The 72,089-nt window shown below is 31.5% G+C and overlaps 4 protein-coding genes and 1 pseudogene across 4 annotated transcripts in view; all 5 read right to left on the bottom strand.

Moving 5' to 3' along the window:
* LOC107010007 overlaps window positions 1-4,163 on the bottom strand; it is a 7,252-nt gene extending 3,089 nt beyond the window's left edge. Inside the window, exons 1-2 of the mRNA XM_027914191.1 lie at window positions 4,065-4,163; window positions 3,026-3,452 (exon numbers count right to left, since the gene is read on the bottom strand). Of these exons, the coding sequence (XP_027769992.1) occupies window positions 3,026-3,452; window positions 4,065-4,163 (526 nt within the window). The remainder of the gene's footprint in view (window positions 1-3,025; window positions 3,453-4,064) is intronic.
* A 12,464-nt stretch (window positions 4,164-16,627) lies between these two features.
* LOC107010869 (B3 domain-containing transcription factor VRN1-like) lies at window positions 16,628-18,113 on the bottom strand. The gene is made up of 4 exons (XM_027914190.1): window positions 18,015-18,113; window positions 17,434-17,902; window positions 17,197-17,336; window positions 16,628-17,086 (listed from the first exon to the last, which is right to left on the bottom strand). The coding sequence occupies exons 1-4, from the start codon at window positions 18,111-18,113 to the stop codon at window positions 16,829-16,831; spliced, it is 966 nt and encodes a 321-aa protein (XP_027769991.1). The 3' UTR covers window positions 16,628-16,828.
* A 5,755-nt stretch (window positions 18,114-23,868) lies between these two features.
* LOC114076037 lies at window positions 23,869-24,737 on the bottom strand (annotated as a pseudogene).
* Window positions 24,738-28,905: 4,168 nt separating this feature from the next.
* On the bottom strand, window positions 28,906-29,752 carry LOC107010006. The gene has a single exon (XM_015209286.1). It carries the CDS (start codon window positions 29,750-29,752, stop codon window positions 28,919-28,921), a length of 834 nt encoding a protein of 277 aa, XP_015064772.1. The 3' UTR covers window positions 28,906-28,918.
* Window positions 29,753-69,551: 39,799 nt separating this feature from the next.
* On the bottom strand, window positions 69,552-71,495 carry LOC107009562 (B3 domain-containing protein REM9-like). Its single transcript, XM_027914376.1, has 4 exons — window positions 71,357-71,495; window positions 70,907-71,264; window positions 70,695-70,831; window positions 69,552-70,586 (listed from the first exon to the last, which is right to left on the bottom strand). Exons 1-4 carry the CDS (start codon window positions 71,426-71,428, stop codon window positions 70,320-70,322), a joined length of 834 nt encoding a protein of 277 aa, XP_027770177.1. The 5' UTR covers window positions 71,429-71,495; the 3' UTR covers window positions 69,552-70,319.
* Between the last annotated feature and the right edge of the window lie 594 nt (window positions 71,496-72,089).

Here is a 72,089-nt window from a genome sequence, read left to right as displayed (position 1 = left end):
AGTCGCCAGGATTTTTAAAGTTCCAGTTTTCTCTAAGTGGGTAATTTAACGATCTTTTTCAGTCACTCTCCGCAACATAATCAATGTATCTTTTATATAGTTGAGGTTATTTTTTTTGCCCATGTAATGGAATGTGTTCATGGTTTATCGATTCTTATTTTTTCTTCATTGGATAACCTTTAATAATATGTGGTCACCTTTTTCATCCTCTTGTATTAGTTTGATATCTTTTTGTTGTTATTCCTTATTAAGGCTTGAGCGTTGCTCATCCATGAGCACATTTTTTACAATGCTTTGGGCCTTGTTAGGTGATTCCATCACGAAGGAGATAGTGAGAAATTAGTATTTCTTTTTCTCTTCTGGTCACTCAGCCCCAATTAATTCTAATCCTCAGTTATTTGGTGGGGTTAGTAGATTTAGGTCTCGATAAAAGGAACACGATAACTATTTTAGGACGAAGGCAATATTAAAGTAAGTGATAAGGTAGATTTTCTCTCTCTTGTCCCATCGTTACTGATAACTTTTCACAAAGCTGAAAAATAGTAATTCATTTCCTAGTAAATAGTAGATCACTCGAAAAAATGATTTTAAAATGTATAAGCCAAAATCAACCAAGAGTAACATAATGTTTACAATATAAAATGCTTACTAGAGGACTTGAAGAATACATATACTTGCTGTCACAAGAAGAACAATTTATGCAGTCAATCTTTTTAAAGTAAACAAATATAAGGTCTGCATAACATCTTCCTAAGACAAACTAAAATAGCTAGAATGCAATCCAAAGAAATTGTAGCTAATTTATTGCAAGTAATGGGGTGTTGGGATCTTCTGAACCTGTAAAACATTTTCAATATGACCCTGAATCAACTTTAAGAGACAAGTTTCATCATTAGCTATCTTGTTATGTTTTTGAAATGCAGCCCATCCTCCTATTTTATGATAACCATACTACTAGTAGACTCTATTTCCACTCCCAGTTCTACTCCATTTTCATTAACCAACCTCATATTCTTCATGTTAATTAGGTCTATACTTTGGGCATATCTCATAGGGATATTTTAATAAACATATAGTCAATCAATAAACTTAATAAATACTTCAATCCGATAGTGATGTAAAATAGTATACTCAGCAATTCGACGATGCGATCTTCCATGGATAACATAAAACTCATCAACTTTAGGTATCAAAATATCGTATTTGATGCAAAATTTAGATACCTCATTCATGAATGAATCCCAACCTTCATCCCTAAGTTGTTGTAATCGATTCTTTTCCACTCCAACTAGTGACATATCATTTGCAATGTCATTCTCTTTCTTTTGAAAAGCAACATTTAAATCATTTGTAATTGTTAAAACAATGCGCGTGAAATGCAACATGAAGACAACATCACATGTTAACATGCTATAAGATATCCTTTTACCCTACATTTCTCTTCAAAACGAGCATTAACAACAATAACATCAATTACATAAATGATAGGACCAAACATGATAATATAATTGTTAAAAGATTAGTAATGAGATGCCCATCTAGTATCACCTTCTCTTGCAAGACCTAATATGATTCAAGCCCGTACTAGTTTAAAGTTCACATTTACGTAATGCCTTTTCAATTTCTTTTGCTTGAGCTTCGCAAATTTTATCTCTACGATTGTAAGAAGCTCCTACTATATTATGTAATCTGAAACCAATAACAAAAGTTCTTGCACATCATCACATAATTTATAAATAGCAACAAGAGTTGAAGTTGATGAACAAAGCAATGAATAGAATGAACACCTTTACTTTCTTGTTGTATAAATTTTTTCAACCCATTATATTATCACCTTGCATATTACTTTCTCCATCATAACATTGTCCACGTATATAAGATTGACTTTCAGAATGTTGAGCAAGTAAATCAATAATTCCATTCTTTAAATAAAAAACAGTAGTATCACAAACATGAACAATACCAAGAAATCATTCCATCATCCTATGCTAGAAATGTAACAACTGGCTTCCTTCAGAATAGCGAAACATACATAGAACTTCAATTAATAAAGCAACCAAGGCCTCACAGACAATGCCACAGTAATTCAAAAGAGGGGATAAAGAAAAGAACCTTGTTTAACACTACTCGTAGATGATCCATAAAATCAATAACATTATATTGTTCATATATCTAATAGAACACTTCACTAGTAATTTGAAATATCTTCAGAAACCATAACTAATAAGAAATAGCCAGAAACTATTGCATATATGCTTTAACCATATGACCACATATTTTTCGGACTCATCATCTGATTCCTCAGAAGAGACATTGGTATCTGTGTCAGTAGTTCCAATCCCAGCTGCTGCTTCTCAGTTTCCATTTGGGATCACCTCCACCTCACTGCTCTTCTTGTTTGATTGTTTTGCCTGTAACAAAATAATACTCCTATCAATCATCAAATTAGTTGCATTCAACATAGATTTCCGACATCTTAAGCTGGAGTGGAAACACTAGAATTTTATAAAGATTATGCTCCTGAAGCATGAGTTTTTGTAGTTTGTCTCAATGAGACCGATGTTTCAATCTTTCTAAAATATTGTTGGTACAGGCAGTGAGAATTCTAACCACACAATAAACTTGAACGCTACAATTGAAAATATATTTCATGGTGGATTAACCAAAATTCATAAAGACATTGGCAATTCATTAGAGTATTATATAAAAAGGAATTCTTTAAGCTATTGATTGGTTCAAGGGATTATTTGGGCTATCCTTTTATAGATTTTGAGGTTAAACCTATCTCGTATTTGATTGGAAGTATTACCTAAGATCAGTGTTATTTCTATACCAAAATTCTGGTATCACTCGACTCAAATAAAAGTGGGACTGATATAATCCCTAGTTAGTTTACCGGTTCCAATGTTGGTCGTGCTCCTCATAGCCTTCACTCATTTCTTGAAATAGATATCCAACATGCAATGTATTACTACTTAATGAATTCACTTAATATCTAATAAATCAGTTATGTATGTTTATTTACCTTGCTCAATTACATTAGCATTAGCTTGAAGGTTAACTGGAATATCTTCCTCGTTTACATTAGCATTTGCTAGAAGGTTAATTGGATTATCTTCCTCTTCGATTACATTAGCATTAGCTTGGAGGACTGGAATATCTTGCTCTTGTTCATCTGATTCAGCCTCTTGATCTATTGGATATTCAATTTCTGTTTTACTCTGATCATATATAGCGACAACAGAGTGAGAACGTGGGTTATATGTGAAGACTAATAAGCTCCTGATGCTTATTGAGTAATAGGCACAGAAATCATTCCATCCTTTGGCTAGCCAAATTTGGCCTTGAGAATTTTCCACTTCAACCTCCCATGCTTTTCCATGGGGAGCCTCAAGAAACACGGGATTTAACATGTTCTTGCAATGTCTTTCGGCAAACACTACTGGAATCCTCTGTGTGCAAAAAAATTTTGAATTCAGTTTCATACAGACAGATCACAGACATATATAATTAGTTTAACATATATCTTGGACCGAACACACAGAAGACAATACATAATACACGTCTATGTTAACCGATATAATGACTTGTAGGTCTTGTGAATTTCTTACCTCATTAGCTAGCTCTTTTTGTTGAAGTAGGGAAATTATTTTACCTGATATCAAAGTGATATACATCCTTATATATATTCAACTTTTGACTAATTACTTCTACATGTACTAGCTACCTCCTATTAACATATCCTTATATTTGGTTTATCAAATGTTGAATCCTCCAAATATCTATCATTGGGCGTGAAAGGAATGTGTTTTTTATCGAGGGAATTAAATTTTCTTCTTACATGATCATTTTGATAAATTCTCATTCAATTAGACCCATATAAAAGTATTGTAATTGTTGGATGTAAATCAATAGTTAACAAGGATTGAAATTACACTTGCACTAAAAAGAATTGGGAATCTGCGAGCAAAACCAAGATTTGGAGGGAGAAAAAGGGGTGGGTGCTCCTAGGGAGGTTAAAAAGAGAAAAAAAATAAGATTTGGAAAATGAAGAAAGTACTTACCAGACGGCATAATTCATCTGAGGAAGTGATGATTTGGATGAACTTAGGGTTGTTGGGAGAAGAGTTCCTAAAGGAAGAGCCATGGAACTTTTTTTCCATGACAGGTGTTGAGCAATGGATGGGAAAGTGTTCAGGAATGATTTTTATAGGAATTTGATGCACGAATTACGAGGATAGTGCAATATATGTGTCTCACAAGGACTGTCATATCTGACTCACCTGATGTGTGTGACTGACTCACGAGGACTGTTTTTTATCCGAGTCACATGATGTATGTAACTGACTCACGAGGAGTGTTTAATGTACAAGGCAAAAGAAATAGTGTTTAACCAGATTATGAAAATCTGTCTTTAAAATTTTTTCAAGCTTCAGCGCTATTTTTTTGGTGGAGTTTCACTTTCACTCACAAAAGTTTTTTATTTAAAAGTAATATACATATAAAAACGTAACTTCATATTTACAAAATTGCAATTGTGCATGCTTTGTCCCAAAAAATGTGTTCATAAAAAATGTGATCAAAAAGAAGATTTTTTAAATTACAATACTATTTAGTATATCATATATTTTTTTTAAATTGGTATTCACGTGCAACTCACGTGTCAGGAAACTAGTAATTATATAGCTAGATATATACAAGATGATATGACACATCTGTATGTTCTAGAAATTTTACTATCCTTTTATTATATTTTTTTTGAATTTTTTACTGCATTTTTTTCATTAATCAATTCGTTAAATAATTAAAAAGAATTACATCTAAATAAATCTCATGATTTATATAAAACCTCCACACCTTTGTAGTCTCCCTTAATTAACTACATGTTACCTTAATTCCCTTCTACCTAGTTCTTGTATCATATCATCATATATATTTTTATAAGAGGGAACAAAAAAAGTTAAAAGTTGAATTACAATTTTACCCTTACTATAAATTAACATGTTATAAAAGCATTTAATTATTTAGTTTAAATGTTAAATTGTATCATTTTAATAAAAATGTAGATGACTTTTGTATTTTCTTAAATTAATTCTTAATTAAAATATAAACAAATAATTAAATGTTTGGAATGTGAAAAGGTATATTTTAATTGTACATGTATATCCTAGAATAGTTACTGGCATATGAAAAGAATGACCCCCCATTTATTTGATTAATGCCACTGATTTTATTTATTTGATTTATTATTACTAAGATATTAAAAGTGTGTTATTATATATGAATGAATTAGTAATAAATTATAAAGATGACTTGTAATTACCTCATTTATTACTAATTATAATGATTTGTGTTTTTCATCTTTTTAATTATTCATTCAAACTAGACTAGATTCCAAGTTCAAAGCAATAATTATTAGTGGTAATGTTACTTCTCTTATTAAGTTTAACTATGATTTGTATTTTTCATCTTTCCATCTATCTATATATTAAAGACTATTATTTAGAACTGAAAAATATAGAATTTAAACAGACATTTTTACTACTATTTAAGAACTAGGTGATAACAATTGAAAAATTAAAGAAATTGTCATTCAACTGATAATCAAAAAACTATTCCATCTATGATAGGCAAAAAAGCCATGAAAAATAGAATACATGAGGTGGGAAGAAGAACTTGAAGACTTCTTTTTAGACATGCCTAAGTCCTCATATCTCTTTCGATATATATTCTCCTTCACGAAGATGATTGTTGTTTCTAATTTCTTTTGCATTTCTAATAAACTCATTGTGGTGTTGTAATCTTTTAGCTATTATTATGAGCTTTTGAAATAGATCTATGTATGAAGTTCAGTGTTAAATTATATATCTGTCAGTTTTATATTTTAAATGTAATTACTTTTAATCTCGTATAATTTTGATAGTATTGTCTTTTAATTTTAGAACCTTACTTAAATAATGTAAATATTTCACTCTATCGTTTCTCATTAAAATAAAATAGGCAATCTTATCAATAATTGTGCATGTATTTTTAATATTCATTTATGGCTATAAAAGGTTATCACTGAATTTAGATCATAAAAAAGACTTATACAAAGTTAAAGGAGACTATATTATATTAATAAATTTCACATCATTTTTGCTTGATTCTTTTTTATTTATTTTTGTTGATACATGAAATATAAATGGTAAAATTAATATTGTTGATTTAAACATTTTCTATTTGATAGCACAATTTTGAATTATATAACAATAGTAAAAATTAAACGTACAACGCACGTTGTCAAAAACTAGTCAATCAATAAATAACAATCATGTATAGAGTTATTGGATGCTTATTTTCATTTTTTCCTTATTTTTAATTAGCATATTTTTTCCTTTATATTTTATTTGAACGCTAATGTACTTAGTAATCAAAAGAAAGACATAAAAAAGGGTGATGTGGAAATATGACCATTGCTTTGATGAATGTTGAGTTGAAATAGGTAATGTTGAAGTTCTCTCTGGATTCGGAGGCAACAAAATTTGAATCCCACTTTTTGGCATATAAAATGTATTCTCAAAAGAACCATTCAAAATTTGGTTCTTTTTGAGAGTATTTTCACTTTCAGTCACAAAAATTAAATTATTTCCAAGTAAAATGTATGTTCAAATATAAATTCAAATTTCAAAATATGACAACTTCATAAACTCAAATTTTCAAATTTCAAAATTAAAATTTATGCACTAATTAATAGGAATATCATGCATGACACTTTGTAGTTCTCGTGGTCATATATATGACATTTCGTTGGTTTGAATTTCCAAACACGTCTACTTTGAATTACAAGTGTGAACCAATCTTAAATGACCTCGTTTAAGGAAATACTTACAGTTTGAGTGTCGATGACAATGTCCTTAAGAATATTTCACTTGATTTAGGTATATATTTTTGGATTTAACAAGCTCTTCTATACCAAACATGAGTCAAAAGATATAATTAGAAATAAACCCAACACATTTAAAGAATATGTGGGAGATGAAATTTATCTTCTTCTTCACCCTCATAATGAGAAAAAACTACCATAAATTATATATATAAAAATTATATAGCTAGCTATAGACGTGATGATGTGACACATCTGTATGGTCTAGAAAATTATTACTATCTTTTATAGTGTATTTTTTTGAATTCCTTACTTCATTATTTTTATTAATCGATGCGTTTGATAATTAAAAAAATATTACATCTAAATAAATCTCACGAGTTATGTAAAACCTCCATACCTTCGTAATCTCACTTAAGCTACATGTTACCTTAATTCCCTTCTACATAATTCTTGTATCAATCTATAAATAGCAATCATGTATGGAGTTATTGGATTCTTATTTTCATTTTCTCCTTCTTTTTAACTAGTATCTTTTTTCCTGTATTTTTTTCCAACGCTAATGTTGTCACACCCCGGGCCTACACCCTGGCGGGTCTGGCACTCGAAAACCATTGCTTGCCCCAAGCGAATCCTTGGTATGACTTACCTACTCAGCGGAAGACTTAAAGCATTACGAACAGAATTCAAATGCTAACTAACTCAACTGTCTTGAATTGAAAACAAAATGTTTTAAAAATAAACATTTAACTTAGCCAAAATGGACACTCAAATCTAAACATAAGTCAATAACAAAATGATGACGAATGAACTAACGTCTGCTTGACTATCTATGAAGTCTCTAAAACTAATATGGATAGTGGGACAGACCCGCAACATCCTAATGAACTAAATTAATACTGAAAGCAATAAAAATAGATCCTCTGGAAAGGAAGGAGACTCACCAACAAACTCTGAACTGCTCACTGGATCAACAATGCGCTGGATACGGATCCTAGTTACCTCCGTCTGCATCATAATACGATGCAGTCGAACTGTCATCAGTACGTTGAATGTACGAGTATGAGTTGAAAGGCTAAAAAAATTGAAAGAGATTCTTAAATAAACACTTACCTTGACTATTCTCAACTTATGAATATTTAACTAACTCATTTCAATACAAGGAAGTGTTTCCAATCTGTGTTATCAAAGCCAAAAATTACTGATTCGAATAAATTGTTTAGAAACACGAAGTAACTGAAATTTATAGAACCAGTAAGCGAGATGAACAAAAATTTAATTCACAAAAAAATTAAACCTGTAAAAAGGTACCAGAATCTGAAATAACCTTTTAAATCGGAAAAAGATCAAGTCCACTGAACTCACAGTGTCCTCTTAAGGAAATTATTCCCCTCTAGTATCCGAGGTTTGATTTGGAATATAACATCCCAGGGTAAAATGATCTTAATCAGAAGAGTGTAGATACCAAAAACTCTACTATCAGCGAATCAATCCACAACAAGAAAGTACACGAAGAAAAATGTGTGCAGAAGAAGAAGAAGATAAAAAAAAATTAGTTTTGAAATATTCTGAAGAATGAGTGGTATTTATAGGCAAGAAGAATATGTTCTGAAAGGTTGGAACCCTTTCAGAATTCACACGACCATTAATGAAAGTTTGCAACCTTTCAAATGGTACTGACTGTTCCTAAAAGTTGCAACTTTTCAGAACAGTCATGGCGAGAAAGTTCAAATAAAATGGGTCGCGCGCGGATCCGAGTCGAGTCGGGTTAGTCAACTAAAAAGTTGAAACATTTCGGTTAATTATAACTTTTGTTATCAACTAATTAATTGAAAACATTTTTGGCCATTTAATTAATTAAAAAAATAATTCAAACAAACTTTGTCTAAAAAATAATCTCTCGATCGATCATTTGCGAAAGCCGAAGCCGAAGCCATAGCTGAGACGAGCGAGCGACGACAACGACGGCGCGAGGGGTGTCCCTCTTTCCAACCCTTTTAACAATTAATAGGAGTGTTTCTGTATTTAAACTCTCCTATTTTTCTTTCCATCACCGATGAGGGACAAATGCCTTTTAATTAAAGCATAAGAGGACTTTTCAAGTTCCCAACTCTTCAAGTTCTCAACTTTTCAAATTCCTCTCCTTCCCTCTATTTCCCATCAATTCTTGCTACATACCCAACAATCTCCCACATTGATGGGGAATGGTTATAACATAGGAATGCAAAGACAATTGTGTACTTTATAGGCAAGGATTAATTGCATCTGGATAAGTAGGTTTACCTTTGGACTTTCCGTAGTGAACATATGTCGGATATACACGGTCAATCGGTAGATGTGATATCTTTGAACCGTTGAGTTTTGGTGTATACCTAGATAACCATATGTCACACAATTAACCCTTTACTGTTTATGGTTCTTACGGTTGTGTTCGTTTCAACCATGAACACCTCCTGTTTTCATGAGTGTATAGAGAATAGGCTTTTGACACAAAATTCTCTTTGAAGAGGCTTCCACTACACACTCACATAGGTGATTTCCAACCGTGTCATCTCGTAGATATACTATTTGGTCAAATCTACCAAACTTAGCAAATCATTAAAAACTTTTAGCTTTATTACCTCATTAACAAGCCTGAAAGTCTTAACCTTGTTCCTGAACATTGTCTTCATCATGAGAATAGATAGAGTTAATTGAAAATGTCGAATCGTCAGCCACAACTTTGTTTTTCTCCTTGAATCTAGCTCTTGGGATCTCCAATCTACTAGATAGAGTTACCGTCATGCTTACTTGTCCTAAGCCGTAAACCCATTCCCTTAGATGATATTTCAACTGCCTCTCTCACTAGGCCTTTTGTTAGTGGATCTGACACATTATCGCTTGACTTTAAATAGTAAAGTGTGATAATTCCACTAGAGAGCAGTTGTCTTACGATGTTATGTCTCCGTCGTATGTGACGAGACTTCTCATTGTACATAACGCTCCCTGCCCTACCTATTGCTGCTTTACTATCGTTATGTATGCAAACTGGTCCAACGGGTTTTGGCCATAATGGAATATCCTCTAGGAAATTCCGGAGCCAATTAGCTTCATCACCAGCCTTATCCACAGCAATGAATTCAGATTCCATTGTGGAGCGAGCAATACATGTCTGTTTGGACGATTTCCAAGAGACTGCTCCTCCACCAAGTATGAACATATAACCACTCGTGGATTTTACATTATTTGACCTGGTGATCCAATTTGCATCACTATATCCTTCAATCACAGCAGGATATTTATTATAATGCAAAGCATAATATTGTGTATATTATAGATAACCCAACACACGTTTCATTGCCATCCAGTGAGTTTGATTCGGATTACTAGAATACCGACTCAGTTTACTAATAGAACATGCTATATCTGGTCGCGTGCAATTCATAATATACATCAAACTTCCCAACACTCTGGCATATTCCAATTGAGAGTCACTTTGACCTTCATTCTTTTTAAATGTACAACTTAAATCAATTGGAGTTTTACAACATTGAAATTCAAGTACTTGAACTTATCCAATACTTTTTCAATATAATGAGATTGAGATAATGCTAGTCCCTGGGGAGTTTTGATAATCCTGACCCCTAAGATCAAATCAGCAACTCCTAAGTCTTTCATATCGAACTTGCTGGACAACATGCGCTTAGTAGCATTTATATCGTCAATTTCTTTACTCATTATTAACATGTCATCAACATACAAACAAACAATGACTTCATGATTCATAACGTTTTTAATGTAAACACATTTATCACATTCGTTAATCTTGAATCCATTTGCCAACATTATTTGATCAAATTTAGCATGCCATTGTTTGGGTGCTTGCTTGAGTCCATAAAGTGACTTCACAAGTCTGCACACTTTCTTTTCTTTACCAGGAACTATAAACCCTTCAGGTTGTTCCATGTAAATTTCTTCCTCCAACTCGCCATTTAAGAAGGCTGTCTTTATATCCATTTGGTGGATTTTAAGATCATGCACCACTGCTAGTGCTATTAACATCCTAATTGATGTTATCCTTGTTACTGGAGAGTATGTGTCAAAGTAGTCCAGACCTTCCTTTAGTCTGTACCCTTTGACTACCAGTCTAGCCTTATATTTGTCAATAGTTCCATTAGGTTTCATTTTCCTTTTAGAGATCCACTTTGATCCTAAAGGTTTATTTCCTGGAGGAAGATCAACAAATTCCCAAGTGTGATTGCTTAAAATTGATTCAATCTCACTGTTGACTGCTTCTTTCCAATAAGTTGACTCAGACGAAGACATAACTGCTTTAAATGTTTGAGGCTCATTTTCAAGCAATAGTGCTACAAAATCTGGTCCGAAAAAATAAGATTTTCGTTGCCGAGTACTACCCCTAGGTTCCTCATTAGGTAGAATATTTTCCATTGATTCTTCTCGTGGTCGTTTAGGCCTTTCACTTGTTGACTCACTTTTAGTTTTATACAAATAATTTCAAAAAACTCTGCATTATCTGATTCAATTATCATATTAACATGAATCTCAGGATTATCAGATTTGTGAACCAAAAACCGACAGGCTTTACTGTTTACATCATACCCAATAAAGACACAATCTACTATTTTGGGTCCAATTTTAACCCTCTTCGGTAAAGGAACCTCTACCTTGGCTAAACACCCCCACACTTTGAAATATTTCAAGTTGGGTTTTCTTCCTTTCCACAACTCATATGGAATTGATTGTGTTTTTTGATGGGGTACTCTATTGAGTATTTTATTAGCTGTAAGGATGGCTTCCCCCCAAAGGTTTCACGGTGAACCAGAATTAATCATTAAGACATTCATCATTTCCTTTAATGTTCTGTTCTTCCGTTCTGCCAAACCATTTGACTGTGGTGTATAAGGTGCAGTAGTTTGATGAATAATACCATATTCCAAACATATCTCTGCAAAAGGAGATTCATATTCTCCACCCCTATCACTCTAAATCATTTTTATCTTTAGATTTAATTGGTTCTCCACTTCATTTTTGTATTGCTTAAATGCATCAATTGCTTCATTTTTACTATTAAGCAAATATAGATAACAAAATCGAGTGCAGTCATCAATAAAAGTTATAAAATATTTTTCCCACCACGAGATGGTATTGACTTCATATCGCATATATCTGTGAGAATTAAGTCTAAAGTTTTAGAATTTCTTTCAATAGACTTGTAAGGATGTTTAACAAACTTAATTTCCACACAAATTTTGCATTTAAAATTAGGCAATACTTCTAGATTAACAAATTTTTGTAAGGCTCTGTAATTTACATGTCCTATATGGGCATGCCATAAATCATTTAACTTCAATAAGAAAACAGAAGCAGAATTTTTATTAATACTGTCAACAACCATTACATTCAGTTTGAAAAGACCCTCATTGAGGTAGCCCTTTCCTATGAACATTTCATTCTTACTTTTTACAGCTTTATCACTAACTAGGACACACTTAAACCCGTTCTTACCGAGTAGTGCAACAGAAACTAAATTCTTCCTAATAGTAGGGACATGCAGAACATTGTTCAGAGTCAACACCTTGCCGGATGTCATTTTAAACATTACTTTCCCAGTTCCTGCAATCCTTGCTGTTGTTGTGTTTCCCATGAATAAATCTTCATCGTATTCAGCAGAAGTGTATATTGCAAAGTCTTCTTTCGCAGAGAAAATATGTCTAGTGGCACCTGAGTTGAGAAACCACTCCTTGGGATTTCCAACTAAGTTACACTCCGAGATCATTGCACACAAGTCATCTGCATCTTCCATGTTCTCCATGATGTTTGCTTGACTTTTGCCTTTGCCTTTGTTTTTGTCCTTTATTGGAGCACGACAATCAGAAGACCTATGACCAGCCTTGCCACAATTGTAATAGTTGCCTTTGAATTTCTTCTTGGACTGTTCTGACTTCTTCCTGTTGGACTTCTTTATCTTTTTGTATTTGGTAAGAGCTTCTTCAACAATATTAACTCCAATGATTGTTGAACTCTTACGCGACTTCTTTTCGGCGTTTTTGTTATCTTCCTCAATCTTGAGTCGAATCACAAGATCTTCAAGCTTCATTTCTTTCCGCTTGTGCTTTAGATAATTCTTGAAATCGTTCCACGAAGGAGGCAACTTATCGATCATTGCAGCCACTTGAAAAACTTCATTTACTACCATATCTTCAGCAATCAGATCATGGAGAATAAGTTGAAGTTCCTGCACTTGTGATCTAACAGTTTTATTATCTACCATTTTATAGTCTAAAAACTTTGCGATCACAAACTTTTTCAAGCATGCATTTTCTGTCTTATATTTCTTCTCAAGTGCAACCCACAACTCTTTTGAAGTTGTTATTGCACTATAGACATTATATAAGTCATCCTCTAAAGCACTCAAAATGTAGCCTTTACATAGGAAGTCTGCCTGTTTGCATGCTTCAATAATCATGAGTTTTTCTCTATCTGGCATATCATCAGCAGGAACTGGAGTATCTTCACTTGTAAATTTATGCAGACCAAGAGTGGTAAGCCAGAAAAATACTCGTTGCTGCCATCCTTTGAAATTCACACCTGTGAATTTACCCGGTTTCTCTGCTTGTGGTACAACAATTCTAGTTGGTGCAGCAACAACCACTGTAACACCATTGCTTGCCATTTCTAATAAACAAAAATCGATACAATCTTAGTAAGCAATAAATTATAATTGTAGACTTAAAGGAGTATAAAATCATGAAGATTTTTGTCTCCACCAGAAACACAGATTTTTTAAGAAAATAATAATTTCCTTATGATTGTTTTCAATCTGTGTTATCAAAACCAGAAATTACTGATTCTAATAAATTGTTCAAAAACATGAAGTAACTGAAATTTATAGAACCAGTAAGCGAGATGAACAAAAATTTAATTCACAAAAAACTTAAATTTGTAAAAAAGATCAAGTCCACTGAACTCACAGTGTCCCCTTAAGGATATTATTCCCCTATAGTATCCGAGGTATGATTTGGAATATAACCTCCTAGGGTAAAATGATGCTAATCAGCAGAGTGTAGATACCAAAAACTCTACTGTCAGCGAATCAATCCACAACTGGAAAATAAACGAAGAAAAATGTGTGCAGAAGAAGAAGATCAGAAAATTAGTTTTGAAATATTCTGAAGAATGAGTGGTATTTATAGGCAAGAAGAATATGTTTTGAAAGGTTGCAACCCTTTCAGAATTCACACGACCATTAATGAAATTTTTCAACCTTTGAAATGGTACTGACTGTTCCTAAAAGTTGCAACCTTTCAGAACATTCATGACGGGAAAGTTCAAATAAAATAGGTCGCGCGCGATTTCGAGTCGGGTCGGGTTAGTCAACTAATAAGCTGAAACATTTTGGTTAATTATAACTTCTGTTATCAACTAATTAACTGAAAACATTTTTGGCCATTTAATTAATTAAATAAATAAATAAAACAAACTTGGTCCAAAAAATAATCTCTTGATCGATCATTTGCCAAAGCCAAAGCCAAAGCCGAAGCCATAGCCGTAGCCGAGACGAGTGAGCGACGATGACAACGGCGCGAGGGGGGTCCCTCTTTCCAACCCTTTTAACAATTAATAGGAGCATTTATGTATTTAAACTCTCCTATTTTTCTTTCCATCACCGATGAGGGACAAATGTCTTTTCATTAAAGCATAAGATGACTTTTCAAGTTTCAAACTCTTCAAGTTCTCAACTTTTCAAATTCCTCTTCTTCATTCTATTTCCCATCAATTCTTGCTACATACCCAATAGAAATTTCAAAGACATATGCATTATAAAGAAAAATTGTTTGAAGCATGGTTTTCAAATCTGTGCGTATGCATAGAAAAAAATAACTTTGAGATGTATGTAAAAAGAGAAAATAAACTTATGTCAATACATAATCATAATAAAAGACATATCATGCTTCCTCTCAAAGTCTACTTGTGCAATGCATGAATGAAGTCTCATACCCGCATTCATACTATGCAGAACCCCTTGAAAAAAGATACAATTACTGCTGTGGGAGTTTCTGTAAAAATCATCACTTAAGAGCTACATTGATGATACAACAATTTACCTCATGATGCGAACACATCCTATACTCAACTAATGGTATAAGACCTGAATTGCCTAATGGCTCCAATAGTATATTGTGAAAAATGTTCATCTAAAAAGTATGACTCTTTTCTACCCATGCTGCTATATGGTTTATGGGGGCTGGGAGTTATTTGAACTCTCTCCCATATCAGTACTCAATACTACTCCCAAAATATGCTAGCTCTTATGTCAAGAAAACATACTTCTTCTTTGATTGGAGATTAGTGTTAATTAGGAAAAAAACTACCATAAATTACATACATAATTATAAAGTTAGATATTGACAATATGATGTGACACATCTCTATGGTATAGAAAATTACTACTATCTTTTATATTATATTTTTTTGAATTTTTTACTTCATTATTTTCATATATCAATTCGTTTGATAATTATAAAAAAATCTTACACCGAAATAAATCTCATGAGTTATCTAAAAAATCATATACCTTTGTATTCTCACTTAATTAACTACATGTCACCTTAATTCCCCTCTATCTAATTCTTGTATCAATTTATAAATATCAATTATGTATGGAGTTGTTGGGTAGTTATTTTCATTTTCTCCTTTCTAATAAGTATCTTATTTCCTTTATTTTTTCAACGCTAATGTATTTAGTAATTAAAAGGAAGGACATAAAAAAAGGTGACATGAAAATATGACCATAACTTAGATGAGTATTGAGTTTGAAATGAACATGATAAGCAACGACATTTTCTTGCTAGGACTACAAATTAAACAAACACCTACTGATTTCTAAGGGGCAGAGTAGCTTTTCTAAATGAGAAGAAAGGTAAAATTTTTGAAACAGGTACGGTTGAAATTTTCTCAGGCTTCGGAGGTAATAAAATTTAAATCTCACTTTTTGACATATAAAATGTATATGTTGATGAATCAAGGTCCTTATTGTAGAGTTTGCAGCAAGTTTTCCTCTTTATAAAACTTTGTTATATAATAGTCGTGAGCTAAATTAGTAAATATGCGCCCAATCCCTTGCTTCTTTCTCCAACTTAGAATTAGACTCACCATGGTAGTTAAGAGTTTTAGTTTTCATCAAGTGCGAGATTTGACGGTCTTTCTCAATCACTCTCCACAACATAATCGATGTCTCTTTTAGATAGTTGAGGTTATTCTTTTTTTTCCATTTAATGGAATGAGTCCATAGTTTATAGATTCTTCTTTTTTCTTGATTGGATAATAATTAATAATATGTGGTCACCTTCTCATCCTCTTGTGATAGTTTCTTATATTTTTTTTGTTCATCCATATTAAGGCTTAAGTGCTAGCTGCTCATCCATCTTGAAGGAGATATATAGGAATCAGTATGTTTTGAAAGACTTCTTCCTCTCTTCTGGTCCCTCAATCCTGGCTTAATTCTAATCCTCCTTTATCTTGTGGGGCTAGTGGATTTTGGTCTCGAGAAACAGAACGCGATAACTATTTTAAGACGAAGGCAATATTAAAGTAAGTGATAAGGTAAATTTTTTCTCTCTTTTCTTCCATCGTGACTTATAACTGTTCACAAAGATGCAAATAGTAATTTATTTGCTATAAATAAGTGACGATTAGGAAAAAAGATTTAAACATATATATGCCAACACCATCCAAGAGTTACATTCCATAACGTTTATAAAATAAAATGCTTACTAGAGCAGTTGATGAATACATATACTTGCAATTATAAGAAGATAATTCATGCAAAAAACTATCTGAAATTTGATACCCTAGCAAATTAAGTGCAAGTCTTTTTAATGCAAACAAATATAGCATCTGGCTGCCATCTTCATAAGACAAACTAAAATAGCCAAAATGCAATCCAAAAAAATTGTAGCTAATTTATTGCAAGCAAAGGGGCGTTGGGATCTTCTGAACCTGCAAAACATTTGCAATAGGGCCCCGAATCAACTTGAAGCGACAAGTTTCACCATTAGCTATCTTGTTATCTTTTCGGAAGGCAGTCCATCCTTTTTTTATGATAACCCTACTCCTAGTATACTCTATTTCCACTTTCCATTCTACTCCTTCTTCATTAACCAACCTCATATTATTCATGTTGATTATGTCTGTTTTTTGGGCGAATCTCAACGGGATAGCCTAAAAAACATATTCATCAAACAAACAGGATCATTAGATTTTCAAGAAAATAACTAGAATGTGCAAATCTAGCGAATTTGAAAACACAATGTATAACTACTAAACCTTACCATACAAGTAGCATGCGACTTTTTTATAACCATTTCAAAAAACGGATTGTCACCAGTTAAGTCCACCAAACTGTATCGACTGCTATAATTATTTGGACCAATTTTTTCACTTATACTATTAGCTTCTCCAACCTCCTTATCTGCAACAACTTGACATAAGTATAACAACTAGTACAATATTCTAATAATGAATTCACTTAATTAATAGCTAATAACACACTTAAGATGTTTACTTACGTTGCTCAATTACATTAGAATTAGTTTGAAGGCAATTAATTGGAATATCTTCCTCTTCATCCTCGATTACATTAGCATTAGATTGGAGAATTGGAATATCTTCTTTGTCTACATTAGCATTAGATTGGAGAATATCTTCCTCGATTACATTAGCATTAGCTTGGGCAACTAGAATATCTTTCTCTTCTGCATCTGATTCAATATCTTGATCTATTGGATATTCAATTTCTGTTCTACTCTGATCATATATAGCAACAACAAAGTGAGAACGCGGGTTGTATGTGAACATTAATGAGCTCTGGACGCTTATTGAGTAATAGTCACAAAAATCACTCCATCCCTTGGCTAGCCAAATTTGGCCTTGAGAAATTTCCACTTCAATCTCCCAAGCTTTTCCATGGGGAGCCTCAAGAAACACGGGGTTAAACATGTTCTTGCAATGTCTTTTTGCAAATACTACTGGAATCCTCTGTGTGCAAAAGAAATGGCAGATTTAATTTCATACAAACACAATTAGTTTAACTTATATCTTGGACTAAATCAACAATTTACAAGGACTAAAATTACAATTAATTACTTACCAGACGGCGTAATTCATCTAATGAAGTAATGATTTGGATGAACTTAGGGTTGTTGGGAGAAGAGTTCCTTAAGGAAGATCCACGTAACTTGTTAGCCATGATAGATGGTAGGATGGGAAATTGTTGAAGAAATTGTTTACTATATATAGGAGTTTGATTCACAAGAACCATGCACTGCTTGCTCAAACCATGCACTGCTTGCTCACGAGGATTCTATTGCATCTCAGTCATCACATGATGCTTGTGATGACTACTAATTACTTTGTCTTGGAATGATAACCAGATTGTTGTTTTCTTTTTCTTTCTTTTTGACTTCTATTTAAGACTCATTCACCTAACCCTATTAATTGCCACTTATTTACACTCACGTGAATCTGACTAATATTGCTTTGTCTTGGAATGCACACATTGTTGTTTTCTTTTTCTTTTCTTTCTTTTTGACTTCTATTATAGACTCATTCACCTGACCCTATTACCACTTATTTACACTATCACTATTATTCTATGTTTTATTTATAATAACTAGTGAAATTTGCGGTGATTTTAGAAATATATTTAAATTTATCATATCATCTTTTTTAGGATATTGAAATAATTTTTAAACAATATATATTTCTGAGTTAATTCATAAATGTGAATTATTTAAAAGGTATATGCAGTGTCTGAGCATTATTAAATCAAAACATATACTAATGGAAGTTTGCTACTCCAATCCAAAGATAGTTTGCAAAACTTAAATTCTTAAAAACTAATCCAAAGAAAAAAAAACAAATATATTTTGAAAAACTAGAATAGGGCAAGTCCCCAACTGTTGCAATGGTGTGAGTCCTTTTCTATATTCTCGCCACAGAGAAAGGAAAGCACTACCAAACCAATAAGAAAGAAGAAAATTCATGATGTAAGGCCCTAGCTAGCTTGGTGCTCTCTTACTCTTGTCTACACTCCCTTAGGCCTTTGCGAGTAGGTTTTTCTTTTGCCTAGTTTTGTCCCAAACCAAAGAGGAACAAAGCAAAAGTACGTAATGGACATACCTTTAACTCTCATGTCTTAAAGACGAGATTTTTTTCCATTTCATTAATATTGTCTGATCCCATGATAAGTGTTCCAACTAATGCAATTACCATATTAAGTTCAATTGCAGTATTAGTGACATAAGGTATAAAAAATCAAATTAAAATACTTACTAAAAGAAATATGGAATTATCATCACAGTAGTACAACACTATCTTCTTATTAAATTAGATTGAACAGTAATATGAGCTGATTGTGCCATTAGTATTGCACAACTAATCAGGCCTTTCATCAGGTAAAACAAGAAAGGGATGATTTGGAGAAACTACAACATTTTTCTTTCATAAATTAGTTTTGATGACAATAGATTTTGGGGTTTTAATTAAGTAAGTCACGATGCTGTTATATCTAATTGATTTGGTTTTCTCAAAATCAGCTAGTGGACTTGAAATTATAGATTCATTTGTGAGCCACATGACTTAAATAAAAATTCTATATTTTATCCACCTAGTGATGTTTTGATTGAATTTCGAAGATTCTGATATCAATTAAGATGATTCTTTGACATATATCTTATATATATTTACTACAATAGAACATGATCACTCTTTCTAAAATAAAGATCCATAGATATATTGTTTCCTTCCATTTAAAGAAGGAAGGAACTAACACAAAGTATCTGAACAAAATATACGTCGGAGTTTAGAGTACTTAACAAGTGAAATAATATTATATTCATTCAGCAGAAGGACACATGATGACACTGAACAGAAGTTGGGTCAATTTAAACACAAACTTTTTTAGCTTGAAGTACCATGTCACTATGTCTATTGGAAAAGAACTCCTAGCTACTGACGGCGTTATGGTCTTTTAGATTGAAGGATGCATTATAATATAGAACTAAAGATTGATCACGTGATAATTTGAGTTAGGAAAGAAACAATAGAGAAATTTTGGTTTTGAGGCGTGAAGAATCACTTTATTTCAAGAGTCATAGGGATTACAAGTAATTTTTTATCAGAATACAACAAAGCCTGAAACCTACGTGCAATTGAATACGCTGATAGAGTGGGTAAAAGTCACACGTTGATTGGGCAGTGGACCGGTGTTGGTGTCTTAATATAGGGACTATGAAATCCTTCCTTCATGAGCTAGTTTTTTGTATTGAGTTAGGTCTAGCTGTCATATCTTTACATGATATCAAAGTTAGGTCAATCATCGTTTGAGCTCCTGGTTCGCGTGTTAGTTGGGAAATCCTCCCCTAATGAACTAGCTTTTGGGGTTGAGTTAGACTCAAGTAGTGTCATATTTCTTACATACACCACATCCGGAAGTTCACGTAGTTATAGAAGCAGTCAGAGAAATCTTTTTGATAAAAATCTCATTTAATCTCATTTTCTGAATAGATACAACCTTTGTTTTCAATTAATCTATATAAATATTATGACATTCATGTTTATAATCACTTATTTCAAGAATGATATTTTATATTTCTAATCATTAAGTGAATCAAATTTTATCACATGAATTGAAAGAAGTGAGTTATTACTATAAATTGTAACGAAATGAGATGACAGACTTCATTATGTTCATAGCTAATAATCAGATAAGATGTTTTACTCTTCTAACTCAATTACATAAGTTTGGAAGCCAAGTTGGATATCATTATCTGCTTGTCCTCCTTACATGAGTAGTGTTTCTTTTATGGCTTAAAGGCGCCTTTGACAATAAAGGAATGAAGACAGAGGCGCGACTACAAGGCACTTGGGAATGGACACAATATTTTTATTCGACCTTTTTTAAATTGTCCCACATTAATAGAACAGGTATAGATCTTGCACATTTTGTGTCTCATTATCTAGCCTCTACCAATGAAAGGTTAAATATTCAAATCTCTAAAGGGTAACAAAGTAAGACATGTCATTTTTGTATATATGAAACTTGTGAGAACCTCGATTAATTCACACTCAAAATTAAGTCTAGCCTTGGTCGTGAAAAGGAATATTTTTTTCAAGAGAATGAAATTTAATTGTCTTCTTACATTGGATTTTGAGAAATTCTAATTGATTAAGACTAAAAATCATTCTATTTATATCAACAATTGACAAGGAGGGAAGTAGAGTAGCACTAACATAATGTTTGGAATCAGTCGGTGAATTCGAGATTAAAAAAAGAAATTAAACAAAGAAGATGGGACTAAAGCACTTATGAGACGCCAATAGACAGCTACACCATGTTTAGGCACAAAATAAAGTTTTTATTCGAAAAAGTAATTATGGTGTCATGATTCACGAGACAAAAGAGGTAGACCTGAGATTTTTCCCTAATAAATTCAATGAAGAAATGAAATTAACCATTTGACCATAAACTTTGGATTAAATTTTAAAAATCTATGCTTGGATATTTTTCAAGTTTCAAAAAATTTTTCTTCTTGAGAGAATTTTCACTTTCACTCACAAAAATTCAAATTTATTTCAAGTAAAATGTACTATCAAACATAAAATCATATTTCAAAATATGACAACTTCATAAATTCAAATTTCAACTTTAAAATTTATGCTCAAATTAACAGGAATATCATGCATGACACTTTATTGTTTTCGTGATTGTAACATTTTGGTGGTTTGAATTTCCAAACACGTCTACATTGAATTACGAGTGTGAGCCAATCTTAAATGACCTCATTTAAGGAAATACTTACGGTTTGAGGTGTGTCGATGACAATGTCCTTAAGAATATTTTACTTGATTTAAGTACATATTCTTGAATTTAAAAAGCTCTTCTATATAAAACATGAGTCAAAATATTTAATTAGAAATAAATCCAACACATTTATAGAATATATGGGAGAAGAAATTAATCTCATCTATACTCTCATTAGGAAAAAAGACTACCATAAATTACATACATAATTATAAAGCTAGATATAGACAAGATGACGTGACACATCTCTATGATAAAGAAAATTACTACTATCTTTTATATTATATTTTTTTGAATTTTTTACTTCATTATTTTCATATATCAATTCGTTTGATAATTATAAAAAAATCTTACACCGAAATAAATCTCATGAGTTATCTAAAAAATCATATACCTTTGTATTCTCACTTAATTAACTACATGTCACCTTAATTCCCCTCTATCTAATTCTTGTATCAATTTATAAATATCAATTATGTATGGAGTTGTTGGGTAGTTATTTTCATTTTCTCCTTTCTAATAAGTATCTTATTTCCTTTATTTTTTCAACGCTAATGTATTTAGTAATTAAAAGGAAGGACATAAAAAAAGGTGACATGAAAATATGACCATAACTTAGATGAGTATTGAGTTTGAAATGAACATGATAAGCAACGACATTTTCTTGCTAGGACTACAAATTAAACAAACACCTACTGATTTCTAAGGGGCAGAGTAGCTTTTCTAAATGAGAAGAAAGGTAAAATTTTTGAAACAGGTACGGTTGAAATTTTCTCAGGCTTCGGAGGTAATAAAATTTAAATCTCACTTTTTGACATATAAAATGTATATGTTGATGAATCAAGGTCCTTATTGTAGAGTTTGCAGCAAGTTTTCCTCTTTATAAAACTTTGTTATATAATAGTCGTGAGCTAAATTAGTAAATATGCGCCCAATCCCTTGCTTCTTTCTCCAACTTAGAATTAGACTCACCATGGTAGTTAAGAGTTTTAGTTTTCATCAAGTGCGAGATTTGACGGTCTTTCTCAATCACTCTCCACAACATAATCGATGTCTCTTTTAGATAGTTGAGGTTATTCTTTTTTTTCCATTTAATGGAATGAGTCCATAGTTTATAGATTCTTCTTTTTTCTTGATTGGATAATAATTAATAATATGTGGTCACCTTCTCATCCTCTTGTGATAGTTTCTTATATTTTTTTTGTTCATCCATATTAAGGCTTAAGTGCTAGCTGCTCATCCATCTTGAAGGAGATATATAGGAATCAGTATGTTTTGAAAGACTTCTTCCTCTCTGTTGGTCCCTCAATCCTGGCTTAATTCTAATCCTCCTTTATCTTGTGGGGCTAGTGGATTTTGGTCTCGAGAAATAGAACGCGATAACTATTTTAAGACGAAGGCAATATTAAAGTAAGTGATAAGGTAAATTTTCTCTCTCTTTTCTTCTATCGTGACTTATAACTGTTCACAAAGATGCAAATAGTAATTTATTTGCTATAAATAAGTGACGATTAGGAAAAAAAATATTTAAACATATGTATGCCAACACCATCCAAGAGTTACATTCCATAACGTTATTAAAATAAAATGCTTACTAGAGCACTTGATGAATACATATACTTGCAATTATAAGAAGATAATTCATGCAAAAAACTATCTGAAATTTGATACCCTAGCAAATTAAGTGCAAGTCTTTTTAAAGCAAACAAATATAGCATCTGGCTGCCATCTTCATAAGACAAACTAAAATAGCCAAAATGCAATCCAAAAAAATTGTAGCTAATTTATTGCAAGCAAAGGGGCGTTGGGATCTTCTGAACCTGCAAAACATTTGCAATAGGGCCCCGAATCAACTTGAAGCGACAAGTCTCACCATTAGCTATCTTGTTATCTTTTCAGAAGGCAGTCCATCCTTCTTTTATGATAACCCTACTCCTAGTATACTCTATTTCCACTTTCCATTCTACTCCTTCATTAACCAACCTCATTTTATTCATGTTGATTATGTCTGTTTTTGGGGCGAATCTCAATGGGATAGCCGAAAAAACATATTCATCAAACAAACAGGATCATTAGATTTTCAAGAAAATAACTAGAATGTGCAAATCTAGCGAATTTGAAAACACAATGTATAACTATTAAACCTTACAATACAAGTAGCATGCGACTTCTTTATAACCATTTCAAAAAACGGATTGTGACCAGTTAAGTTCACTAAACTTTATTGACTGCTCTAATTATTTGGACCAATTTTTTCACTTATACTATTAGCTTCTCCAACCTCCTTATCTGCAACAACTTGACATAAGTATAACAACTAGTACAATATTCTACTAATGAATTCACTTAATTAATAGCTAATAAAGCATTTAAGATGTTTACTTACGTTGCTCAATTACATTAGCATTAGTTTGAAGGAAATTAACTAGAATATCTTCCTCTTCTTCATTTGATTTAATATCTTGATCTACTGGATATTCAATTTATGTTGTACTCTGATCATATATAGCGACATCAAAGTGAGAACGCGGGTTGTATGTGAGCATTAATAAGTTGTTGACGCTTATTGAGTAATAGTCACAAAAATCACTCCATCCCTTGACTATTCAAATTTGGCCTTGAGTATTTTCCACTTCAATCTCCCATGCTTTTCCATGGGGAGCCTCAAGAAACAGGGGGTTAAACATGTTCTTGCAATGTCTTTTGGCAAATACTACTTGAATCCTCTGTGTGCAAAAGAAATGGCAAATTTAGTTTAATAAAAACACAATTAGTTTAATTTATATATTGGACTAAATCAACAATTTACAAGGAATAAAATTAAAATTAATTACTTACCAGACGGCGTAATTCATCTAATGAAGTAATGATTTGGATGAACTTAGGGTTGTTGAGAGAAGAGTTCCTTAAGGAAGATCCATGGAACTTTTTTGCCATGATAGACGGTAGGATGGGAAATATTTGAAGAACTTGTTTACTCTATATAGGAGTTTGATTCACGAGAACCATGCAATGCTTGCTGATGAGGATTCTATTGTATCTCAGTTGTCACATGATGCTTGTGATTACTGCTATATTGCTTTGTCTTGGAATAACAACCATATTATTTTTTTATTTTTCCTTTTTTTTTGACTTCTATTTAAGACTCATTCACCTAACCCTATTAATTACCACTTATTTACACTCACGTGAATGTGACTACTATTGCTTTGTCTTGTAATGCACAAATATTGTTTTTTTCTTTTTCTTTTTCTTTCTTTTTGACTTCTATTAAAGACTCATTCACCTAACCTTATTACCACTTATTTACACTCGCACTATTATTCTACTTTTTATTTATAATAACAAATGAAATTTGAGGCGATTTTACAAATATATTTAAATTTATTGTCACACCCCGATCTATCCCGAGATGCGGATGCGGAACCTAGGACCACAAGTGATCCCAAGCTAACCCTGCTGCCATGATCATGAGTATACTAAAGAAAATAAACTGATGCAGAAGCTAAAACTGGAACTTGTGTTGTTCTTGAAACTAGGGTTCTTACCTTTTTCTCCTCTCTTGCTTCTAATTTTCTAAGTTTTAATTTAATGATTTGACTTAGATATGTTTTAGTTATGTTTATAGGTTTAAACTGACTAAAATATGATGATTTAGCGTAAAAAAAACGAATATTAGGGTTTAAATAGAGTTGGAAAGGTCCACAAGACTCCTGGGAAACTTGTTGTCGGACCAATCGACGGCCAGGATAGACGGTCAGTCGATTGATCCACGCCCAGTTGGTTGGGCCTTTTCGACAGACCTTTAATAAAATGGGCATAACTTTTTGTTCGGAGGTCTGGTTTTAGCAAGATTGCTGGCTATGGAAATATAATTCGATTATATATATGTGGATAGTTCATGGGACACCTAATTCATTTTGTGCTAAGATTTATGACCATTTGAAGTTGACCCAACTGCATTTCCTCCTTAAATGTCTACTAATTCTCACCTACGCTTAGACCTACAGACCATAGGTCCACCTACGGACCATGCTGGTCATCTGTAGCTCTTGTCAGAGACTGGGTGAAGGGAGACTCAATCGACGATCATGGACTACGGACCGTAATCTGACCTACGAATTGTAAGTCCGCCCGTCGATCAACACTTTAACCAATTTTCCTGGGCTGAGATTTTTGGGAGTTTCTAATCACATCGACGGTTGTGCAGGACGGACCGTGGGTGAGGCTACGGTCCGTTGATAGTCTCATCTGTTGCACCTGCAGATTTTCTGAAAAATTGAATTTTTTGTCTGTTTTAGCTACGGGGTGTTACATTATCTCCCCCTTGGGAACATTCGTCCTTGAATGAAGAATAATCTAGCTGAAATAGAAGGAGAGAGCTGCAAACCCCACTACTAAACACTGAGAGATGAGTTTCTGATTGAATTGAGTTCCGATAACAAATACGCTGAACATGCAAGTACAAAATGAGGGAACATGATTCTAAGACTGAATTCACGCATGAATGACTGGAAATTTTAAGAGGAACTATTAACTCAAGCTGGAGTGGAATCGAAATGAAAGAGGTGAGGATACTTGGCTTTCATGGCTGCTTCTGCTTCCCAAGTAGCTCCCTCTGTGGACTGACTCCTCCACAAAACCTTGAATGAATCGACTTCTTTGTTTCTAAACCTTCTGACCTAATGGTCAAGAATCTCAACTCGTACATCCTCATAAGAAAGACTATCTTTCAACGCCACACTCTCCAATGGCACTATAGAGGCTGGATGACCCACAGACTTCTTCTAGAGTGAGATGTCGAAGATCGGATGCACTGCTGCTAATTCTGCTGGAAACTGTAACTCATATGCCACCTTGCCAACCCTTTTAAAGATCTTGTATGGGCCTACCTATCTAGGATTGAGTTTCCCTTTCTCCATAGCATAAAGGACTGAAATCTGGACCTATCGAAGTTGTTTCACCTACTTCAAACCAACCAATAGGAGATATACATCTACGCCCATATAAAGCCTCATAAGGGGCCATCTGAATGTTGGAATGGTAGGTATTATTGTAGGCAAACTCAATAAGAGGAAGTGATCATCCCAACTACCCTTGAAGTCGATCACACAAGCTCTCAACATATCCTCTAAGGTATGAATGGTACGCTCTGCCTGCCCATCCGTCTGTGGATGAAATGTTGTACTAAGGTTAACTTGAGTACCAAGACCTTTCTGAAATGACTTCCAGAAATGAGAGGTAAAATAAGAACCTCTATCTGAGATGATAGACAAAGGAACCCCATGCAACCTCACAATTTCATTGATGTAAATCTTGGCATAGTCCTCCACTGAATCTGTAGTCTTGACCGCTAAAAAGCGAGAAGACTTAGTCATCCTATCAACTATCACCCAAATTGAGTCATGTTGTCTCCGAGTACAAGGTAACCCTGTGATGAAATCCATTGATCACATCCCACTTCCAAGTAGGAATATCGATCTCTTGAGTCATACCTCTTGGTTTCTGATGTTCTACCTTGACTTGCTAACAATTGGGGCACTTACTCACAAAATCTGCTATGTCCCTCTTCATGTCATTCCACCAATAGACTTCCCATAGATTGCGGTACATCTTAGTGGCACCTGGGTGAATAGAGTATCTGGAGTTATGGACTTTCGCAAGGATATGCTTTCTCAACTCACCCACATCACCAACACACAATCTACCCTAGTAGCGAAGTACACCATCTTCTCCTTGGGAGAAAACCTCCACTCTCTCATTGTGGACTACATTCTTAAGTTCAAGCAAAATTGGATCACTGTCTTGATTTTCCTTAACCTCCACTACCAAAGACGATTCTGCCCCATTCTGAATTATTACATCGCTGTCTGATACGCTCATAAGGCGAACTCCCAAGCGAGCAAGCCTGTGAATATCCTTCACTAGCTCCTACCTTTCTTCTTCCTCAACATGGGCTACATTACCCATAGATAATCTACCAAGAGCATCTTCTACTACATTCGCCTTACCCAGATGATAATGCACACTCATATCATAATCCTTAAGAAACCCTAGCCATCTCCTCTGGCGAAGATTCAACTCTTTCTGGGTGAACACATACTGAAGGCTCTTATGATCGGTGACACATCTACATGAACACCATACAAGTAGTGTCTCCATATCTTGAGTGCAAACACCACTTCTACAAGATCGAGATCATGAGTTGGATAGTTTTTCAGAGAAGGAATAGATACACCCATTGAAATATACTTAGCAGATGATAGAATAATACACCCTATAGAAAAAAGCGTAATCAGTGCAGTAAAAGGAAACCTAATATACTAAAAATTTAAGTTTATAATAAGTGCCAATTATACAATAGCATTAACAGATAGAAATATATTTCGTCATCATCTTGGCCCCTCAGCTATATTACCTGGCCGTAGCCAACGGTACTTTTTACTCCGAGGGAAACGTATGCAAGGATGTAACACCGTGACTTTCGCATCGGAGAGTTCACATGCATAGCTGAGCCATCACACAGGTTAAACNGGGGGGGGGGGGTGGAAGCGGAATTGTAAAAGAGAGAGAAAATTATAGTAGAGAGAAGTTGATGATTTTATTATGAGGGAAAGCCCTCTATTTATACAAGAAAACTTGACACTTTTGGCCAAATGGCCGACACTCCTAATTAACACCTGGCCTTTTTATATTCGGCCGACACAAGAAAACAAAAGACTTTCTATTACTACTTTACATAATGGCCTATTCTTTTATTTTTGGCCGACAATTTTACAAAATACTTTTTACATAATTGGCCTTTCATGGCCGACACATTAACTATTTACTTTACGACTTTTACAAAATTTAAATCTTATCTTGTGGGAATCTTATTTCTGATATAGCTTGCTTTATTTCTTCCGTCTTTATCCCAAATCAACATCTGGTATAACATTATCTTCTCCGTTACATTTGGAGCATCTGTGATCTGGGTACCTGTTTCCAATAAGCTTGTAATATCTGACTAATAACTCTTCTGAAATAAATTCCTTTTTTAGAGCTCTGGTAGTAGGTTGTTCTTCTGGTTTCAACAATGAAAAAATCCATCGCTGGACTTCATCCATATCTGATTTTCTTAGTTCCTTGGAGTTTGAATAAATCATAACTTGATCTCGTGCATATTAACTCCAAATAGCATTGCCATTTAACTAATTATTGGCTAGCTCTTGTATAATTGTTGCTATACCAATTATTCTTTTATTTGCATAAAAGTTTGGTATCTCTATCTTCGGTATCTCAGTTTGTTTTTCTATTTCCTCTGGTATTATCATATCTCTGGTCAAACCTATCTTTATAACTTGGATTGGCGACTTAATTTCTTCGTATAATATCTCAGCTGGTGCTGTATAAAACTTAATATAAAATAGATTTCCTTTAGTAACACTTTTGTATGTCACAAATGCTTTGTGTAATTCTGGTATCCCAATTATCTCTTCTCCAGTATATGTATATACTGTGTTTAGTAACCCATAACTATAACATGTTTTAACTAAATTTGGACTAGTTTTAGGTTGTGCTATAAGCCTATTATATCCCCGTAACTTTTGGGTTATATAGTCTTCTTCTGGGTTTTTAGTTTGGGTAGATCTGGGGTTCAAATTTAAATATGTTTGGATTTTATATATGTTTTCGATATAGGACTGTGTAATGTAGTTGTATCTCTTTTTGTCATTCTGTAGACTAACTGCATATGTGGAAGTTTGTGGTTCTGCGGGTATTTGTACTTGTGTATTTTGAATAAATGGTTTTATGAATAGCTGGTTTAAGTTTGTATTCCTTGGTTTCTCACTAGCTTTTTTGCTTGTACCTGCAGCTGTATTTAAACAAACTTTGTCATGGGTTTTATGGAGTTTCCCATCGTCTCCTTTTAGCTCTGGCTGTTTACCGTCCGCCGAACGACGTAGCTCCGCATGTTTATAGTCATGCTGCTGACTGTTAACTTTTTCTTTCAGATCTTGTACATCTGCTTCTATTTTCTCCATTTTTTGGCATAGATTTGTCATCATAGCCAATATATCTTTCATTGTATCTTTCTCTTGAGAGGTAGTCTGCGACAAGGTTTTTGTCAGTTTTAATTACCTCAATTGTAAATTTAAAATTTAATATATTTAATACTAATCTTCTTATTTCTTTTGTTGTAACTGAATCTTCTACCTTTTTAGTTATCCACCATTTTACCTGTGTGTTATCTGTCCTTACAATAAATTTGTTGTAAACAATATATGGTTCAAATGCTAATAAACATTTATATAATGCAAATAATTCTTTTCTGTTTATTTCCCATTTTGTTTGTGCTTCGTTATAGGATCCTGAGTAATATCTACAATGATGTTCTATTTTTTCTTTGTTATATTTGTATTTTAACACTCCGCCATAACTATGGTCACTCGAATCTTTTCAACAATGTAGGTAAATGTCTTATTTTCATCAGGAAAGTAAAGTTTTGGTAATTTTACATAAATTCTTAATATTTTTTATATGTTCTTTATCTTTGTTGTCAAAATAATATTCAACATCTTTTTTAAGTTTTTTGTGTAATGGTTTTAAATGTTCTGCTAATCTTGGTATATATTCTCTTACTTGATTTACTAATCCTAGAAATGATTGTAATTTCTTTTTTGTATCTATATTTTCATCTAGTGTAATTATTTTTTGTACTATATGGGTTTGCATTTTTATTTCATTTTTATCTATTTGTATTCCTAGAAATTCTATCTGTGGTTTCATAATTTCTGCTTTCTTTTTACTTAAGCTTATACCTGAATGTTTAATAATATGTATAAATTTTTCTAATAATCTTATGTGTTCATCTTGTGTTTTAGAATATAATAATATGTCATCTATATATACAATACAATTTTCTAATTGGTTAAAATAGTTATCCATAAAATGTTGATACCTACCTGGTGCATTTTTATATCCAAATGGTAATACATTCCATTCATAGAAGCCTTGAGGTACTGTGAATGCTGTTAGTTGTTTAGATTCTTCTTCTAGTTTTAGATGGTAAAATCCTGATTTGCAGTCAAATTTACTAAAATAGTTGTATCCTTGTATCCGTCTTATTTTTAATATTTTATTTGGTATTTCATAATTATATGTTTTAGTTTTAGCATTTAAGTTTCGATAAACTATAACCATTCTACTTTTTCCTCTTTTTTGTTCACTATGTTTTATAACTATAAATGCTGGACTTGTATGCTTACTATTGCTTTCTTGTATGTAATTATTTTCTAATAGTTCATTTATATGTATTTTAAATTCTTGTAAATCATCAAAGTTATATTTTAATGGTTTCTGTGTTATTATACTATTTTCATCTATTAGTTCTATTTTTACTTTTGTCTTATGTTTTTCCCATCCTTGTAATGGATCTTCATTGTATAGTTGTTCTAATTGTTCATTAATTATTCTGACTTTGTCTATTGTAAATATGATGATTTCTAATTGTGTTATTTGTTTTTTATTTATATTTTCCATTTCTTGGTTTATATTTTCGCTTCCTTTTATCCATTCCATAGGTTTTCGTTGTTTATTATTTACTCTTTTTGCTCCTATCTTGTTTCGGCATGGTGTAGTAAGCCACCAGTGTGTTTTTGTTATTATATGTGGGTAGAATTTATCTAAAAATGGCATTCCTAGTAACATATATTTTGTTGTGAACTCAAGATTATAAATTCCTTCTATCGTTAGTATTTTATCCCATATTTGTATTTTTATATTTTTTGCTTTGTATTTAATCATACTTCCTTCATTATTAAATCCTGTTACTACCATAGGTGTTTTTAATTTTTCTCATTTATCTTCCGGTAGGCAATTATATTTACATATATTTGCTTCTGCTCCTGTATCTATCATAGGGGTATAATATCTGTTGTGATATCCTTCTATAATAATTTTTGCAAGTATGTATATTTTCATTATTCATTTTGTTCTTTTTATAATTATTTTCTTATTTTGGCAGGTTATTGTTAATTGTTCATTTTCTATATTGTATGGTTTAACTTTTTCTAGCCATTTTATTCCTAATGTAATATTATGATTTCCTTGGTGTATCTTAAATCGTATTATTAAGGGTATTCCTCCTATAATTATTTCTTTTTCCGTTGTTTCTTCGTTTGTGTTTACTATCTCACTAGGTAATCCAGGGCATATGTGTCCTGTTTTTACAATTTCTTCTTCTAATACTAGCTCTCTTGTTATGTAATTTTCTTCTTGTCCTGTATTTATCAGAATTTTATATTTTCTTTGGTCTATTATTCTTGTTATAAAATAATGATATGGTGTTATTTCTTCCTTTTCCAATAAATTTTGTGGTATTTCATAGTTTCTTTTAGATGTACTCATTCTTGATGAGGTAGCTCTAGTTAACGTATTTGGTACGCTTGAGGTACTTAATCTTTCTTTTACTACTTCTAAATCTTCTTCATTGTCAATTTCTTTATAACTATAATCATTATTGTCTATTACAGTGATTATTTTTTCGAAAGGATTTTCTATCTTTATTTTATCAATTTTATTTTTTGCCATTATTTTATGTTTTGTTGTTAATATATATAGGTTTTTACATCTTGCTGTAAATATTTTGCTGCCTGGTGCTAGCTTTATTCCTGACATTTTCCAATATAGTACTAATGATTTATCTATATTTCTATCTGTTAATGCTATTGTATAATTGGCACTTGTTATAAACTTAAATTTTTGGTATATTAGGTTTCCTTTTACTACACTGATTACGCTTTTTTCTATAGGGTGTATTATTCTATCATCTGCTAAGTATATTTCAATGGGTGTATCTATTTCTTCTCTGAAACAAGCTTTTATTAGTATTTCTGTTCCTCCTAAATGTACTTATTTTATAGGTGTTTTATTTTTTATTTCTTGTATTTCTTTATTTATTATTCGTTTACTTAGTATAGGTATATATGCTTTTCCGCTTGTATATTTGCAATCTATGATATGTTCTTTCTGACTAACCACATAGTATTCTTCTTTTTGCCTTTTAAACCAATTTCTTAAGGTGGGTATTTCAAGTACCTTTTCAACACTTAAGTCTAATTCTTTTCCTTTTATTTGTTCAAAAACTGTGTTATCAAATATAATTTTTTGGTCTGATAATTCTTCATTTTGATAGTTTTCTTCAGATATTATTTTTATTTCATTTTCAGACATTATATTTCTTCATCTGTTTCATTATTATCTAGATCAGTATTTTCTTTTTGATTCTCAGTTTCTATATCTGATACTTCATATATACTGTCGTTTTCACTTAATTCATAATCTATGTATTCTATTTGCATATATTTATCATTATCTATGATTACTTCTGCAATTTGTTTTCTTTTTGGATCTTTTGGTAACTTGCAATCTTTAGCTATGTGTCCTATTTTTCCACAATTATAACAAGTACATTGGGATATTTTTCTTTTTGGTCTATATGGTCTCTTTACTTTATAATTTTTTATATAATATCTTCGTCTTGATTTTTTATATTTATATTTGGTCTTAGTTTTTCTATAATTTTTATATCTTTTGGGCTTTTGCTTTTTATTTATACATCCAAACTGTGGTGCCATTTTATTTTTACAACATGCTAAATTTTTATTTAGTACTTTCTCCATTTTTAATTTTTCTTTTTGGTTTTCACATAGTTGTATGAACCATTGGGATAAGAATTTTATTCTAACTCCTAAAGTATCTACTAATCCTTCATTATTCCAATCTTTAATTATTTTTGTGCTAAATGGTTCTGGTAATTTTGTCAAATATTGTTGCCTTATTTCTTGTGCTTCATCTAAATTGTATTTTGCTTTGTAATAATATTCCTTAAAGGCACAAGTGTATTCTTCTATATAACACATTTTACATATAGTTAATTTTGTCATAAGTTGTCTATTTATTATTTTTTCTCTGTTTTGTTCTTTTATATCTGTGGTCATACCTCCAAATTCATTTCTTATTGCTGATTCATATTTATCTAGTATATCTATATTTGTTGCTGATGGAGATCCATCCATTTTCTTATCACTTCTAAGTACTTCTAAGCTTTCTAGGGGTAGATTTTCTATCCATAATCTTGTTGTTCCTACGAATGTTCTTTCTATATACCTTGGTGCTTCTGTTGTTTTTATTTTGTTATCTATTAGTTGCTTAGATATATTTCATGTCATAGTAATATTGCTTTATTTATGTCTGTAACACAATCTAGATCTAAGAAATTATATTGTTCATTTATTGATTTTGGTACCCAATTCTTATTTAATCTACTGTTCCATATTGCATTAGTTCTATCTTATCTTTTTTCCTAAGATGATCAAAAGTTATTTTTAACCATCAAATTTTCTTGGAATAATGATGTCGCCGTTCTATAGAAATGAAAGACAAGAAGAAAGCAAGAAAAGGATAGCGATCGCTTTGGGAACGTCACGGGGGAGGAAGATAGAAAGGTAACCTATGACACCGGGGAATTACGCTTTCTGTATAATAAGTTGGTGGTGTCCATCTAGGACTAACTCTAGGACTATTTCTGGGACTATTGTCTGGAGTTTTAACTCTTGACGTACTGGGTCGATTCATATCTCCTGTGTTTATTTCTAATTTTTTCAGTTTATTTACCTGTTCTAGAATTTCTGTGTATGTTTCACTTATATCACTTACTCTGATTTTTGGTCATTTATCATATTTGATTCATTTTCATCTATTTCATTTACTTCAAGATCTTCATTTAGTTTTTGTTCCATCTCTTTTATTTCATTAGTTAGTTCTAGTTCTTTTTCTATCTGTTTTTCTTTTTGTTTAGTTTCATATAGTAATTTTAACCTAGCTAATTCTTTTTCTAATTCACTTATTCTTGTATTTTTTATTTCTTCTAAATGTTGTACTTCTTGTTTTGCTTGTATTTTTATTTTTTCAATTTCTTTTGATTTGTCTATTTCTTCGTTCTCTTTTGTTATTCTTATCATAGCTGTTAGACTATCTTCTAATTTTGCTGTTTCTTTTTCTAACATTAAATATAAGTTATTTCCTATTTTTTTATATCTTCTTCCTAAATTTGAAAATATTATTTTTATTATCATTCCATCTTGATTTTCATATGTCTTTTCATCTACTGCAAATTCCTCTTTATTCATTATAATTTATAAATTATGTTATGTTGTAATTTGTATTCAAGGTGATCTATTTGTATTTCTAACATAAATATGTTCTTTCTTTGTGCTAATATTGATTTGTTACATACTCCTGCCAACATATTTTCTATTAATCTTTCTTTCTTATGTTGTAGTTCTTGTCTTTTTTCATCTATTTTTTCTATCAATTGTTGCTTATATATTTCATTGTTCATACTGTTTTTTCAAATAACAAACATATTTGTATTCTTTTTTTGAAATTATATTTATTAAATAATTTTTCTTATCATTACTTGTTTTAGTAAGTTGTGATAGTTCATATTCTATATACAAAGGTTTAATTTTTTCCATATCTTTCGTACTTTTTTATCTATCTTGGTTCTTGTTATTTTTGTTTCTTTGCTTGTTGTACTAGTCATTTATGTTTTTCTGTACAAAATTTTAAAAAGCTTACTTAATTTATTTGGGTTTTTAATAATTTTTATCTTATAATTATTTTTACTTCGTTTTTGCCAAAGTTCAAACATTTTTGGTTTAATCATTGATCTCTGAATATATCTAGATCATCATATAAATCATATATGTCATAATAAAACTCATCATAAAAATTATCTTGTATACTTAATTCAGTCCAACCTTGGGTTGTTACCTCTATTACTTCATATGTTACCAACATGTCATAAATTTCTCTTTTTATATCTGTATTAAGATCTTTTAAAATATAAAGTATTAATATCTTGTAATTATCATCATCATCTAATAAATAGGTATTCATTTTTGCTAAAAAAATTTTTATTCCTTCCAACCTCTTAATGGATTATATTTATTTATTATGTAATAATAATGATTTAATAATCATCTCGTCTAGTCATTACTACAGCTTTCTTCTTTGATTAGTTACCCTAACAGCGCCTCAACTTTGTTTACTCCCCTAAACGGCCTTCTTGCCTATCGGTTTCAACCTTAGGATGGCATAGTCTGGGCATACTTATTCGCAGAATATTTCTGTAGCAAACCTTCTAAAGATGTTTATTATAACATTATTAAGACATGATAAACAATTATAATCAACAAGAGATTATCAGGAATAAATCAGTTTAGCTACTCATAAATTTAAAAGAGTATACCTGTTTTTGTAGATTTGTTGCTTCAGATTTCTCCATAGTTTTTATTTTGATTATCTATCTCATTAGGTAATCCAGGGCATATGTGTCCTGTTTTTACAATTTCTTCTTCTAATACTAGCTCTCTTGTTATGTAATTTTCTTCTTGTCCTGTATTTATCAGAATTTTATATTTTCTTTGGTCTATTATTCCTGTTATAAAATAATGATATGGTGTTATTTCTTCCTTTTTCAATAAATTTTGTGGTATTTCATAGTTTCTTTTAGATGTACTCATTCTTGATGAGGTAGCTCTAGTTACTTATTGCTGATTCATATTTATCTAGTATATCTATATTTGTTGCTGATGGAGATCCATCCATTTTCTTATCACTTCTAAGTACTTCTAAGCTTTCTAGGGGTAGATTTTCTATCCATAATCTTGTTGTTCCTACGAATGTTCTTTCTATATACCTTGGTGCTTCTGTTGTTTTTATTTTGTTATCTATTAGTTGCTTAGATATATTTCATGTCATAGTAATATTGCTTTATTTATGTCTGTAACACAATCTAGATCTAAGAAATTATATTGTTCATTTATTGGTTTTGGTACCCAATTCTTATTTAATCTACTGTTCCATATTGCATTAGTTCTATCTGATTACTGATAACTTTCTGTATAATAAGTTGGCGGTGTCCATCTAGGACTAACTCTAAGACTATTTCTGGCACCACAGTTTGGATGTATAAATAAAAAGCAAAAGCCCAAAAGGTATAAAAATTATAGAAAAGCTGTGGCCAAATATAAATATAAAAAACCAAGACGAAGATATTATATAAAAAATTATAAAGTAAAGAGACCATATAGACCAAAAAGAAAAATATCACAATGTACTTGTTATAATTGTGGAAAAATAGGACACATAGCTAAAGATTGCAAGTTACCAAAAGATCCAAAAAGAAAACAAATTGCAGAAGTAATCATAGATAATGATAAATATATGCAAATAGAATACATAGATTATGAATTAAGTGAAAACGACAGTATATATGAAGTATCAGATATAGAAATTGAGAATGAAAAAGAAAATATTGATCTAGATAATAATGAAACAGATGAAGAAATATAATGTCTGAAAATGAAATAAAAATAATATCTGAAGAAAACTATCAAAATGAAGAATTATTTATTTCTAATTTTTTCAGTTTATTTACCTGTTCTAGAATTTCTGTGTATGTTTCACTTATATCACTTATTTCTGATTTTTGGTCATTTATCATATTTGATTCATTTTCATGCACAAACAGACACTTTAACTATCCAACTTTTAAATAAATAAACACATGAGTCCTACATGACACAATACACGTAGAACACCACGTTGGACAAAAAATGACATGTAGGATGACATGTAGGACACGTGTATATATTTGTTCAAGTTTATACAAATTTAACTGTGTACTTGTGCAAACACAAAATTAAAAGGCATAAATGTGATTCAAAGCCAAATTAAATGGGACAATTATGTATTATGCCAATTAGGCTTGGCATATATCTTATATATTAATAACCAAAATCAAAAATACATGAAGGAAGGAAACTGAGGGAGTAGAACATGCTCAACTCTTTACAAAATAAAGATCCAGATATACATTATTTCCTTCAAAGACACAAACATCACCATCTTTCAGGTTGTTTTCCAGCAAAAACACCTTTCAACCAGCACCAAACTTCGTTTGCAATATTCCAAGAGTGCATTTTACAGTCCATTGCCTCTTTCTTGAAACTTGAAGTACCACGTCACTATGTCTAGTGTAAAAGAATTTCCTAGCTACTGATGACATTATGGTCTGCCAATTTAAAGGATGCATTATCAATTCAAGCCAACACGACTACAATATATTGAAATGATCAAGAAAATACCTTTACCTTTAAAAATTCAAGCCAACACGACTACATTATAAGATGATCTAGACAATCTTACACGGCTACATTATATTTAGATTCTTCGAAATGCACTACATTTGCCTTTTTATGTATCCGACATGCATCTGTTGGTATTTTTCAAGTGTACAAAGAACATTGACTACAACCAAAATAGATTAACAATTAGAGATACAAATTTATTGTCCTATTTCAGAAGATCTAGTCATCTAGACAACATATGTTCAAAAATGAAACATTTATTAACAATAGATATTCAATCAACTTCATCATTCATACTTGTAGTGAGGCCTTGACCCCCAAAAATTGCGTTATATTCCTATAAATCATGCAAAACAATAAGTCTAAATTTCTCATCAATTTAACTATATACACCACTATATATCGAATTTGGTTCAGCAAAGACATAAATAGTTGAATTTTAAAACAGAAATCAAAAGGAGGAAAAAATTAAAATTCTACATACGTGCATTCATGATGGAATATAATCTTGTAGAACTTCGGCTGCACAAAAATGTTTTTTTTAGTAGTAGAAGGAGAATCCCTTGGCGGAACTTACTAATTGTCATTTTTGTTTTTCTCAAACAAATTGTAGCAGCAACACCTATCTTCTTGTTTCTTAAATGTTCAATACATTGTTTTTTTCTTTTCAATACTCATATCAGAACTCGATTATTTCAAACTTTCCTCTGAATAAGGCACTATTCAGGACTCTCCCTACCCTAAAAAATTTCACAGCCAAGACTCAAACCATAAAACTTCTTAGTAAGAAACAGCTCCATTCACTGCATTATATTATGTGTAGAAAGTAAATAAGAGAGTCATCGATTGAGTCCATAAACATTTCTTTTCTTGTAGTAATTCAAAAAAATTTAATTACAACTTTGCCCATCACTTGTCCACTTTCAACAAACATGCACGCCTCAATGTTTTATTACTATGTTTATTTTGATTAAAATCTTAGATGCCGAAAAAATAATTTGAAAAATGAATAACTAATGTCACAGGTAATGCGGAAGAAATAATTATGTTTTCTTGATATATTAAGAATTATAATAAATAATTTATTTTTGAAATTGCTAACATGTGGTATTCTTTGGTCCATTTTAACTATCATGCTTGTTAACAATAATTGATATATAAAATATTTATTCTATTTCAATTTATTTAACATTATTTGACTTGATATAATATTTTAACTAAAATTAAAATAAAAATTAAAACTTGGCAAAAAATATAAATATGCTCTTTAAAACTCAGGGGATTATGTAAATCACAATATTCTACGTGATAATTTGTGTCGTATGTGGTGTTTAATTGTCCTCCGTGTATCATGTCACATAGGACTCATGCATTTACTTGTTCAACTTTTATAAGTTCATGTGTCACTTGTGACACCAAATGTTGGAGGACATAAATATGAAATGAAGTCAAGTTAACTGACACATTTATGTATTATACACCTTTTAAGTTTTGTGGTTTTAAACTTGTCATGTAGAATGTTGGAATTGAAAAAAAATTGAAAATTTTACAATAGAAATACACTTTTTACGATAAACAAAAATTAAATAAAATAGGACACTTAAATTCGAATAGAGGACCACTAATGGATGTGGTACAACCGATGAGGTTGTTCCTCCTTTAATTAGCGGTCTTGGATTAAAGTCCTGAGTACGAAAAAATCCTTGATAGAGATTCTCGTAGAATGAGCCCTACGTGGTGTGAATTCGTAACAAGTTGATAACTAGAATAAATAAATAATGTTTATTTATAGCCTGAATTACTACAATGTTTAGTATTAATTCTAGCTATAGTGTTTATAAGTTATATAACATTTAATAGCTAGAATTAGTGGACCCTTCTTTTAATTTCTTTAATTTTTTTCTTTTTATTTTGTTTTCTTCTTCAATACACCTTTTTCTCCATTGAAACACCTCCTCCTCCATTTTCCTCCCACTTTTAAAAAAAATTATTTTTATTTTCCTAGTCCTTTACTAATTCATAAAATTAAATACCAAAGTCATTTTATTGACGTTGATTTTACTCTATTTAATGGTGTCGATTTTGTAAATTTAAACTTTCTTAAATTTTAAGTGACCCATTTTGATTTCTATATCTATTGAAATATTTCTCATAGAATTATATTTTTCTTTTTATCAACTTTCTTATTTAATCTTCATTTTTTATTTAAGTTGTGTAGAAAAACATGGTAAAGAAATTCATTCTCCAAGAGGGTAAATTCGTGGGGTGGGTTAGAAGACGATAATGTGAACGTTATAGTGAATTATTTCATTCTACTTATTTTAAAAATTGTTGAATAGTTAAGAAGAAGAAAAGTAAGTATTGAAGGTTGAAATGACAAACAACAAGAAAGAAGAAAGAAAGGGTGGGCGGTATGCATTATAAATTAATTGATTGATAAATTAATCTTAAAAAGTGTTTAATAAAAAATAGTGAATAAGTAAGAAAGAATTAAAATTAATGATGTGGTACCTACATGGTCATGATGTGGCGGGTGAGAGTGATGTTATAGTCTCATGGTGGAAAAAAATCACTTCGAAAATGAATTGGCGATTAAACGAAGTAAGTTTCGTTATCAAGTTTACGGGGATTTCATGTATTTTCGCTATTTCATATGGGTTAAAGGGTTAGAAGATGCAATAACTAATATTTACATGAGTACATGACTAATATCCGTATAATTTTTACAAATATTACTAATATCTGCAGAATTCTAACTATGTATTGATATATTAGTAATGTTGAATTTATTCTCTATTTAGTATTTAATCTGATGTATTAAAGATAATTGTATTTTATTTGTACATATACATATATTGGTAGCTTATGTATTGTTAATATCATGATTTGCTGTTTATTAGTTATTCACTCTAGCAGAGGCAAATTTATACGCAAAATATGGAGCACATGACCCCCGCTCTATTCGTAAATTTTCTAAATTTGGTTGATATTATGTTTTGACAGCGGTCTTATAAAAGTATTAAATGATGTACTTGATTAAATATTGAGTTATTTACCTAAAACTTAGGTTTCCATTTAATTTATTTTTTTCCCTTTCTGTAATACATCTTTTTTTAAAAAAATCATAAATTTGTCTCTCTATATACTATAATACTAATAAGATATATAACCACTACACTGGAGCACCGGAGACAACATACATTCAGGGATTCATTCGAACCCTATTCGATGAAAAATTATTATTTATATATGATTAAAATTTTTATGTATATGTAGTAGATGTTGAACTTCCTTGGTGTGTTTATTTCTTCAGATTTTAAACCCCCTTGTTAAAAATTCTTGCTCCGCCACTATTAATGAATATATTTTTGATAGATATATATAAACAGATAATTCAATCAAATAAAAAACTAAATGATATTATAACTAATATATATTTCAAATAGTACATCCTATTAAACGACCATAATATTATCAACCAAATTATTCCTAAAAATTTCAACATTTTATCTGTAACCTCCTTCACATATAAAGTATTTTGGCTTTGTTCTCACCAGCTTTGTTTCCCATGACATTTCAGCTTCACCCGTTTTTAGTAAACAAGTCTTACTCAGCATTTTCTTGGTTTCTTTTATGAAATAAAACGACACCTGCTCACATGTCAAATTTAACAAATGAATAAAAAATATTAGGGATCGTTAACACATGGGAAGTCTTTCTTTTAGAAAAAAAATACAAATATTGTTTGGTAAGTTTTTCTAACGTAGTTTCAACCAAATCTACAAAGTCGTTTGGCCACAAGGATTATTCGTCTTCTTTGAAATGATTCTTATTTTATTTAAAAATTGGTGTTTGATTATAAAATTTTCAAAAATTTGAAAAAGTAGTTTAAATTGTTTTTCCAAATCGATATGCAAAAACACCCAAATACTAGTTGCAACGGATATGGAATAGAAAGTTTGAAATTTATTAAGTTCTGATCCCATCTTCTCTGGAAAATCTAAATTTCTAATAAAATGTTCTATTCTCTTTTATGCTAAAGAACCTAATATATTTTAAATAAATCAATTTCAAATAAAATTTGAAATTTATGATCCAACTCATTCTATGTTTCGAATTTTTTAAAACATCAGTAGAACGTAAAAGAAGAACGAATTAACAAACTTATCATTTTATTCATAAAGATTTCTCTAAATAGTAAAACCTTACGAAACATCAAAGGCTTATCAGACGCACTCCATTAGCATCTTTAATTTGTTTATGATTTTTTCAATAGAAAAAAATGTAGAAATCAAATAAGTAAATAGTATTCTTTTTCTTTTTTATAATCTCTAAGCTTCCACACTTAAACATACATTTATAAATTCAATTCATACATGCATATAATAGGAATTTTGCTAAAGATTTCTGCAAGAAGTTTTGGAATAGTCCAAAGTAGAAAATATTTTGTAAATCCCAAGATAACTTTAAGTAAATTAAAAAAAAAAACGCTCTAATTTTGACTAGAAGAGGCTATCACCTGCTCATTAATTGTGTGAGTAATTTTGGACCTCACATAACATGCTAATTGTGTGAAATCTTTTTATTTCACAAATTAATAAATTAAAATTTTACGTTTTTAGGTTCACCTAATATTATAAAATAATAAAAAATTCTCATACAACTTATGTAAATTGTGTGAAGCATTTTTTGGAACTCTCCCGGTCATGATTTTTAACTTACAATTTTTATGAAACAAAAACATTTTCACGTTTAAAGACACAAATAACATGTGATGTCCAAATAGAGAAAAACAAAATGATGTTTAAGCAAAATATATATGGGAAAAAATAACTAACCTTGTTTGTATAGGTTAGAGAATGAGATCCTTCAATCCTAATTGTAGATGTTGTAACTCTTGAATTATAATTAATGAAACAAACAGGATAGAAAGAGATCAATTTTTTGTCACCAATAAACAAATTGAATGAGAAGTAATTGACATTATCAACATTTAAGGTCACCAAACTGCATCGATTGTTCCTGTCTGGACCATATTATGTACTTTTACTATCAGATTCTTCGTCCTTTTGAACTGTAACAAATTTGATATAAGTATAACAATTATTAATTACGATATGAATACTATAAAAATAATATGAAATATTTAAAATCATAAGTTAGAAAACTTATATGACCGTCTAAATTTTATGATACGTTTATAATCACAAATTTCATTAATGAATCGATCTTTATTTTTTAAAGAAACTATACATGTACGTCGGTATTCATATTTTACCACATAAACTAGAAAAGAGGTGTTGCTATTTGTTTTTAAGCATATTAAAGATCTAATTCATAAGTTATACACATGTTGATATACTAATTAAATCTCAAACTACACTAAACATTAAGATGCTAATTAGTTTAACAAATATAGAAAAAATTTTATAAGAATAAAATTACTAATATGTATGACAGTAATTCCTACTAAATCAAGTGACATTTGCAACAGCATGATTTGTTGTACATAAGTAAATCATGAGTTGGATTTCAAATTTGGAAAAAGTAGCCTAAACTTGTTTTCAAACTCGATCGTCATAAGCTTCAAATAGAATGTTCTCACTTTTTCTTGCAAAAAGAAAAGCAAATACAATTTCATTTACAATTTTAAGATAACCAATTTTAAATAAAATAAAAAAGTATTTAGAATTTATGATCTAACACCTACTGTGTCTTATTCTTTTTCTTGTTATCATGAATAGACTAGCACACTTAGACATCCATTTATAAATACTTCATACATGTATATAATATGACATGTTCATTAAAGCATTAATTAATTATTTTTACTAGAATATATCCCTCATCACTAAGGGTACGTAAGTCTAGGTCATTATTAACAACATCTTTTTATAAATTCTTCTGTGCTTGGATATATTAGCATGTCTAAAACGTCTCCTTCTTGAAAATCCGACTCATCGATAAAAGTCTTCAGCCGTCTTTATGTAGACTTGAACAAAGAGGGGGGGCTCTCCAAAAACATAAAATTGAAATCGAGTATGAAAAGAATCAATGTTGGTTATGAAATAAGTAGTATAGACACGTGAATTTTGACCTTTCTTAGTTTCAATTCATTTTTTTTGTTTTAATCATTTATTTTTAAATATTATTTACTTAATTTTTAGTTCACCTTTTACTAAATTTTACTTGAGAAAACTATCATAAAAAGTATCTTGTTATTTTATAATGTGTTTTTTTGCAAGAAAAAGAAAATTACAAAAAAAATTATGTTCTTTGAGTTTTCTTATATTTAATATGTAAAACTCTAAACATTTCTAAGCTAAGGCACATACCATTCTTTATTTGCATGTAAAATCATATCGGGTAATTCTTAAATTTCTCATATGTTCAAAGGTCAATTCTTTAGTGTTGGAATGGATTTGTATATGACTCAAGGACCCCGGCACAAAGTTGATATTAGAAAGCTTCCTTACCTATTAAGTTTTGACATAATTAATATTCTACTAAGGTCAACTACATATGATCATATCTTCCCGCAAATAACAAAGTAGGTAACCCATGACCTACAAAACTAAAGGTCTCTGAATCCTCATTCCTACGCCACAAAGTTTGCCTCATATTAAGTTTCAACAACTTGTTGTCATCAAAATTTCGACGTCCCATACTGTCCGTAGAATAAACCACAACCGTAGATGGACCCATAGAAAGTTTTTATCAACTTTTAAGAAGGGTAGTTTAGTCTTTTCCCACCCCTTCTAAAACTAAAGCACGACCCTTTTTCACCTAATTAAGATTTTAAATAGTGTTAACACATTCTTTTACGTTTTTAATACTTTAAATACTTAGAACAAAGATTTAATAGGAGAAAAGCCAAGATTTCTAGCGTTCTTTAAATTTTGTCGATTTCGTCAAGAAATATTTTCTTTCTAGGTATGTAAGGTTATCGTAGTGATGGGTTGAGTTCATCCTCACTCGCTATATCTACTTTCTATTAGTAAAGAATAATCTAGGGTTACATCCTTAGTTTGATAATTCTTGAGATGAGTTTCGTTGATCAGTTCTGAATTACATTTCTTGATTATTAAGTTGCTAAATTTTTCATTCAGATTCTTGAGTTGATTGTTCATGTCTATTTTTCAGCATGAACCCGATTTTTGAGTTATTATTAAGAATCATTTTTAACCAGAAAATGGCCTTGAATTAATTTTCCGAGAAAGCAAAGATAAGTTTTGAGAAGAGTTTTATACATAATTGAAAAAAAGTACAAGGGTATTCCCAAATGTATCATAATTACGTTTGAGAAAAGAGAAACTTTAATTTCTAAAAAGAGTTTATTAGTTTAAAGATACTTCAGAGTAGTTATCTTTTTAAGTAAGTTAATTTGAGTAATTACCTCAAAACAGAAAAAGAGTATGATTTATACATTTGAACATGAGTATATTATTGGGAATAGTATTGGGCATCGATACGGGGTTGAGTTTCGACAATTCAAAATCCTAATAAATCATGTTTGTCAACATGGATAAATGATCATATTTTTTAGATGAATCCTTATTACTAAGTGGATCCACTTAGTTGAGACCTTAACAAGGTATAAGACAGTTCTGGCAGCGTAGGCGAGACGTTGTATCATCGGGTAGCTCATAGTGATGATTGTCCATTAGAGAATCTCTCATATAAATTTAAAGTGTATTTCTACTTATTACCATTATGAGTTTCAGAGATGAATAAGCTAAGTAATTGTAAAGTTTTAAATGATTTAGTCTTTTTTATTGTTTTACATTTAGCTTGAGTATATTTTAGTTGTTGCGGTCGCTTCTTTTAGTTATTTCGTTTCGGTTACTTTACATACGCGTACATTTCATGAATTGATGTCATTCGACGTGCATATTTCTATAGTGCAAGTACAAGTATTCAAGATCATCAATAGACGCTTCGTTGAGATCACTTTGCACTTCATATAGCTTTTTGGTAAGCCTCCTTGCGATCCGAAGGACTTCATATTTACTTTCAATTTAGTAGCTTTGAGATGTCGTGGGTCTTGTCCTGACACCTATCTTACTATTAGAGGCTTCATAGATAGTTAGATTTCACATGTCTCATAGTTCTTGTTAAACTGTTTTATAACTATTATGTTTATTACACCAAGTATTATCACACATTTTGAGATGAGTGTTGACTTTGAGTTTAAATGATTTACTTTTGTTTTAAGCCTTTAAATGTTTCAGTAAGTCTTTCGCTAAGTAGTCAGTCAGACCAAAGGTTCGCTTGAGGACCAGTAATGATTCTCGAGTGTCGACCATGTCCTTGAGTAGGCTTTGAGCGTGACATAATGTTTAAGTGGTATTTTATTGTTGGTTATTTAAAAAAAATCAAAAGATAAAGAGCCCAATGACATTTTGCCATGTGGTAAACTTCATCTAATTTTTATCAAAAACATATTCATGGGAGAGGGGGGGGGGAGGGGGGGATATTTTACTCTTCCACCCCAAATTTCTTATCTTATCCAAAATTCATAAAGACATTTTAGGAAGATTAGACCTCCCAAAAAATATACCACATTACACCCTAAACCTAGAATATAAAATAAAGATATAATATACAAACATGTCCTTCAACTTAGCTTCAACTTGCATTTATGTCATTCAACTTTTGGTGTGAACAGGTAGACACTTAAACTTATATAAAATTGAACAAATAGACATATTTATCTTATGTGAAACCCCACAAGTAAATTTTGTGTCCTACATACGGTCTACATGTATTATGTCACGTAAGACGTGTGTGTTAGCTTGTTCAATATGAGATTAGTTTATGTACATATTTGTACAGACTCAAAATTGAAAGACATACTTGACAGATAAAACTAGGGGTGTCAAATGGGCAAGTTGGTTGAAATTGGAGATATTAAAATAGGTTGAAATAGAAATTGGGTTGGGTCATCACCTGCCTAATTTTACTTTGAGCTCAAATGGGCTGAAAACGGATTTGGTCATGACTACCCAATTTTGGCCCACTTAACCTCAATAATTTTAACATATTGTTATTTAACTTTAATTTGGATTTCAACTCAAGGAAAAAAAAAAGTTACCAATAGATAGATAAATCCTAGAATTAAGATAAAAAAAATAGATAATAATGCATACTCCAATATAGAAACATACATTACATCAATACAGATAAAGATTTATAAAACAAGTTGAAGTTAAATATTATATTGGGTTCAATTGAAAACTCTTTTAAAATGGGTTAAGACTTGAACGGGTTGAGATTAAACCCAATTCAAATCATTAAAAGCCCAACCCATAAAGTTCTGAGCAGAATAGGTGAGACATCTATATTTGGGCTCATTTTGATACCCAAGATAAAGCCAAATTAAGAAACATAAACCTAATCTATTTAAACCTTGGGAGAAGCAGCCGCAACAGGCAGAACCACAATTCACTTCCTTTGATCATCCAAAACACACCATTTCTATACAACGATCAACTTCTTGTTCGGTTTCAAGTTTATGTGGTGATTTTTTGGGGATTCTTATTAATACAACGAAGCAAGTTTTACTCCATTGAGGTTAGTTACTTCTCACCTTTTTATTTCATTTGTTTTAGTAGTTCCCATGGCTAGTATATATCAGATCTGTCCATATGTTTCATTTGTTGTAGTTGTTTCCATGGCTAGTTTTACTATTTTAAGGTTCATTCTTGAATTGTAATTTTTATTTTCTATTTTTGGGTCTTAGCATGTGAAATCATTTTTTGTATTGATTCATTTGATATAAACGTCTTAAAATTTGACAGATTATAGAGTAAAATTGTTTAAGAGTATATAGTATTTAGCAATGCAAAGTTGAAGGATAAAAGTGAAAAATAGATTATAGGTAATTAAACAAGTTTAATAGATATTAATTAATTAAATAAATATTCATTATAAATGTTGAATTTACTATTTTTGTTCTTAAAAGTGTTTTCGGTGCCTAAATCAATTTTAATAGCCTAATTAATTAATTAATTAAAATACAGTGAAAGAGCGAGATGAGCTGCAGATTAATTCAAGACTCATGAAAATTAATAGAAGAAAAAAACAAATAATTGTCCCAATTTTAGTAAAATCTTAATGCTCCATGAGTTAAGCCCTAACAAGTGCATGAATAATACATCTAACTTAACTGAGTATCAATTTTTGTGTTATCGATAAAGACATTTGATATAGTAGACTCATCTACCTCTATTGTTCGTAAAGTACCTACATTATTGTTCTCAACATATTTTTATCAAATTTTCTTTCAGGAACATAACAAAGTATTAGTATTCAACTATTGTTGATGTTAGGAATTAGAAAAGGGAAAATTTCAGAAACTACAAAGTGAGTTTGTGAACACCAATAATGTTGGGTTTATGAAAGAAAAAATAGTAAGAAATATTGTTAGCAAGAGTGGAATTTCATTAGAAAGTAAGATTTAAAATAAGTGATTTTTGTAGGTCAATTGAGATTGAAGATAAATTATTGAGATAATGTTAAAAGAAAAATTCAAATATTAATACTCTACCATGAAAAACACGAATAGACCAGGCACACTGAGTGGCGCGGGGCTTTACCCCTAAACTTAAGATGGGAAGTTCAGGCACACTACTGACACGTTGTGACAGCCCCTGCCAAGAATCTTCGACAAATTTATTTTCTCGATTTTTGGCCCTAATTCACCTAGAATTGAAAGATTTCTTCCAAACCCTCTTAGATTTGTTTACCCAACTTAATTATATGAAAATCTACTCAAAAAGTCTCAAAATAAAGCTCATTAAAAAGATCCTCGCCTCAAGAACTCGACCAAAAATTTTAATTCAAGAATGAAAACAAACACCTCAAGAATTTAATCAAGAACCTCAATATACTCAATCTCATTGATGAATTTGAAAGTGAAACTCATGATTGGCGTGTGGGTGAACGGACCCGACACTATGAAAAGTTACATGCCTCTTAAGATCAAACCCTTGGCGAAATCCACTGAAGATCGCAAGAATCTTGAACGCTTGAAATTTTTCTCCCTTTTTCTCCACTTGAACTCCTCTAAAAACCCTAAGCGTGTTTGGAAATAACTACCATGAAAAATACTTATTTTTAAACTTTGCTTCGTAAAGTACCTCCATTTTTGTTCTCAACAAATTTTGATTACTTTTTTCTTTCAGGTTACCAACAAAGGATTGGATTAGTGTTCACCCATTGTTGAAGTTAGAAATTAGAAAAGGACAAATTTCAGAAACTACAACAATGGATTTGTGAACACCAATAATCCTCTGTTGGTTTCCTCAAAGAAAAAAGTAATAAAAATATGTTGTTAGCAATAGTGGATTTACATTAGGAAGTATGGTTTAAAATAAGAAATTTTAGTAAGTCAATTGAGATCGAAGATTAATTATTGAGATAATGTTTGAACTAGAAAGTCAAACTTTAATATTCTACCATGAAAAACTCGAATGTACCTGGCGCACAGAGTGGCAAGGGGCTTCATACCCTAAACTTCACAGGGGATGTTCAGGCGCCCTACTAATGTGTCGTGTCAGCCCCTGCCAAGAAGTTTCGACAAATTTTTGTTTTCTAGATTTTCTACCCTAATTCACCTAGAATTAAATGGATTCTTTCAAACCCTCTTAGATTCGTTTACTCAACATAATTACGTGAAAATCTACTCCAAAATTCTATAGAACAGAGATCATTAAAAGATCCTCGCCTCAAGAACTCGAACAAAAATTTTCATTCAAGAATGAAAACAAACACCTCAAGAATTTAATCAAGAACCTCAATATACTCAATCTCATTGATGAATTTGAAAGTGAAACTCATGATTGGCGTGTGGGTGAACGGACCCGACACTATGAAAAGTTACATGCCTCTTAAGATCAAACCCTTGGCGAAATCCACTGAAGATCGCAAGAATCTTGAACGCTTGAAATTTTTCTCCCTTTTTCTCCACTTGAACTCCTCTAAAAACCCTAAGCGTGTTTGGAAATAACTACCATGAAAAATACTTATTTTTAAACTTTGCTTCGTAAAGTACCTCCATTTTTGTTCTCAACAAATTTTGATTACTTTTTTCTTTCAGGTTACCAACAAAGGATTGGATTAGTGTTCACCCATTGTTGAAGTTAGAAATTAGAAAAGGACAAATTTCAGAAACTACAACAATGGATTTGTGAACACCAATAATCCTATGTTGGTTTCCTCAAAGAAAAAAGTAATAAAAATATGTTGTTAGCAATAGTGGATTTACATTAGGAAGTAAGGTTTAAAATAAGAAATTTTAGTAAGTCAATTGAGATCGAAGATTAATTATTGAGATAATGTTTGAACTAGAAAGTCAAACTTTAATATTCTACCATGAAAAACTCGAATGTACCTGGCGTACAGAGAGGCAAGGGGCGGCATACCCGAAACTTCCCAGGGGAAGTTCAGGCGCCATCCTAATGTATCGTGTCAGCCCCTGCCAAGAAGTTTCGACAAATTTTTTTTTTCTAGATTTTCTACCCTAATTCACCTAGAATTAAATTGCTTCTTTCAAACCCTCTTAGATTCGTTTACTCAACATAATTACGTAAAAATCTACTCCAAAAGTCTAAAGAATAGAGATCATTAAAAGATCCTCGCCTCAAGAACTCGACCAAAAATTTTCATTCAAGAATGAAAACAAACACCTCAAGAATTTAATCAAGAACCTCAATATACTCAATCTCATTGATGAATTTGAAAGTGAAACTCATGATTGGCGTGTGGGTGAACGGACCCAAAACTATGAAAAGGTACATGCCTCTTAAGATCAAACCCTTGGCGAAATCCTTTTAAGATCGCAAGAATCTTGAACGCTTGAAATTTTTCTCCCTTTTTCTCCACTTGAACTCCTCTCAAAACCCTAAGCGTGTTTTGAAACAACTACCATGAAAAATACTTATTTTTAAACTTTGCTTTGTAAAGTACCTCCATTTTTGTTCTCAACAAATTTTGATTACTTTTTTCTTTCAGGTTACCCACAAAGGATTGGATTAGTGTTCACCCATTGTTGAAGTTAGAAATTAGAAAAGGACAAATTTCAGAAACTACAACAATGGATTTGTGAACACCAATAATCCTATGTTGGTTTCCTCAAAGAAAAAAGTAATAAAAATTTGTTGTTAGCAATAGTGGATTTACATTAGGAAGTAAGGTTTAAAATAAGAGATTTTAGTAAGTCAATTGAGATCGAAGATCAATTATTGAGATAATGTTTGAACTAGAAAGTCAAACTTTAATATTCTACCATGAAAAACTCGAATGTACCTGGCGCACAGAGTGGCAAGGGGCTTCATACCCTAAACTTCACAGGGGAAGTTCAGGCGCCCTACTAATGTGTCGTGTCAGCCCCTGCCAAGAAGTTTCGACAAATTTTTGTTTTCTCGATTTTCTACCCTAAATCACCTAGAATTAAATGGCTTCTTTCAAACCCTCTTGGATTCGTTTACTCAACATAATTACGTGAAAATCTATTCCAAAAGTCTAAAGAACAGAGATCATTAAAAGATCCTCGCCTCAAGAACTCGAACAAAAATTTTCATTCAAGAATGAAAACAAACACCTCAAGAATTTAATCAAGAACCTCAATATGCTCAATCTCATTGATGAATTTGAAAGTGAAACTCATGATTGGCGTGTGGGTGAACGGACCCAACACTATGAAAAGGTACATGCCTCTTAAGATCAAACCCTTGGCGAAATCCTTTGAAGATCGCAAGAATCTTGAACGCTTGAAATTTTTCTCCACTTGAACTCCTCTCAAAACCCTAAGCGTGTTTGGAAATAACTACCATGAAAAATACTTATTTTTAAAATTTGCTTCGTAAAGTACCTCCATTTTTGTTCTCAACAAATTTTGATTACTTTTTTCTTTCAGGTTACCAACAAAGTATTGGATTAGTGTTCACCCATTGTTGAAGTTAGAAATTAGAAAAGGACAAATTTCAGAAACTACAACAATGGATTTGTGAACACCAATAATCCTCTGTTGGTTTCCTCAAAGAAAAAAGTAATAAAAATATGTTGTTAGCAATAGTGGATTTACATTAGGAAGTAAGGTTTAAAATAAGAGATTTTAGTAAGTCAATTGAGATCGAAGATTAATTATTGAGATAACGTTTGAACTAGAAAGTCAAACTTTAATATTCTACCATGAAAAACTCGAATGTACCTGGCACACAGAGTGGCAAGGGGCGTCATACCCTAAACTTCACAGGGGAAGTTCAGGCGCCCTATTAATGCGTCGTGTCAGCCCCTGCCAAGAAGTTTCGACAAATTTTTGTTTTCTCGATTTTCTGCCCTAATTCACCTAGTAAATGGCTTCTTTCAAACCCTCTTAGATTCGTTTACCCAATATAATTTCGTGAAAATCTACTCCAAAAGTCTAAAGAACAAAGCTTTTAAAAGATCCTCGCCTCAAGAACTCGACCAAAAATTTTAATTCAAGAATGAAAACAAACACCTCAAGAATTTAATCAAGAACCTCAATAAACTCAATCTCATTTATGAATTTGAAAGTGAATCTCTTGTTGTTCATCTTGTATTCCAAACATACTTAGAACAAAACTTTGAACATCTTTGTAAGAAAACAAAGTTTAAGAACAATTTTACAATTAGAAAATTAAAACTAGTAGCGAAACTAGAATCAGAAACAGATTTTTTTTAAAAAAAATATACGAAATATTTTTCTTAAAGAAGAATTGTTGTTACTATGTGTCTAAAGAATCTTACTGATTCCAACAAACTTTGAAGAAACACGAAGTTACCAAGTTTAATGAACCAGTGAAGAACAAAAGAATAGAAGAACTGAAATTAATTCACAAATCTAAAGTTTGTAAAACACGTACCAGAATCTGGAAAATTTTTAATAGGAAAAATATCAATTCCACTGAATTCACAGTGTCCCCTTAAGGAAATTATTCCCCTCTAGTATCCGAGGTTTGATTTGGAATATGACCTCCCATGGTAAAATGATCTCAATCACCAGAGTATAGATACCAAAAACTCCGGTGTCAGCGAACCACTCAACGGCAGTAAAGTACACTTAGAATACTAGATTTAGTAGTTGAAGAAGAAGTCCATAAATTCTATTTAAAATGAGAGGAAATCCCTCAATTTATAGAAAACAAAGGATAGTGCGAAAAGGGTCTTATTGTGCCTTACCGGAAAGGTCACAAACCTTTGGAAAAGTCACAATCTTTCAGAAAGGTCGTCACCTTTCATAAAAGTCACAACTTTTCATAAAAGTCGCAACATTTCATAAAAGTCGCAACTCTTCATTTTCCATTCACACCTTTTTAAAATCCAACATCTCATAATTAGCGTGTGGGTAAACGAATCAAACACTATGAAAACTTACATGCCTCTTAAAGATCAAATCCTTCGTGAAATCCTTTGAAGATCGCAAAAATCTTGAACACTTGAAGTTTTTCTCCCTTTCTCTCCTCTTGGACTCCTCCCAAAACCCTAAGCGTGTTAAAGAATAACTATCATGAAAATACTTATTCTTACACTTTGCTTCGTAAAGTACCTCCATTATTGTTCTCAACATATTTTATTACTTTTTCTTTTAGGTTACCGACAAAGGATTAGTGTTCACCCATTGTTGAAGTTAGAAATTAGAAAGGGGCAAATTTCAGAACGTACAACAATGGGTTTGTGAACACAAATAATCCCCTGTTGGTTTCCTTAAAGAAAAAAGTAAAAAAAAATATGTTGTTAGCAATAGTGGATTTTCATTAGGAAGTAAGGTTTAAAATAAGAGATTTTAGTATGTCAGTTGAGATCGAAGATGAATTATTGAGATAATGTTTGAAATAGAAAGTCAAACGTTAATATTCTACCATGAAAAACTCGAATAGACCTGGTGCACAGAGTGATGTGGGGCGACATCCCTTAAACTTCAGAGGGGAAGTTCAGGCGCACTATTGACACGTCGTGCCAGCCCCTGCCAAGAATTTTTGACAAATTTTGTTTTCATGATTTTTGGCCCTAATTCACTTATAATCGAATGGTTTCTTCCAAACCCTCGTTTCATTTATCTAACTTAATTGCATGAAAATCTTCTCGAAGTCTCAAGAACAAAGCTCATTAACAAGATCCTCACCACAATAACTTGACCAAAATTTTTAATTCAAGAATGAAAAAAAAACACCTCAAGAATTTGATCAAGAACCTCAATATAATCAATCGCATTGATGAATTTGAAAGTGAAACTCATGATTGGCGTGTGGGTGAACGAACCCAACACTATGAAAACTTACATGCCTCTTAAGGATCAAACCCATGGAGAAATCCTTTGAAGATCGCAAGAATATTGAACTCTTGAAGTTTTTCTCCCTTTTTCTTCTCTTGAATTCCTCAAAACCCTAAGCGCGTTAAGGAATAACTACCATGAAAAGTACTTATTTGTACACTTTGCTGTCTAAAGTACCTACATTATTGTTCTGTACATATTTTTATTACTTTTTTCTTTTAGGTTACCAACAAAGGATTAGCGTTCAACCATTTTTGAAGTAAGAAATTAGGAAAAAGGCAAATTTCAGTAAGTACAACAATGGGTTTGTGAACACCAACAATCCTCCGTTGGTTTCCTTAAAGAAAAAATATTTAAAATAAGTTGTTAGCAATAGTGGACTTCCATTAATTAGGAAGTAGGGTTTAAAATATAAGATCTCTTTAGTAAGTCAATTAAGATCGAAGAGGAATTATTGAGATAATGTTTGAAATATAAAGTTAAAAGTTAACATTCTACTATGAAAAACTCGAATAGACCTGGCGCACAAACTGGCGTGGGGCGTCATACCCTGATCTTCATAGGGCATGTTCAGGATACTACGCGTCATGCCAGCCCCTGCCAAGGAAATTTTGATAAATTTTGTTATCTCGACTTTTTGCGCTAATTCACCTAGAATCGAATGGGTTTTTCCAAACCCTCTTAGATTAATTTACACGACTTAATTATGTGAAAATCTACTAAAAAGTCTCAAGAATAAATCTCATTAACAAGATCCTCCCCTCAAGAATTCGACCAAAAATTTTAATTCAAGAATGAAAAAAAAACACCTCAAGAATTTGATCAAGAACCTCAATATAATCAATGATGAATTTGAAAGTGAAACTCATGATTGGCGTGTGGGTGAACGAACCCAACACTATGAAAACTTACATGCCTCTTAAGGATCAAACCCATGGAGAAATCCTTTGAAGATCGCAAGAATATTGAACTCTTGAAGTTTTTCTCCCTTTTTCTTCTCTTGAATTCCTCAAAACCCTAAGCGCGTTAAGGAATAACTACCATGAAAAGTACTTATTTGTACACTTTGCTGTCTAAAGTACCTACATTATTGTTCTGTACATATTTTTATTACTTTTTTCTTTTAGGTTACCAACAAAGGATTAGCGTTCAACCATTTTTGAAGTAAGAAATTAGGAAAAAGGCAAATTTCAGAAAGTACAACAATGGGTTTGTGAACACCAACAATCCTCCGTTGGTTTCCTTAAAGAAAAAATATTTAAAATAAGTTGTTAGCAATAGTGGACTTCCATTAATTAGGAAGTAGGGTTTAAAATATAATATCTCTTTAGTAAGTCAATTAAGATCGAAGAGGAATTATTGAGATAATGTTTGAAATATAAAGTTAAAAGTTAACATTCTACTATGAAAAACTCGAATAGACCTGGCGCACAAACTGGCGTGGGGCGTCATACCCTGATCTTCATAGGGCATGTTCAGGATACTACGCGTCATGCCAGCCCCTGCCAAGGAAATTTTGATAAATTTTGTTATCTCGACTTTTTGCGCTAATTCACCTAGAATCGAATGGGTTTTTCCAAACCCTCTTAGATTAATTTACACAACTTAATTATGTGAATATCTACTAAAAAGTCTCAAGAATAAATCTCATTAACAAGATCCTCCCCTCAAGAATTCGACCAAAAATTTTAATTCAAGAATGAAAACAAACACCTCAAGAATTTAATCAAGAACCTCAATATACTCAATCTCATTGATGAATTTTAAAGTGAAACTCATGATTGGCGTGTGGGTAAACGAACCCAACATTAAAAAATCTTACATACCTTTTAAGGATCAAATCCTTGGCGATATCCCTCGAAGATCGAAAGAATCTTGAACACATAAAATTTTGCTCCCTTTTTCTTCTTTTGAACTCTTCTAAAAATTCCATGCTCGTTTACGAATAACTACCATGAAAAATATTTATTTTTAAACTTTGCTTCGTAAAGTACCTCCATTATTATTCTCAACATATTTTTATTACTTTTTTCTTTCAGTAAACCAACAAAGGATTAGTGTTCAACCATTGTTGAATTTAGAAATTCGAAAAGGGAAAACTTCAGAGAGTACAACAATAGGTTTGTGAACATCCAATAATCCTCTGTTGGATTTGTGAAAGAAAAAATAATAAGAAAATGTTGTTAGCAATAGTGGATTTTCATTAGGAAGTAATGTATAAAATAAGAGATTTTAGTAAGTCAATTGAGATCAAAGATGAATTATTGAGATAATGTCTGAAATAGTAATTCAAATGTTATTCTTCCATGAAAAACTCGAATGCACCTGGTGCAAAGAGTGGCGCAGGGCGCCATCCCCTAAACTTCAGAGGTGCAGTTCAGGTGAACTGTTCGCGTGGCTCGCCAACCCCTGCCTAGAATTTTCAATGAATTTTTTCTCAATTTTGTCCCTAATTAACCTAGACTCGAATGTCTTCTTCCAAATCCTCTTAGATTCGTTTACTCAACTTAATTACATGAAAATCTACTTGTAAACCATCAAGAGAAAATCTCATTAACAAGATCCTCGCCTCAAGAAATTGACCAAACTTTTTAATTCAAGAATGAAAAACAATATACTCGAATCTCATTGATGAATTTTAAAGTGAAACTCATGATTAGCGTGTCGGTGAACGGACGCAACACTATAAAATGTTATATACATTTTAAGGATCAAATCCTTGGTGAAATCCCTTGGAGATCGTAAGAATCTTGAACAGTTGAAATTTTTCTCCTTTTGAACTCCTTATAAATCCTATGCGCACTTAGGAATAACCACCACGAAAAATATTTATTTTTACACTTTGCTTCGTAAAGTACCTCCATTATTGTTCTCGACATATTTTTTTTACTTTTTCATTCAGGAAACTAACAAAGGATTAGTGTTCAACCATTGTTGAATTTAGAAACTAGAAAAGGAAAATTTTCAAAGTACAACAATGGGCTTATGAACACCGATAATCCTCTGTTGGATTTGTGAAAGAAAAAGTAATAAGAAAATGTTGTTAGCAATAGTGGATTTTGTATTTAGGAAGTAAGGTTTAAAATAAGAGATTTTAGTAAGTCAATTGAGATCGAAGATAAATTATTAATATACCAATTGAGATCGAAGATAAATTATTAACATAATGTTTGAAATAGAAATTCAAATGTTAATATTCTACCATGAAAAACTCGAATAGACCTGCGCACAGAGTGGCACAGGGTGCCATCCCCTAAACTTTAGAGGCACATTTCAGGCGAACTATTGGCACGGGCCGCTGCCAAGAATTTTTAATAAAAAAAATTTCTCGATTTTTGACCCTAAGTCACCTAGAATCGAATGGTTTCTTCCAAATGCTCTTAAATTCATTTACCCAACTTAATAACATGAAAATCTACTAAAAAAACCTCAAGAACAAAACTCATTAACAATATCCTCGCCTCAAGAAATTGACCAAACATATAAATTCAAGAATGAAAAGCAACACCTCAAGATTACATCAAGAACCTCAATATACTTAATCTCATTGAGGAATTTTAATGTGAAACACATGATTGACGTGTGGGTGAACGAACCCAACACTATAAAATCTTACATACCTTTTAAGGATCAAATCCTTCACGAAATCCCTCAAAGATCGCAATAATCTTGAGCACTTGAAATTTTTCTTCCTTTTTTCTCCTTTTGAACTCCTCTCAAAAACTTCAGAGAGTACAACAATGGGTTTGTGAATACCAACAGTCCTCTATTGGATTTGTGAAAGAAGAAATACTAAGAAAATGTAGTTAGCAATAGTGGAATTCCATTAGGAAGTGAAGTATAGAATAAGTAATTTTACTATGTCAATTGAGATAGAAGATGAATTATTGGGATAATGTTTGAAATAGAAACTCAAATGTTAATATTCTACCATGAAAAGCTCAAATAGACCTAGTGCACAGAGTGACTAAACTTCAGAGGGGCAGTTAGGGCGAACTGTTGGTCTGGGCCACAGCCCTTGCCCAGAATTTTAGACGAATTGTTTTTCTCTATTTTTGGCCCTAATTCACCTAGAATCGAATGGTTTCTTCCAAACTTCTCTTAGATTTGTTTACCCAACTTAATTACATGAAAATCTACTCGAAAACCCTCAAAAGGAAAGCTCATTAAGAAGATCCTTGCCTCAATAAATCCACCAAACTAAGGATTGTGTCCAACCATTGATGGAGTTAGGAATTACAATAATGGGTTTGTGAACACCAATAATCCTCTATCGCATTAGCAAAAGAAAAATAATAAGAAAAATTGTTAGTAATAGTGGAATTTCATTAGGAAGTAAGGTTTAAAGTAAGTAATTTTAGTAAGTCAATTGAGATTGAAGATGAATCATTGAGATAATGTTTGAAATAGAAATTCAAACATTAATATTCTACCATGAAAAACTCGTATAGACTTGGCACACGTAGTGGTGTGCTGTGCCAGCGCCTACACTTTAGAGGCACAATTCAAGTGCACTGCTGGCGCAAAGGGCCCTCCCCTGCCCAAAATTTTTGACGATTTTTTCCCCTCAATTTTTGGCCCTAATTCACTTAGAATCGAATGCTTTCTATCAAACCTTCTAGATTCGTTTACCCAACTTAATTACATGAAAATCTACTCAAAAACCCTCAAAAGGAAAGTTCATTAACAAAATACTCGCCTTAATAAATTGACCAAACTAAGGATTGTGTTCAACCATGAGTTGGGAATTAGAAAAGGGAAAGTATCAGAAAGTACAATAATAGGTTTGTGAACGCCAATAATCCTCTGTCGGATTAGTGAAAGAAAAAATAAAATAAGAAAATATTATTAGCAATAGTGGGATTTCATTAGGAAATAAGGTTTAAAATAAGTGATTTTAGTAAGTCAATTGACATCAAAGATGGATTATTGAGACAATGTTTGAATAGAAATTCAAACGTTAATATTCTACCATGAAAAACTCGAATAGACTTGGCGCATGTAGTGGCGCGGGGTGCCAGCCCCTACACTTCAGAGGCACAGCTCAATTGCACTGCTTGCGCGAAGAGCCCGCCACTGCCCAAAAGTTTCGACAATTTTTTTCCTCAATTTTTGGCCATAATTCACCTATAATTGAATGGTTTCTACCAAACCCTCGTAGATTCGTTTACCCAACTTAATTACATGAAAATCTACTCGAAAAGCCTCAAGAAAAAGCTCATTAACAAGATCCTCGTCTCAAGAACTCGACCAAATATTTTAATTCAAGAATGAACAACAACACCTCAATAATTTCATCAATAACCTCAATATACTCATTCTCATGGACGAATCTAAAGTGAAACTCATGATTGACTTGTGGGTGAACGAACCTAACACTACGAAAATTTACATGCCTCGTAAGGATCAGATCCTTGGCAAAATCTCTCGAAGATCGCAAGAATCTTGAACACTTGAAAACCCTAAGCGCGTTCAGGAATAACTCAAACGGATTTCAATCAGTTTAGACCCTATAAAGTTCAACAAAAAGGGTCTACGCTAGTTGGTTAAGGAAAAGACCAAAATACTCTTCGTTTGTTGAGGTAATAACTAGATAGACTCAACTTTGACGGGCATATCTCTTTCATTCGAACTCGAATTTTAGCATACTTGGCGATGTTGGAAAGAAGACTTAGATATATTTCATTTGATATATCATTAATCTCCTAACTCATCGTGTGCTAAAATTTATGGTCATTTGAAATGATTCAAAACTTAAAAAGAACTTACCAATGACTTGAATGAATTTTCGACAATTCTTTTTTGAACTCAATGTGCTACATCTATTGACTTTAATACTTAAGAAAATTTAAATTTCTTGATAAAATCTTACTCACAATGAAGAATGGTTCGAGTCTTAGCTCAAAGATTTTCCGGGGGTATAATAGAAGTCTATTGGTAGAGTGGTATAAAGAGGTGTATTGCAGAGATCGTTTATAAGTTTTAACACCACAGATTTTTTCGAACTAAGACATGAGCCGTTAATCGTAGTGAGTGAGATTTAACCAAGGAATTAAAGAAATTTTAATTACTAAGGTCAGTTCACTAGATTTAGCACATTGAGTTCCAAAAATAATTAAATTGGAAATAGCAAAATCTGAAACTTTGCAAGTTAAGCCAAGTATGAGTTTTGGGTCAACTTCAAACGAGCATAACTCCTACCACATGATGAGTTAGGTGTGCTACAAGATACCATAAGAAATATCTTTGAATTATCTTTTCAACATCTTTGAGCTTACTAAGTTTCAAGTTTGAATGAGTGAGATATGACCTTTTGAAGTTAGGCCATCCAGTTAAGGAAAGTTAGCAAAAATAGTGAGGGGTATTTTAGTCCTTTTCTTATCGAATAAAATTTAATTCGTTTTTAGTCATATATTAGGGTTCTAATTCTTTTAGGTTCAGTTTCAAAATCCTAATATACACCTAGGGTTTTAGTTGATACTTCAAGAAGAGGCAAGAAGAGAAAAGAGGAGAAAAGATGAAAGGATGAAGGCGTTCATCGACGTTCTTGAGTTAGTTGTGGATTTTCGCCATGGTTCTAATCTCTAAGAGGTATGTAACATTCCATATTGTTGGGTTTGTTCACCCACATGTCAATCATGTTATTTTCAGCGCAATTTCATTCTTAAAATTGAAAGATTAAAGTTCTTGGTAAGTATTCTTGAAGTTTCATTAAGTTTTGATGTAAGATTCTAGTTAGATTAACTTTAAATGATCATATATCTTAGAATATTAAGAGTTACGTAAGTCATAACCTATACAATGAAAGTTAATCGAATCTACTTTCCAACGCCACCAATTTCGCGTCAATCCAATTTCTGAGTAAAAAGTTGTGATTATTTTAGTAACTTGTACAATGTTGTTACAAATTATCCGACGGGAAAACATTAAAAAGGGTTATTTTTGTTTTTTTTCCTCCAAGAAAATCCTAAACGAATTTCTTGACTAATAAAAGGTTCAAAACAATCAGGTTTTCATTTTACTAATGAAAATCATAATTCTTTGCCATAAAGATTTCAAGAAACTAATTCAAGAATCTCAAGAAAAATTTTATTGATCATTGACCTTCAAGCTAGGGTTTCAAGGTTTCTATTTATGTTCTTATCCAAGATTCTTCAGGAACCTTGTTCTTCATATCTAAATTCATTCCTAACATGTTCATAACTTTAAATTCAAAATTCAAATTCAAGGTAGAATTGAGAGTTAAGTTTTTGAGAATTATTTTAAACGTTCTAAGAAAGTTTTTTTGAGGAGTCTTCTACAACTTATAAAGCAATCGAAAACAATCTTAGTTCATTAAATATAATGCAATAACAAATTTAACTTTACTCATTTAAAGTAATGTAACTTCTGTGGGAGATTCTCTAACCGATAACCATCACTATGAGCTTAAGTGATGGTACAACTTTTTACCTCACGCTGCCGAGGACCATTCTATATCTTGCAATTGGTATAGGACCTTACTTAACTTAGTGGATCCACTATCTTAACTTAAGTGATCATCAAAAAAGTATGATCCTTTAATGCTCATGATGGCTACATGATTTATGTAGACTTGAGTTATTGTGAACTCGCATTCCCATAAGTGTTTTCAGTTTTTAAAATCTTTTCTAGTTCTTTCTAGTTGTGAGATGTTACACATATACTCTCTACCTTCGTGAAATAGGAATAAAATCGTGAAAACGCTACCCACCTCAAACCCACTTATAGCATTCAATTGGATATGCTCTTGTTGTTTGATTTATATAGTTTAGCTGATATGTTGATCAATATAGTGTAAATAAAAAATTACACAATTGTTATAAAATCAAGCTCATAAGAATATAATCATAAAGAGAAGTAGATATAAGAAGAGGAATTTTCTTCTTATTCAAGTGTATACAATGGTGAATGATATCTCTGTTTATAGTGTTGAGATATCATAGTCAAAGGTCACCTTGGAATTATACATTGTTATCATCAAGGTTCATATCACCTTGGAATCTTATCACATTGGAAACACTAATACATTAATCCAATTAATTGTTGGATAACTCTAATGGATCATCCATATAACACAATAGATTTATAACACTCCCCCTTGGATGTCCATAGATAATGTGCCTCGTTAAAACCTTACTAGGAAAAACCCTGTGGGAAAAAATTCTAGTGAAGGAGAAAGAGTACACATATCTTTTGATACGCACTATTTGTTGCCTCATTAAAAACCTTGCCAGGAAAACCCAGTGGGAAAAAAACCTCGGTCAAGGGAAAAAGAGTGCAACGCGTATTATACTCTCCCTGATTAAAACATCACTTAATTTCTCTTTATGATGTCTCCAAAATCTTCGTACATTGTGGTTGGTATATATTTTTTCAAAGATAAACCACACATTTTCTGAATATGGTGTGTCATTTATCTCAACCAGACGCACTTTCGACTTGCTTCATGGAGGGCTTTTATTTTTGCGTTGCAACATTTGCTTTATTGATCGCCAGGATATTATTGTGCCTCCACATGAAAACAAACAGCGTGTTTGAGATCGTGCTTTATGCGGATCAGATAAATATTTTGCATCTGCATAAACAATCAATTTTATCTTGGATTCCTCAGAATAGAATAAACCTATAACTATGGCCCTTCGAGGATATTCAATAATGTGCTCAACACCATCTCAATGTCCTTTTATTTGGGAGAAACTGAATCTTGCCAGTAAATTTACTGCAAAACAAATATCTGGTCAAATATTGTTAGTAAGATACACTAGTGCCCTGATTGCACCAAGATAGAGTTTCATCACCAAGAAACTCTTCATCCTTCTTTTGAGATCAAACTGAATCATCATTTATGTCAAGTGATCTCATAATCATTGGGGTACTCAATGAATGTGATTTATCCATATAAAATTGCATCAAAACTTTTCAGTGTTTGTGCACTGTTAGACAAATATTTCATTTGTCAAATTATCAATCTGTAGGTCAAGATAAAATTTTGTCTTACCAAGATTTTTTCATAAAAATACAAGGACAATTAGGGCCATTCTTTTGTACCCTTTTTCTTCCTTGAATATTTCAATCCATATAAGGATTCTTGAAGCTTTATTGAAAAAGTTTCTTTCAAACTCTTATATGCTTCAGACACCTCGATTGTTTCAAGGATTTTCATATAACCTTCATTGTCTAGCTAGACATTACAATTATTCATTATATGCATTCAAGTTTTTCATATGTTGCCAGATCAAAACAAACCTCATTGCATCCACCAAAGGAGAAAACATCTCCAATAATGTCAGGATTTTTGCGATAAACCTTTATGCCTCAAGGCACAAACCGTATTTGATATCTTACGGTTATACTATCGCATAATAATTTGTTTGTACCCCTCTGACATTATACCTTGATTTATGGACTACCAGTCCAAAATGTCACTTTTCTAAGTGAAACAAAATATACTTGAATTGTGCATTTTACTTGGCCAACCATTTATCTGTCCACACTATATGACAGATTTGAATTCAAGATCCTCGTCACAATTTATATCATTGAGCGCTGCCTCATATCAAAGATAACGTCGACGGTTATTTGATATCGATTCCAACAAGACATAACTTATCGAGATCTCTTCATATTTCATTATTTCAGGTACATGAACCTTTTTCAAGAATTTATGAAGTGTTATGTCAATGTGCTCCTTTATAGCACTTGCCTCATTATCATGACCATATTGATCATTTGCTCCTTCCTTATTCAAGGAATTTTATATTTGGAATCGAATGGTCTATAACGTTTCCGGTGNTATCAATATAATTTCATAGTTTGGAACTGTGCTCTTAATTTTAACAATTCGAGCAAACAACCTCACAAAACCAATTTGTAAGTTCACAACAAAATACATGTGACCATCGCATAGATGCATCAATCATATAGTTGCAAATAATCCACATGACAGGTGAACGGGCCCATATTCACCCTTTGATATGTTCCAAAAATTTTAGGGGATTACAATCCCAACCTTAGCTGGTACAATGATCATTTTATCAAGAGAAAAAACAACACAAGAGAATTCTTGAAGAATCTTTATTTCTTCATCATATAAATCACCTGAATTCTCAGTCACGTTTGCATCACATTTAATCGGAATGGTCAACCAGTTATGCCAACTGATCTTTATTTTAGTACACTTATAATTTACTTTTACATGTGATTTCATCAGCATGTACATGTTTGTATGGAACAAACAAGAGGAAAAGTGGGGTAATCTTTTACATAAACATTTATAACCCTTTTCGGTTGTAGTGATTTATAGTCTCAATATTTATTTTCAATTCATCCGAAACTTAAAAAGTTTCTTTTGAGACTTACTACAACCTCAATATTATTCCTTTGATAATAGCACAACTCGTTAGAGCTTGCAATTAATTTTGTGTACTATCACATATTGCATGACACCATCCCTATGGTGAGCATCTCTTTCAAGGAGGAAGTTATATTATTATTGTCATGGTCAAAATCATTACGAGCAAGACGTCTTTCTTGCATTACTTTTGTTGTACCATAGGTACACAACCAATGACAAATTTGTATTGCCACACAATAATGACCACAACCCTTATAGGCAAGAACTATTTTTTTCTTTTGCCCTTTCGGTAGTTCACAATAAACATACCATAGTGACGTATACAACGTACTTTACAATTAGTCATTTCTGCCAAATAAAATTTCTTTTCTCTCAAATCTCCCTTAGAGATGAGAAGTGACATATATCATTTTTTTCTCAAACCTTCCATAGAGGTGAGTTGTGGCATATATCCAACCCATAATGATTTTATCACATCTGGACCCATTCTCTTATAGAATGGTCGAGCATTCACGATACTCATCACAAGTCACATTCTCTTCAAGGAATGGACTAATTATTTATATGTACTTCATAAATTTGCATTATAAGCACATTGTCATGGCTTTAAAATTCATCATATTTCCATGACACACCTCAACATCACTTTGAAAGATCAAGTGTACCATCACTTTATCTTCTTGTATCATGATAGAGGATTTATAAACTTGTCAAATTATTGGGTTGACAACATTCACAAGTCTAATGACCTTTCATACCATTTTGATAATAAAAATTGCCTTCACATTTTGAAGGACTATTTGAAGAACTCATAGTGTTCTTCCTTTTATCATTACCACAATGATGACTATTATAATTCTGTTCCTCCACGCTCTTATTCATATTTATTAAAAAGAAATTCATCTTTCAGACTAATTATTCGCTGCTACCACATTCATATGATTGAATGGAGCAAGTCAACAGGCGGATTTCAGAGTTATCACATGTTGCTACCACATTCTTTTCAAGGAATGGAGCAAATTCAATATGATGAATTTCAAGACATTTCATCAAAAATATATTATTTTTCTTAGTCATCATTTTATCATCGCTATGGTGCATTGGCTCAAACTCAATGTCTTACCCATATAAGGCGTGTTACGCCATAATTCTATGGGACTTGAACCCAATCACGGTGCATCAAAACTCTAATTGATGTCTTACCCTTTTGGTGCGATAGAACTTGAATCTATCGTCTTATCCTCAAATATTTTTCATTATGGTGCATCCGGACTTTAACCTGATGTCTTACCCTTTTGGTGCGATGAAACTTGAATCCATCGTCTTACCCTTAACCAACGGTATAATAAACCGAAGTACAACATGTTTTATTCTTTGAGACTTTCAAAACAATCAAAATAATATTCAAACTCATGCTATTAAAATTTTATACCTTCTTCCATTTAAGAAGTTTTGTATAGCATGTCATATTCAACCAATAGTAGTATATGCCTTTGGTTCCTGATAATTGTTAGTGATTGAATACTATTGTATTCTAAATCATAAAAATATTTTAGAAAATACATACCTGATTTTATGCATATAATACCTTGATTCTCATAACGAGATCAACCAAAACATGAGTCAAAGAAAAAACTAAAACACAAGCTTAATTGGCTAGAGACTCGTGCTGATAATGTGTTATAAAATCAAGCTCATAAGAATATAATCATAAAGAGAAGAAGACAAGAGAAGTAGATAGAAGAAGAGGAAGTTTCTTCTTATTCAAGTGTATACAATGGTGAATGATATCTCTATTTATAGTGTTGAGATATCATAGTCAAAGGTCACCTTGGAATTATACATTGTTATCATCAAGGTTCATATCACCTTGGAATCTTATCACATTGGAAACACCAATACATGAATCCAATTAATTGTTGAATAACTCTAATGGATCATCCATATAACACAATAGATTTATAACACACAATCAGATTATCAACAAATAAAAGTATGATAATATTAATTTATTTCATAAAGTGGGTATTTAAATAAACTCGGATGCGTATAGATAAAAGATGAACCAAAATATGTTCCAACAATTTCCAAATTTCAGAACCAATCAATTCAAGTAACACAAATGTCTTCATATTTCATAATTTTACACAATTTCCTGTTCTGTTTCTGTGGTTGGCATTATATATTAGGTAATTACTAATTGGCAAGTTTATGTTGCTAGCGTTTGATCATAGATGTTAAAATTTTCTTAGCAAATATTATTTGGGTGAAAATTTAGGTGAAATTTCACCATGTGTTTGGTCATAGTATTTGCGAAATATATTTCACTTTTTTAGAAAAATATGATTTATACCCATAAATTTTAAAAACATTAAAATTAACCATAAATTTGTGTTACAAGTCAATTGGATCTTTGTTACAATAATAATAAATAGTGTTCATGACACTAGAGCAATGTGGTAATTTGGAGTTAGTGCAACAAACATCATTTCATACATCGTGAAGTAGACAAAATACATGACTTTTTTTATCTTGAGCCGATTGTTCATCATTTTCATCAATAACCATATCATCATTTAACATTCACCGGATATTTCATCACTACTTTGGAATTAATGTAAAAAATTATGTAATATAACGTATGCAACAATTATAGAGGGTGTTTTTGTAAAAGATAAAAGTTTGGAGTAAAATTTTAATTTTTAAAAGATGCCAAATAATAAGATTTGGCCCAAATACTAGAAAAAACTAGTATTTGGAAATTTGAGATATTTGCCAAAAATATTTGTCAATTAATAGCAAAGTGTATGGAAAAACACTATTTGTCAAGTTTTTCCCCAAATATTATTTGAAAAATCTATGGCCAAATGGGCCCGTTGTGCGGGAGTAAAGGACATCATGAAGTTGTGGCCTGCGTATATTACAAGTCATCAATATCACCTGAACAAGCTACAATAATTAAACATGTCTAGAATAGTGTTTGTAAACATATATTTGGTCTAGTTAGCGTCTAGGTGTATTTCACACTCCTAATATTTCAGGTAGGAAATTCAAAAAATGAAAATAATTTAGATGTGTTTCTTACTCTCAACTTTTCAATTTTTTTGTGAAATTAAATTTTCATCACATAAATTGAAATAATTTTTTTTACCGAAGATAAAATATTTGTTACTGTCAAACACATGTTTCAATTCATCACTATTTACAAATAAAAAAGACAAATTTATATCCAAACGCATATCAATTTTGAAAAAGATATTTTGTCAACCTCACTCAAATATGTTGAAAAGCTGACAGAATATTCAAGTGTTTTAAGACTGCTGCTAGGTTAGCTACTCTATTTACTTTACGGTATTCCAACTATCGGATGATCTCTTTCTTGTTCTATTAAGTACTACTCCTATCATTATTAATTACCTATAGCAACGAATCTTATCTAAGTCAGAAGGTAAAATAAGCACACAAGCTAAAAAAAATCACTGAATTTCCACCCAAAAATGTTCCGTCACTATATAAAAATATTTTTTAGCGATAATTAATTAGTAATAGTAATTTAACTGTTGTTACATATGTATTTTTAGCAACAATTGACACTTTATGTATATGTCCCCTTAAACTTTTAGCGACAATTTATCTAATGACAACTAACTAATATCAATAAAGATTTTAGCACTCTTTGTTAATGTTTATAGTTTGTTGCCGCTAAAAGTTGTTATTGTTGTAGTGAATAGCTTTTTTCATATATATTTGATTGAATCGGTGCGAAAAAAATAGTGATAATATTTTCATATGAAAAATTAGTAAGTAGTTTTCCGTTATTTTTAGTGAGAGTTTGTTTTCCAACGTGCATTTTGCAGTAAGCTGATTCGTTGAGAAATAAGTGGTAAAATCATGTTTAATAACACAAACTTCTCATCGAGTCGCATTGGAAAAAAAAAGTTTGTTTCTAGTTGTGAGAAGAGAGTCCAATTAATGACAATTTTGTACCCAATAGGAGTAATTCTCTAGATAGTCACTTATATTTGGAAAATTATCTAAGAATATCACTTATGTTTGTTTTAGGACTACAATATCACCCAACTTTGCCTATTTTCCTCAAAATATACTTGACACAAAAAATATTATTTCTCTCCTATTAGGGTGCCATGTCACATTTTTTATTTTTTTATTATTAAAAAGATATGCTTTAAACATATTTAAACATTAGGTTACAATATGTTTTTTTTTTAAAAAAATATTATTTTCTATTTATGTTTTTTGAAAATATTTTATTTTTTAGATAGATAAAGATAAATTTAAAAATAAATGAAAAAAAACGTACCCCATTTCTATAACTAACTAGTAATGGACTGTTTTATCGCGATCCCCTCTATAGTTTAGTCAACACAAAAAAATTTTTATCATTCCAGTACCCAAAATGGTGAACTAACAATGTTATGCTTGACATTGTTGTATTCTGTTTCAGTATTTGAGACAACTGATTGTAAGGGCAGCTCTATGCTTAGGCCTTTAAGGTCTTTGCCTTCAATTGGGGGATTCAAATTTTTGTTAAGATTAAATTATGTGTTAAAATTTTTATAGAAAAATTAATTATTTATGATAAAAAATATAATGTTTTATTAAATAAATTATTTTATCCACTTTAACATCTTTTGTACTTTGTTAAAAATAAGAATTAATAGTGAAAAGTGTTGGAAAAGGTGAATTACAAATTCTTTTTTATTTTTTTTAAATTTTAGTTTCAAGCATTATTAGAATATAAGCATATTGAAAAGAGGTATACCAAGTCATCAACTTCTTGTATCAAAATCTATGGTTCTTACTCTTATCTTTATTTAATACTTATCAACTTATTACTTTATAGCACTATGTTAACAATACATATAATAATTGTCTCACTTAAGGATGTTTTTCAATGTTGAATTGATAAAATCTTACCTAAAACTAGTAACTGAAAAAACAATATTAAGTACTAATAATTTCAATCTAAATAGTATTAAAAAAATAAATTTTGAATAAATACGTATATAAAGTATATCATATATTAGGCTGCGAATTGAAATTTCGCTTTAAGCTCTCAATTACATTGAGTCGTCCCTGACTAATTGTTGCATGGATGGTAGTACGAGGAAATTGTTGTACAAGGGTCGTACTGTTGTATCGATGGCAAACAAAGAACAATCAGAATTATTTGTATCTGTAAATTGATGTATCAATGGTCTTATTGCTATATCAATGGCCAATGAAAAATATTCGAATTGATTTACGTATCTGTGAAATATCAAATGTTGTATCAATGGGCAACGATGAATTATCAAATCAAAAACACTGCGATTGAGTTGCAACAGACACTCTAACAAACTCCAAAAATCTAATTCGGTGGTCAGGTAAGTTTCGTCCATAGATTTGAATGAGCAGCTCAACTAAAAAATAAAACATTTTGCTACGAGTCGTAATCACCAAAAGTATAACAGTCATGATCCATATTCTAGTAGCGCGATTGTTGACATATACATCATGTTGATACTTTAGGTGAAGTACATAATACAAGTCATCAAAAAAGTTCAGCAAATGCACATGATTTTCAATTTGGCTTGGGTAAATCAAGTTATATGAAACATACAAAACACATTAAAGATGCCCAAGTCGTAGTTTTAGTTCCATCTTCATAACAAAGTGAAAAACAAAAAGAAACCATTAGTACATATGCATATTGTAGACTATTTCAAGCACTTGGATTTGTGGATCTTCTGAACCTGTAAAACACAATACTCACAACAATTTTCCTTAATCAACTTGAATCGACAAGTCTGACCATTGCCTATTTTGTTAAGAGTTCGAAATTCAGCCCATCCTCTTTTCATGTAAACCCTTTGCCGAGTATGCACTATGTCCACTAATTTCCACTTGTTGCCTTTTTCATTTACCAGTCTCATTTTCTTCATCTTAGTTATGCCCGTCCATATAGCAAAGCTCTTCGGGATGGTCTAAACATAAATTCATAAAGCAAAACATGTTTGATTTTCAGTGGAATTAAGTAATTAAACGCATAATTAATCAAAGAAAAAGAACATAAATTGTTTAATCAACCTTACCATAAAAAATGAATGTGTCTTTCTTACAACCATTTCAAAGTACGGATCTTTATTGTTTATGTTGATCACACTGAATCTGCTCGTCTTTGGAACATTTTCTTCTTTTCCGCCCTCAGCTTCTTCTTTTTTTACAACACCTGTAAAAAGAGTGAAAAGTATTTTTACAAATAATATGTAACTTTCTTATTTTTGAGATTACTAGTTACACTTACCTGACGATTCTTTTTGCTCCATTTTCATTTTCATCGTAGTGATTCCAACGTCATGTTCCTCTTCCGAAGAACTGGTTAGTTCCTGAAATGCTCCTCTGCCACTAGAGTTTTTGAATGTTTTCTGAGAGTAAGGCAGGACATGGAACGTTGATTTATCGATGAGAAAAAAGATCAAAATGTCTCCTAGCTCCAATTTATGATGCACCACAAATTGTGGCCAATCTCCTTCACATATGAAGTAGTTGGAATTTTCTCTCACGATCTTTGTTTCCCACGACATTCCAACTACATTTGTTTTCAATAAGCAAGTCTTGGCCAACAATTTCTTGTTTTCTTTGATGAAAATATGTGGCATGAGCTTATAAGAAGAAGAAAAATGTCAAGTATATGAAAATAGAGATCACCATATATAGAAGAAAATAATGAAAGGAAAAATAATAGTAGACTTACTATTTTATCCATGAAACCTTGTTTGAATAATAGTTTGCAAAAAGATGGATGCTTGTTAGGATCCACTAGCATTTTGAGATCGATTGCAATAATAACTAGCTACTGCAATTGTTAGATACCAGTGTGCAATCTTATTTATAAGAAGGATAATAAATAAATAAATATATATATGAATGATGGCTCACTGTTATTATGTGTGCTTTGACAAATATTACTCCTTCGGTTTCAAAAAAAATATTCTAATTTGATTTGGCACGAAATTTAAAAAAATAAAATAGACTTTAAAAGTTGAAAATAAAGTGTTGCAAAAAAAAAAAAAGCAACAAGTCTTTTTAAAAAAAACACACTTAAAAGGAAAGGAGATCATTCTTTTTTGAACAGAGTAAGGCCTCATTTATTTTCATTAAGATTAAGAGGTCTGAATCTGAATACACGTTTGAATATTAAGATTTGCATTAAGTTCTGGGTGTTTTGATCTGAATACACATCTGAATATTAAGATGTGCTCTCTAAATCTGAACACTAAATAATTAATGTTGTTTATTTTGAATATCTGAATGTAGAAGTGAAATTAAACATTTTGTTTTCAATATCTGAATATAGAAGTGAAATTAAACATTCTATTAATAAAATATTATAAATTTTTTATTTCAGCAAAAATATATAACTTTTGAAGAAATTTGTCTTTTAAAAGTTTTAATAATCATAATTTGAAGTACTATTTCTTCATTCA

This window comes from Solanum pennellii, chromosome 2 (assembly GCF_001406875.1).
Source record: "Solanum pennellii chromosome 2, SPENNV200".
Classification (NCBI taxonomy): domain Eukaryota; kingdom Viridiplantae; phylum Streptophyta; class Magnoliopsida; order Solanales; family Solanaceae; genus Solanum; species Solanum pennellii.
Note: the sequence above shows the minus strand (reverse complement) of the source record. Positions and strands in the feature narration are given on the sequence as shown.

Bases quoted from the DNA above. Each gene is read 5' to 3' on its own strand.
- LOC107010869 (XM_027914190.1), bottom strand. From the start codon at position 18,113: ATGGCTAACAAGTTACGTGGATCTTCCTTAAGGAACTCTTCTCCCAAC. The intron at 17,903-18,014 runs GTAAGTAATTAA...TTTTGCACACAG, and splicing joins TAGATGAATTACGCCGTCTG to AGGATTCCAGTAGTATTTGC. The intron at 17,087-17,196 runs GTAAGGTTTAGT...TATGTTTTTTAG, and splicing joins AGTCGCATGCTACTTGTATG to GCTATCCCGTTGAGATTCGC.
- LOC107010006 (XM_015209286.1), bottom strand. From the start codon at position 29,752: ATGGAGAAAATAGAAGCAGATGTACAAGATCTGAAAGAAAAAGTTAAC.
- LOC107009562 (XM_027914376.1), bottom strand. From the start codon at position 71,428: ATGCTAGTGGATCCTAACAAGCATCCATCTTTTTGCAAACTATTATTC. The intron at 71,265-71,356 runs GTAAGTCTACTA...TCTTCTTATAAG, and splicing joins AAGGTTTCATGGATAAAATA to CTCATGCCACATATTTTCAT. The intron at 70,832-70,906 runs GTAAGTGTAACT...CTCTTTTTACAG, and splicing joins GGAGCAAAAAGAATCGTCAG to GTGTTGTAAAAAAAGAAGAA.